This window comes from Monodon monoceros, unplaced genomic scaffold (genome assembly GCF_005190385.1).
Source record: "Monodon monoceros isolate NGI ecotype Baffin Bay Population unplaced genomic scaffold, NGI_Narwhal_1 Super_Scaffold_8, whole genome shotgun sequence".
Lineage (NCBI taxonomy): Eukaryota > Metazoa > Chordata > Mammalia > Artiodactyla > Monodontidae > Monodon > Monodon monoceros.
In genome coordinates, this window is record NW_021703785.1 from 5,340,870 (window position 1) to 5,412,457 (window position 71,588).

Here is a 71,588-nt window from a genome sequence, read left to right on the forward strand (position 1 = left end):
AGTTAACTGCAGAGGGAGGTGGGAGGCAAGGCTTTAGAAGAATACCTAACAAGTAAGGTGTAGAGTCATATCACACTTACAGATGGATAGGCAGTTTTTCATCACTTGAAAGCCACTGTATTAAAATGAGAGACAGGTTTGGTTTTTCTCAACTAGCCTGTTTTTTTTTTTTTCTTTTTTTTTCTTTTTTTTTGCGGTACGCGGGCCTCTCACTGCTGCGGCCTCCCCCGCCGCGGAGCACAGGCTCAACGGCCACAGCTCACGGGCCCAGCCGCTCCGCGGCACGCGGGATCCTCCCGGACCAGGGCACGAACCCGTGTCCCCTGCATGGCAGGCGGACTCCCAACCACTGCGCCACCAGGGAAGCCCATAGCCTGCTTTTTTTTAATATATAAAATTTACTTTTATTGTCAAGATTTATCAGTTTATCAAGACATTCATTAACTTCCAGTTGAAAAAGCGTTTGTAACTTTCAGTTCAACATAGTTTTCTTATTTTATTATTTATTTATTTATTTATTTATTTTTGGCTGCATTGGGTCTTTGTTGCTGCGCGCGGGCTTTCTCTAGTTGCGGCGAGCGGGGGCTACTCTTTGTTGCGGTCCATGGGCTTCTCATTGCTGTGGCTTCTCTTATTGCGGAGCACGGGCCCTAGGCGCGCGGGCTTCGGTAGTTGTGGCGCACGGGCTTAGTTGCTCCGTGGCATGTAGGATCTTCCCGGACCAGGGCTCAAACCCGTGTCGCCTTCATTGGCAGGTGGATTCTTAACCATTGCACCACCAGGGAAGCCCCAGTTTTCTTACTTTAGAGCTAAAATAATTGTTTTCCTTCTCTGGTCACTGTACTTAGGCCCTCAAATATTTTTTGTTTGGTTTAAAAGATAATTTCCAGAATTTTAAAGTATTGCACTTTACAGTGTGTTCTCTCATAATTATCTTATTTCGTCTCATAATTACCCTGTCATAATTTCATGGTTATTGTCATTGTTATTAGAGCCATTCTTTTTATATATAGTAAGGGTCAAAAAAATAAGATTTTCCCAGGATTATTGAAGTACTGAAACTTAAAGACCAACTATGCATGTCATAAAATTCTTCTTTGTTTTACAAAAGCCTTATGAGTGTTAGTTTTACAAATAGGGAGTCCTCCCCTGATGTATTAGAATTGTTGAAAACTTATTACAGGCCACATTTTAGGATACATGTTTTTTTACATAAAGTAAATACACTTGTATCTGTATCATTCTTTTTATTTGAAAATGTCTTTTTTTGTCATTTCTGCAGTTTTATTGAGATATGATTGACATAACAGCACTGTATAGCATAAAGATTTAACATATGATTACCATGATAAGTTTAGTGAAAATCCATCATCTTTTTTTTTTCTTTGCCAAGGTGTAATTGAATATGCTTAGTTTAAAGCTGTAATAGAACAAAATACAAATATTTATACATAAAGACGGGAAGGACCTGCTTGGTTTCATTTTTTAAAACCATTCCATTGTCAGGTACTTGTAATAGGCACTATGTGCTTAGCACTGGGGATAACACTGTTAGCTATCACTCCTGGTTAATTACAGCTCTCCCTCTGTACACACACACACACACACACGCGCGCGCGCGCGCGCGCGCTTTTGTCTCCTGTATTTGTAGACTTCAATGAAACTGAACCTTTTCTTTCTCTTCACTCAAATCTAAAGATAATTTCAGTGCAGTAGAAATAGTATTTTCTGTCTGTGAAGGAAGTTACTTTTTAAATCTTGTTTAATTTTTTGATTAGGTAATATGATCACATGATTCAAGATTTAACAGCCACACAGTATTTTTTAAAATATATTTTCCATAATATATTTAATAGTCCATATTGATGAATATTTGGGTTTTTCCAGTCTTTTACAAACCACGTTGCAATAAACTTGTTCAATTTTGCATGTATGCAAGTATGTTTATAGTATAAGATCTAGAAAATTAAATTGCTGGATATAAAAGTACTGCGAAATGTAGTTTGGGGTGGATAGTGCCAAAGTAGTTTTCATAAATTTCTCAAATGGGTTGAAGTTGTGATGTTCAAACCCGTTAGTCCCCAAGCTTCTTTCTAATCTGCTTTCCTAGGGGCTGAGTTAGAACCTTACGGAAAAGCGAGTCTGTGGTGTTTATCCTGGAAAGAGTTTCCAAAGCACAAGCGTGCCCCCTAAGAGTCTTTATTAAGTCTTGATTCAGTTGCATGTGCCATGCTCTTACCCCAAATGTAGGATGATTTATTAAAACTGGATAAATTTGCATATGAATTTACTCATGGTGATCAGAAGCAGGTGATTATTTCTCTTGTAATTATATTGAAAGTCTAAACAAGAGAATGGTGATTTGCAATGGACTTTGACACACAGGTAGGATTGTCGTAGGAAAGAATGGCATGAGCTGAGCTGGTGGAGGGCAGATAGAAAGGATATGGAAAGTCACAAATAGTATGCTAATCTAGGAAGTTAGGCCATGTCTGTGCACAGTGAAAATCATTGGAAGTCTGAGGGCAGGAGAGCACAGTGCTCAGGAAAGGTGAAGCCAGCAGCATTGTGTAGGGTGGATTGAAGGGCAGAGACTGGAAACAAGACCATTTTAGGTCTGCGAGAGATCTGGGGCCCTGAAGTGGCACGGTGGCAGAGGGAAGGGACAGAGCTCTAGAGGAGAGAATATAAAGGAAGAGAGGATATAAGGGGGGAATTGACAAACCTGAGGGCTGTTTGGTTGTGTCGAGGGAAGAGGGAGGAGGGGAAGGAAATAAGCCATACTAGATGCGTGGCAGGAGGGAGGCCAGAAAGGGCTGGTTCATTTTAGGGTTAGGCTTGAAGAATTTAGATCTTGAACATGTGGAGTTTTGAAGGTATTGAAGAGGTTTCCCAGTTGGATGTTCCTCAGCCAGCTGGAAATGTAGCTTAGGAGAAAGGTATGGGAGAGGTACTTCAGCCCTCTGTTGGGTTTCCACCTTATGAGAATATAAAGATACAGAAGTTTGTGAAAATCCACTTGCCCATCTTGCCTGCCCACCTAATTCCCACTCCTTCTGTCTTGGGTCTTCCTCACCTCTGACCGTACTTGGTAACAGTAGATTTGGCCCACTGTCTTCCACCTTTTAGGGTCATGATCCTTCCCCTTACTTGCTCCCCACCCCACCGGCCTCCATCTTAAAGTAAAACAAACCTCTTTCTGGTGTGACTTACGTATTTAAAAGTTGGTTTGTTTTTTTTTACCTGCAAGATAAAATTTAAACGTTTTATTAAGTTGAATACTAGAACTTGTTACCTTTTCCATCTTCTGCTGTAAAGCCTGTAATTCAGTCACATTGACTTTTAGTATTCCTGAAAAGAAAAACCTATCCATGGAGGACCTTAGCCTTTTGAACCTTAGTGTTTCATTTATGGGAGGAGAGAAAATTTTTAAAAGACAAGTTCAAGTGAACAGAAGAATGAGTAAAGGGAAAGGCCACTAAACTTATTGTTAGTTTTTGACCATCTAAAAAACAATTTCAGTAGAATAATGGAGATGTAAGCAGTGAATTTTTAAAATTTGACTTTGAATGGAAATAAGGCATTCAAAGGATGCAGTGTGTATTTTAAGATCAGGGTCAGATGGGGGGGAAAAAGGACAACTCAGTGATGATAGCTGAGATTTAAAAGTCAAGAGTTAGAGCAGGTTTCCTAAACCTTGGCGCTGTTCATCTTTGGAGTTAGATAATTCTTTGTTGTCGGGGAGGGGGGCTGTCCTGTGCCTTGTAGGACGTCTGGTGGCCTGTTCTCTGCCCACTGGGTGCAAGGAGGGCCACCCCCACACACGGCGCACACACACCACACACACGAGACACATGATGCACACGCCACACACGCACACGCCACACACACGAGACGCACACGCATGCACACACGCCACACTACACACACCCGGCATGCACTCACACGACACACATGCACACACAACACGGCACACACAGCACACACGACACGAGACACGTGGCACACATAACACGCACGCACACGGCACACGACACATGACACACGTGCGTGCACACGGCACACATGCACGCATGCACACACACTATACACACAACACACACGCCCATTATGACAACCAACCACACACTTCCTAATGTCCCCTGGGAGAGGAATAAAACTACAGCTGGTTGAGAATTACGGGAGTGGACATGGAATCTTTGGGGAGAGGGAGCAACTTAATGAGGACGGAGCGCGTGAGAATGACCTGATTTTCTTGGTGCAGAGGGGAGTCTTCTGTAGAGAGCACAGGAAGGAAGTCGGTTGCTTGAGACTGAAGGAGTTGTGAAGGAGTCAGAGGCATTGCAGGAATTTGATTGGTATCTGTTTGAAATTAGATGGCATTTTATAGTTAGCCAGGTCAAAAGGTCTCATTTTTCTCTCCAGAAAAGAACTTACTGTTTCATGGTTGTATATTGACAATATAATGTAGTTCTGTTGGGGATTTTTGTGTATAATTTTTGTATGCCTTTCTAATTATAAATTTAGTTATAGTAATTGGTAATAACATACTCTGAAAAATTCATGCCTTGATTCGTATTTGACAGTTTGTTAATCTGGTGCACCGAGGGTGTAGATAAAATAAAAATAGGTAATAGGACAAAAATGTATACTGATCTCGACATGATTTGTAGAAACTTCTTTTCATTTTCAAAATGTTCAAGTGCTTTCCTACAATTTGTTCATATATTTTTCATTAAAAAAATCAGAAAATGTTGGAATAATTAATAAGGAGTTCTTTTCTAATTCCTAGGTATTTTTTCCTGATACTTTCTATGCAATCTTAGGCAAGATTTTTTAAACATACACGTTTGTGTGCTGCTGTTGATGAATTTGTCACCCAATTTCTGGAATATTACTAATAGAAGACATGAAATTCTAGTTTTTTACTTTTACCTTTCAGGCTGAAGAACAGTTGAGAATTGTTGAAGAACAAAGAAAGATTCATGAGGAAAGGATGAAACTAGAACAAGAGCGACAACGTCAACAAAAAGAAGAACAAAAAATTATCTTGGGCAAGGGGAAGTCCAGGCCAAAACTGTCCTTCTCATTAAAAACCCAGGATTAAATTGCAAACTCTGAACTTTTTACAAAGAAAAATGGAAAAACTTTGTATGGTAGCTTCATGTTGAAGTGGTTTTTTTTTTTGTTTGTTTTGTTTTTTTTTTTAATTTGGAAAATCTGGAAAGTTAGCTTGTTCTAATAGGGGCTATGCTCTGCAATTCCTTTTTTTCCCCTCCACCCCTTTAATGTCCATTAAGTCAAATCCTTATCAGATCATTGTTATCTTCCACAAAGCGATATTTTTTCACCTGTTGGATTCTGTATTAGTGATCTGAAGAAGAGCAGATCACTTTGTAAACTATGGATGGTCTGATAAGGTTTTTACTGACCCACTGACTTCACCGTTATACTCTGTTTACTACATCATAATGCTGGTTTTGCTGACTTTTTGTTTTTTTATATATTTATAAAAAAAGAAAAAGTTGGTAATTGCATCGGAAGCGCCCAGGGTGTTGCCGGACCTTTGTGGTGTATTGTTAACCAGTGTCCTCGTGGTACTGTTACTCTTGATGTTCCTGACACAGGTAAGGAAACAGTTGGTCAGCTCTGATACAACATATACATACAGTTCAGTATTGTCTCTGTTCAACTTGTTTTTATTTCATTGATGAAATCAAACCAGCATTCCCCATTGTGTAAATAAATGATTTTGCTGAATAAAGTAAAGTCTTAAATTCATATGTTGAAGCAATTTTTTTTAAAGTTCTGTTAAGTCTTAAAAGAGGGTGGTTTGCTTTTTGATGGTCAACAATCTAGAAATCCTAGGACTATGCTGTATATTTCTTTTCACTTTTAACATAGGATTTATATGTACATTAAATATACTTGAGAATTAGTATTTAATGGCTATTTTACAGATACCTAATTTATGCTGATACAAATTATGACAACAGTATTACCGTTAAGAAAGACTAAGCACCCAGAAAAAGATTTAAATTCTCAATCCTGTGCCTCTATTTTAGGATGTAAGTATTATTACCACAAATTATACTTAATAAAGACTAGAAGAATGATTCTAAAAAGTTATGCTGTTTTAGATTATTTTCAAAGTGGGCCATCAGAAAGAACTTAGCTTTGTACTTTTATAGAAGGCTAAGGTAGTCAAATCATCTTCAGTGTAGGGTACCTGCACGTTTTTTGGGGGGACAAACACATTTAAACTTACAAGCTTTTGTTTTGTTTTTGCATGTTATATCTTATGGATGACTTTGCTACACTAAAATCTGCCTCATTTATCTTTACATATGTTTAAGTGAACTGGTATTAAAACATTTATTCAAGAAAAGGATATGGATATAAAAATGCTACCTGAGATGCATAGATATGTCATCAAAGTAGAGAAACTTTCCAGTATTTTTGAGACAGTTTTGATCAGTCTTTTAAACGTGAAAACATAACTTCATGAGATGACTAAATGGTAGATTATTTTGTTTGTGCATGCTAAGAAAAATGCTGTTGCTTTAGTTTGAGCTCTTCCATAAGTCTCATTGTGGTAAGGAACAATAAAATAGGTTTACATATCTTTAAAGATAGGATTTTAAATAGGCATGAACTCGTGAGAACTGACTTTTAGTAAACATGATACCTATTACTCGAAAACATTCACTTTATTTAACTGAAGAATTTAGGTTAGCTTTAATTATTTCATGATTCTTACACTTTTTTTTTTTTTAATGTAACCTTTTTTTTTTGGTGCCAGATCCATTGTACCTAAGTTGTATATGCAAGTTTTTGGAAATGTTCATTTAAAAGTTGTTTTGGTATACAAGTGTTCTAAACATTGTATCTAAGAGAGTAGCCTGGACTTAAAAATATTAGAAATCAGCTTATGCCTGCCTTTTCGTTTTTAAAAAATTTCTTCCTGCCACATATAGTGTGAAATCACAGTAAGTTGCTTAGTAACGTGCTGCAGTATCTGCTTGCTGTTGGAGGCTCACATCAGATAATGGAACTGTTCCTGTGTCAGGCTGCAGGAAAGAGGATGTCATTGTTAATAAAACGCACCCAATCCTTTCTGTGCTACAGCAATGTGTAGTAATTTGTTTTCTTCATTTGTTTCCACTGGTTTTGTAAAAAGTTCAAATTCTTTCCCAAACTATTAGCAGTTCAGATGTTCCCTAATTTATTAAGTATGCCTTTATTCACAATTTGTTTTTTAAAGTTGCTCTTAATGCATTATAGAATTAACTAATGACTGTTTATTTTTATTACAGTATTTAATATATGTAGTTATTGCCATTTATATTGTGGAGTATGCAGAATTAAATCAATTGTATAAACTAAACCTTTAAATTAGCTATGTGTGAGGACTCTTTAATGCTTGCAAAGAGGGGAAGGGGTTTGTAGTTAAAGGTTTACTGCTCCAGTTTCTCTTACGAAGATGTAGCAAATTAGGCTCTCTGTGTCCTCAGTTAATTTCTGAGTTAGTTGTGCTAGTAACATATGTTCATAGCTTTTCTGTATGGCCACCAGTACTTCAAGAATTTCCCCCCAAAATAACAATAGTTTAAAAAAAAAAATTGCGAAAGGAAGTTTGTACTTTTTAATTTTCTGAGGTAAAATAAGTACAGAATCCTGGCCAATTGAACTCTGTATGTTGTTTCTAATGCCTCATTTTATATTCGGGTCCTTCTTAACTAAAATTTCTCCAAAGCTGTTAATAAAACCAGAGCTTCTGTTATCATTTGTCCCAATTTTCTGCTCCTTTACCCCAGAACCATCCATCTGTTTTGTATTGGCCATAAGAAATTCTGAAAACAGTATATCTTAATTTTTGAGACTTGCCAGTCCATCCAGGAGTCTTATAAACAAATACCAGAGTGTTATTAATTAGCAGAAGGACCACCGAAGGTAAAAAATCTAGAACGGGTGTTGAAACCCAAGCAGGAGGCCCTATTCGTTCATTTGTTGAATTGCCAGTTTTGATTCTTCACCATCACCTTTGTTATTTGTAATGTTTCTTGTTTACTCTTAACGTTTTGAGGGTGGGTTTGGTTTTTTTTTAACTTTCTGTTGTCCATAGGGAGTTGCCAGTGGTGCGGTAATTTGCTAATAACACTGCACTGTATGTTTTGTAGCAGATTTGCCATAGTTGGTTTTTAGATGATTAGATGGCATTGTCTGATCTATTATATATGGTGTATCTATAATTACTAGAGTAACTGACTTGCAGCTAGGAAGCAATGGAAGGGGGATACAGAGGGCCCAATAGAAATTAAAGTTGGTGTGTGTATGATTGAAATTCATTTTAAAAGAAGATTTTTCCTTACTTGAGCCTCCAGTGGTTGACCAGAGGATGTTGGAACAGTCTTGTTTTTTATACATATTTGTTTATATTTCCACGTCTAAAGCCAGTAGGTTTCAGAGTAAAAGAGTAATAAAATCAACGTTCAGTATTACTGTCACTCAGGCAAAGGTGTGTGTGTGTTCAGTAGTGTCAGTATCTTCTAAGATTAATACAACTGCTGATCACTAAACCTGGTTTATTAGGGTTCGAATAAAATGGGCTTTTTGTTCTTTGTATACATTTGCATGATGATTGTTGCCTTCCTCATTTTCCAGGCTTTCACCATCAATTAAATTTATAACATGAATTAACAAAGGAATATATAATTGCAATTGGCTCTGTTGAATAGCTTATTGTAAGGTGGGATAAAGGAGCAAAAGTGGTTTGATGGACCCATAATAGGAGATGGGTTGTCTCATGACTGCTGTCAGTAATACCCCTTATATGCTGAGAGCAGAATTTAACTTTATTATAACATACAGTATGTGTATATCATATCAGTCCAAAAAGTGGGAGTCACAGAAATGCTAAAGTTAATGAGTGATAAAAGTGCACAGCTAGCTGTTACCTGCGTGTTTATCTCCACCGAACTACCTAGGCCAATTTGGAATGGTGACTAGAAATGGCTGGCCCTCTCAACTGGTTGGATTACATATAAGGAAATGAGGTCTTGAGCCAGGTACCCTACCTAGTTGGAGCCAAACCTGTATTCTTTCCACATAGGCTGCTTTTGCATTAATAACGTTATAAAAGCAATGATACTTTGAGCTAGAGATTTAAATTACTGTAGTGGAAAATAATGGTTATTTTGATTCCATAAAGAATAGGTATGGTCTGTAAGGTATGAGTTAAGAAACTTCCCAAAGGGAAAAATGATTCTTTTGACCAAGAGCCCCATGTAATGACTAATACTTTTCCTACCAAACTAATAAGTAGATACTAACGTGCTACAATGTGTAATAGGAATTTTAGAAGCAGATAGATGGACAGAAATGTATGGCGAAGTTGATCTAAAGAGTTTTACTCTTGTTTTGAAAGGTCTTCCCGTGGAATAAACCAAGCAAAGTGTCATTTGTGGGAGAGTTCTAAAACTTTCAGTGACTTGTATGAGGTAAACTGCATGCAGTTTAGTAGAGTCTTCCAGCTATGTAGAAAATTCATGGCTTGGACAAGATTTAATCAACATACATAAAGCAGAATAATCTTTCTGTAACGTTACATTTAGATAAGGCTTTTGTTCTTTGTTTTTATAGGAGTTAAAGATGTCTTTCGAAGTACATCTTAGAATCAGTGGATTACTGTACAAGGAATATGTAAGAAACAACTATTAAGTTCTAAAGACCAAAGCTTGCGTATGGATTCAAAAGGGGCAGAAACCTGACTAGTAAGGCACACTTACTTGGGCAAAATTCATTGCCCTCTTATTTTTTTAATTTTTTTTTTTTTTGCGGTACACGGGCCTCTCACTGTTGTGGCCTCTCCCGTTGCAGAGCATAGGCTCCGGACGCGCAGGCTCAGCGGCCATGGCTCATAGGCCCAGCTGTTCCGCGGCATGTGGGATCTTCCCGGACCGGGGCACGAACCCGTGTCCCCTGCATCGGCAGGCGGACTCTCAACCACTGCATCACCAGGGAAGCCCTGCCCTCTTAATTTTAAAACTGGAACTATCCAACTTTTATATTTGCCACTTCATTCTACGTTTATTCAAATTTATATCCATCAACATTTATACTTGGCTATGTCTTTGAAATCCCCCCACTTTTTATTAATTAGGCTTTTAGAAATTTCTTCCTTAACTCTGGAAACAGTTGAAATAACTTTCTTTGCTGAAATAAAATCTCATTTTTTGATGTCGGGTTAAATATGTGATGGTAGAATTACAGATTTGCAAAAGTAACCACGTTTCTCCAACAATTGTAAAACAAAAATACAAAGAGGTATTCAACTGATGTGACTGAGGATTTAAAGTTTCAGCTTTGTCTTGTACACGCAGATAGATGTTGCTGATTTTTTTTCCTCGCATGATATATGTACAATAGATACAAGTGGCTTGAGGTGATGCTTTTAATTACTGAAATTAAAGAGCAGTGGAGTTGCTACTGCTGATACTTTTCACATAGTTTCTACAGCTAATTATATTTACTGAAAGTAAGTTAATACATATTCACACACTTAAGTTATACAATAGGAATCTTTGTGTAGGGATTTATTTTTTGGTCAAATACACACTTTGTTTTAAAAAAAGGAAGCAGTTTAAACATGTACATTTTCATTTTTCCCAAGGTAAAGGGCTTTGGATTTGAGAGTATCAGATTTACTAAAAATGGGAGCCAGGGTTATTTTCAGACAATGCAAATTTCCTTTATTTCCTCTAGTTTACTTGGCGAGAGAGCATGTAGGTGCTAAGAGTTCACAACTTAAATTTCACAATATAGGTTTGCTAAATGTGAAACAGCTACTGAGATACACCCAGTTTTAGTTCTTTTAAAAGAGTATATTAAACTAGATTTATATTAAATTTCAAATGAATCCCTTAAATGTTGTAAGCTTATTAGAAAACGACTCATTTGCCTTTGTGAAATAATACCGCCTGCTCCTTCCTGGTTTTTCAGTCCTCTGGGAATCTGACGATGACTTCGAATCGGTTTACTGTCTTTGAGCCTTTAAAGAAAAATGTTTCTTCAAAGTGGAGGCTTTCATTTAAAACTAGAAACTGCAGAAAATAAAGTTGTTTTCTTCGTTCACATACTTGGAATAATATGAATGTATTCGGTGCCTCGCGTGCCTCAGTGTTTTCGGTCTTAACAAACTAGTCTTCACAAGTTATGTAACATTCCCAGTTAAAATGTACATTAACGTTTAATGTTCAAAAAACGAATACTTAACTCACCCATAAAGCCCTACAAAAGTTATTACAAAGAAGAGTGAAAAGAAAACATAAGTATCTAAACGAGATGTTTTTACCATATATATTTTCTCTCTTAAATTCGTGGATAATTTGCCTTAAAAACAAAAAGAATTTGTAGGAATACTGGCCGGTTCTTTGCTTTTAAAACATTAAAGATGAGAACTGTTACATTTGTACTGTGCCTGATTTGTGCCGAGCTCTCCCTGCTGTTGGTCAGGTCATTTCTGCCGACCCTCCTTCGGACCCTCTACGCGGTTAGCTGCGCGGGGTCTGGGTCCGGGTAGCCCGAAGAGTCGTGCTCTCGCCGGCAGAGCGCGCAGGCCGGCCGCTAGTGGGCGCTGTGGGTCCGCGGAAGCGGCGGCGCGGTGGCGCTCGTCCCAGAGGCTCTTAGGCAGGCGCTTCGCCGGGAATCCAATGGAAGAATTCCTGCCGCCTCCCTGTTTCGGCGCTATTCGTCACGGTCACCCCTAAATTCCCGGTCACTCTGGGGAGGTATGAGCGCGGCCCGGAGGCTAATTAAGGAGAAGATCCCGCGGCGGGCGCGGGTGTGCCGCCGCGCACTCGGGGGAGAGGTGCTGCCTTCGCGGGAAGCGAGGTGCGGAGGGAGCGGGGCCCGGGCGGCCGCGCCCCGGGAGTCGGCTGCCTCGCTGGCGCCGCGTCCCCGGGAGTCGTTTTGCGTCTCCCGGCCCCACTGACTTAGCTCGGGCCCCAGCCGACGTTCGGTACCGAAACCAGGTGTGAAACACATCACTGAGAGGTCTGGTGGGCGCGGCGAAGGGCTGCGCAAGCGGGGTGTGAGCCAGTCTACGCAGAGGGGGCTCTGCAGTGAAGGAGGGAGACCCACGGGAAGCCCACTGCCTTCCGTTCCGCAGGGAAAGTTTCGCCCTCGACGTTGTACCTCTGCTGAAGTTTGGACACTTGCCGGGCAATGAGAGCGCGTGCTGGGCGCGGGGGCAGGTGCCCCGGGCTGTCCCGCTCCCCACTCGCCCGGCCCTACCATCTCGGGGGGCGCCGGGTGCACGCGCAGGCCCGTCTCCTTCGCGGGCTCCCCCGCGCGCCGCTCGCGCCGCCGCCCGGGACAGGGGGCGGGGCTCACCTGTCAGCCCGCGCCCCGCCTCGCGGCGCCCAATGTCGGGCGGGGGCTGCTGACGGACCGGCCGGCCGCCCAACCGGCTAGCGGCTGCCGAGCGGCGGGCCAATGGGCTGCGCGATCTGGGGCGGGGCCCCGCGTTTATAGTGCTCTGACAGCGCGCTGGCCGAGCTGACTCTCCTCGGCGGGGACGGCGGCGCCAGCTGAGGCGAGGAGACGCGCGCGGAGCTGGTCCCGGCGCCCTCCCCGCACACAAAGGCCCGCGCGCATCCGGCGCCCGCGGCGAGCACCGAGCCCCTCCTGCCTGCTCCGCGGGCTGGGAGCCGCGAGGACTGTGGAGGCTCCTGTGCGCCCGGAGACGCCCCTCGCCGCCCGCGCACCGCGCTCCGCGCTCCGGGACATGGAACCGCGCCGAAGCGGCGCCCGCGCGCTCGGGCCGCTGCCCGCCCCCCTGGATCTATAGTGCGAGGCGGCCCGCCGCCTCCGCCGAGCCGTCTCTTGGCCTTTGTGTCCCGGCCGAGCGCCCTCCCTGACGCCCCGCGCCCGGCACCCTGGAGCCGCACGGGAGCCGGCTGTCCGAGCTGCGTCCGGCGCGGCGACCCGGAGCCCCGAGCCCGCCGCGCCGCCGCGCCCCTCGCGTGCGCTCCCGCCCCGCGCTCTGAGGGCCCCGAGGGGAGCGCCACCGGCCTCGGCGCTCGCTGGAGCTGCTCGGCGCGCCCCGGAGCTGCCTGCAGTCTCTCCCTTGTCTGCCCAGAGGATTGGGGCTCCCGGCCCGCACCTTGTTCCTCCGACGCCAGGAGTGCGCGGAGCTGGGAGCGGCTTGGCCATGGCCGTGAGGAGGGACTCGGTGTGGAAGTACTGCTGGGGAGTTTTGATGGTTTTATGCAGAACTGCGATTTCCAGATCGATAGTTTTAGAGCCCATCTATTGGAATTCCTCGAACTCCAAGTAAGTCGCGTCCACGACCCCCCTCGATCGCCGCCCCGAGGTCCGCCGCGTCGCGCTGTCCCGGCGGGAGGAAGGGTCGGGCTGCGGAGCCTCGGAGCCTGTTTCTGGACCCTCGATTCTTCGCGTCCCCGGGTCCCCCACCACCACATTTTACTTCGTGGAGACTCCGCTCGGCCTTCCAGCCGGAGCGCCGGCCCTAAGGGGCGCTCTCCTCGTCCTCCTTCCCCCTGGGAGCTCCCCGGCGCTAAAAAAAAAAAAAAAAAGCCCTGTTGACTCGGGTGTCGCGTCCGGGAAGGTGTCCGATGGCGAGGCCTGACCCTCACTTCCTCCAGAGGACGGGAAGCCGGGCCACCAACAGGCTGAGCGGCACGCAGGGGCTGGCGGGCTCCGGAGAGGCAGGGATGCTGCGCTCCTGAGGAGCGGCGGAGCCCGGGCCGGGGGCAGTGAAGCGCACCGCGGAGAAGGGAGCCTGTGCTCCCTGGCACGCCCGGAGCTCGCGCGCCTGGGCGCCGCGCCGCCTGCCCGGGGGGTGCGCGGGGAGCTCGCCTGCTCGGGACAACTCGGGCAGCGGGCCCTTTTCTCCTCGCCCGGGAGACGGGCCTTAGGCTGCTCCCGGGGAACCCTCTGCACGTCGGCCTCTCCCTTTGCTTCTGAACCGATGGCCCCGAATTCTGTGGTCCCGACAGCTAACTTGATTTTTTTTAGGGACGCTGTCTGCAAAAGCTTAATTAAGGCCCTGCCCAGTCGACGCAGCTCCTGAAGCCTTCGCGCTTGGGGAGCCTGGGGGGGAATGGGATCCTTGGATCCGACTTGCTTTTATCAAACAGTGCAGCCGGGAGAAAGCCAGGCCTTGCGGAGGTTTTCAGTCCGAGCAACCAGAGTACATTTAGAATTTAGAAGAGGCGATCCATCCATAAATATATATGGCCGTGACTCGTAGTCGTCTGTGCATTCAGGGTTGTATATTACTTCATTCTGGGGATACATTTCGAATCCTAGCCAAAAATATTTTACAGAATCATGGAATTTTAACCTTGGGAAGCTTGGGGAAAGTATGAAGACACTGGCTGTTCATACTTTGTCAGAAGCAAAGTCAATGACCTATTTGAAGTTGAGTAAATCGGCCATGGATTTAGAAATAAAGGGATGGGGGATCGATTTAAAGATCACATCGTAATTAAACAATTAAATCCACTCTTAAGAGTGGTCAGTTTCAGATTCACCAACATGTTAACCAAGAATTCCCTATTAAAGGGCGAAAGACGTCACCGCTGTAAATGGGATGAAACAGAGATTCTTGCAGGATGCTGGTTGGCACTTCCCAACACTGCTCCTGTGTAGAAGTTACTTAATGCAGCCTCCTTCCCTGGAGCCTGATCTTGGATGGACTTCTTTTTTTTCCCTGGGTGTAAGATCATCGTAATTGCTGAGAAAGCCGCGGCAGTGACGGCTCTCGTCCACCACCGCAGCGTGAGGCGCCGGGTGGTGCGGGAAAGCGCGGGGCTGGGACCTGCGGCCCGGGAGCCGGGCCGGGAGTCGGGCCGGGAGCCGGAGGAGCCGCCGGCTTCGCTTTCTGCCTCCAGGGGTCACTCTTTCCTGCGCGATGCTCGCCGCGCCGGCCGCGCCTCTGCCCCCCAGGCCTCCTGCTCTGCCCCGCTTGGCGCTTTCGCTCGCCGACCGTCTTCGGGAGCCGGTTTTTGGTTTGGCGTTTCCCTCCCCGCCCCCCAACAGGATTTAATTTTTACATTTCTATCTTGTTTAAAGAAATTCCCATTAATCCCTTCAGCGTTCGGCTCAGTAGACGTTATCTGGTTTGTAGGATCACAAATACCTACTTAGGGAAAAAAAAAAAAAAAAGGTAGAGCAGTCATTATTTCAGCCTAAGGTTTCGACACGAATGTCTTCTTTCCCTCGTGCGCTGGGGGAAGGGAGTGACTTATATTTCCTCACTGATATTTACTCACTAGCCTCCTGTGAGGGTCGGGCTGTTTTTCTGAGCTGTGGCCACTGATTTAGATCCTCCTGGAGGCCTGCTCTTGGAGAAGTCTCCCTCCCCGTACAGACGATGTTGCTGTTGGCGTGACTGCTCCTGCCCTCAAGAGTAGAATTTCTTTTAAAATTCGCACGTAATGGCTGGCCTAGAGGAAGGGGTCATTTGTCCCCTGGAAAAGGTCTGCTTAACAAAGTTATGCAGCTGAATGCTAGCTTGAAAGATCAGAAAGATTTCTTCCTGGAGGAATGATATGAAAGAGCCTTTTCTCAGTTTGAGAATGAATTAAAAAAACCCGGTGCCAAGGAGTTGCCTATTCGTTGGGGAAGTTTCATGTTTATTTCCAGGGAAAAGTTTCCGTCAGTAAATGGGATGTGGCAGGAAGGTAATCAAAGGCATTGAAGTTGCACATCAGTTCCTCGGGACTGTGGAACAATTCATTTGTAATGAAGCAGCCATCAGTAATTAGATTTGTTTCATTCCGAGGTCAGCTTTTTTAGCAGGTGGTGGACAGAGGGAGCGTGCAGCAGCTGTTTGGATACAGGGTCCAGAAAATCCTTTGTAAATTCACCGTCTCCACAACTACTTTAATCACACTGTCTGCCTCTCCCACCCCCGAGAGTTTTTGCAGTAGTGGGAAGAAGTTCCAAATACTGAAACGGTAATCACTGCACCCATAGGTTCCGGAAGAGTTGTGTCAGTTGTAGCCATTCAGGTTGTGTAGTTTGTTGGTTTTTTTCTGTTTTTTGGTTCTTTTATTTTTAACTCTGGAGAGAAAAGCAAAGCCTGGCTTAGCATTTCAGTAGAACAATTTTCTTCCAGCACGATGTTTTTGCCAAAGTAAAAGGGTTGGCTCTTTTTTAAAAAAAAGTATTGGTATGGTATTCTAGAGTGAGTTACACTGACTTTGTTGAAAATTTCAGCAGAGCATTCATTTCTTACGTCTAGGGGTGCGATTCCCTAGGCACCATATACTAGTTAACCAAGCGTTTTGCTTTTCCCAGGTCATTTTCCCCTACATAATGGTGAATTCCTGGTATTGATTGCCTTGATACAAAAGAATGGCTGGATAATATCCAGATAACCTATAATACATGGGCTCCACCACAGTCAGGCTCTGAATAAATACGGATCTGTCAGAGATTGATAAAATAAACTACAATGGATAGTGCTGTTTAAACAGTCCATTCAGTACCATATATAAGCCAGCCTGCCTTCCATTGTGTCTGAAATTCTTATTTTTGTAGGTAAACAAATGCACATTCAGCACGGATTGAATAGCTCCTTGAACTGTGCTCCCCAGTTTGCGTTTGGGTTAATCTTGTCGGTTTTAATATAGAGAGGAAAAAAAGCCCAAAGCACCAAGGGGGTGGAATTGTTAGTGCTTTCACATCTACATTCCTCACATTTTGTCAGGATGATAAACTGTAGGCAATGGACTGTCGCTGTTCCACGGGACGCCTGAGAAGGGAGAGCACAAAGACGGGGCTGCCGGGAGGTCGCACAACATGTTTGGGAGCCGTCTTTTCAGATGAGGACAGAATTTATTTGGGAATCGTGTGTCCAGGGACTGTACTTTGTAACCTCAGCAATTACAGCTTCGAGCCTCAGAAACGGGAGCTGGAGGTTAAGATGATTCCGTTAAGCACTTGCTTCTAAATCTTTCACAAAGCTCAGCTCTTGACGCTTGTCCCAGGATGCAAAGAAATGCAAATGACTCCAGCATTCCGAAGTGTCCCTGACTCCCAGGCTGAAGCAGGGAGACAGGTAAATTAGCTATCAAGCCCCAGACCAGCTGAGAACTGCCGGATGGGCATGGTTTCTCCATACAGAGTCAGCTGGAGAGTAAATGGTATGTTTAGAATAATTATCGGTAAACCCTCTTATCTGGAAATTTACAGAGAGGAATCCTCTGGTCGGTGGGTCAGCGTGATAATTACCCGCAGAGGGGCATCGCTACCTGGCCTTGCACTGAAATGCTTCAGGTAGCGCCGGGGAGGTTGAGGGTGACACCCACCATCTGGCAACGGTTCCCAGCGAGGTCACCTAATGGGAAATGATTTGAGATCCCAGCATGACTGCAGTGACGCGTCACAGGAATAGGAGTGGCGGGGGAAGGAAATACAGACTGGAGACCCTCTTCAGAAAAGAAAAAAAAAAATCTAAGAAGGACATTACTTGAGCATTTCATGAAAACTTTATTCTTAAATTCTCCCACTGCAAATTAGACAAAAAGAAGGAGGGCTCTTGTAAGGAAAATAATCATTGAAATGATACTCGGGCCCACCCAATCTCCGCCTTCGCTGGCTGCTGACCTAAAGAGCCTGTTTTTCAGGTCATTTATCATATATCTACATAGATTTGCTTATGAGCTCGCCCTTTGTGTGGTGGAGTAGAGCCTTAAATAGGAGTGTTCAACTGTTTAAAATATTTTGGTTAAAATATGCAGAACCCATAGAACTAGAAGCTTCTAGTCGGGAATTAGTTCTTTCAGGGAAGAGCTGCCCCCCATGCCAGTTTTTATTTATTTATTTATTTTTTATTTTTTTTGGTGGGGGGAGGAATTAGAATGAGGCTGGGAGAAGGGTAGAAGAAAAGCAAAGAGGGAAGGGTAGGGTATGGGACAGGGTTCCGAACAGCTTGGAAAAACTCCTGTGGCTTCATTGTCTCTCTAAAGCCAAAGAACACAAAGACATAAGCAATTCAGCCCTTCTCCCATGATGGAAAATGTAAACCGTGGACATGGCTCTCCTGTTTGACTTGTTTAATTCTCATTTTAAATTCAGTACTATACGAGCCGTGTGAACTCTGAAGATTTCTTTAGTAATCCATTTTGTAGTTCCGAATCAAAAACAAAGTGAAAGGGTCTGACACAATTTGCTTTTATTTTTAGGCAAATCAACCCTGGTCATAGTTAATAAGGGGATTACAACCCAGACTGGGTCTTTACAGATGTAATGTAAATCAAGGGCAGAGTATAAAGAAACTGATCCCTTTTGATTGAAGTATGGTAAAAAGGCATAGAGAAACTAGCAGCGGTAATCTGATTGTATGGCAATAAAACCACCATTTTCTGTCTTTCAGATAAAAATAATGTGGTAAATCCATGCAGTTCATAAGATGTAAAGGCAGATAAAGGGTGAAGCCATGGCAACATATAGATTAGCTGGATGTCGGCAATGACATGTCTCTGAAAAGGGTGTAGAAAGGAAGGCCCTTGCTCCAGGCTGTTGACTATTATGTGTGAGCCACACAGACTTGGAAACTCGGATTAGAAAGTATGAAAGCCCCACTTGTGGCCTGGGATGGTTGAAGCCGGGAAGAAAAGATGCTCAGTTCTTGCTCATTGGTGGCAGATAATATGGCAAAGGTAGATTCCATTGACTGCCTTTTCCAGAGATTGAGATTGGGGGCTGATTAAAACTTCAGATCACTGCAGTTAGTTCAGGCCTGCAAGGTTTTCCTTTTTAGCTCCTGGCCTAACAGTGGCGGCCGTTCTGTAGGATTAGCTGCAGTTGGCGGTGCTCGCCTTCATCTCTTTAGGCTCCAGGCAGGGACCTGCTGGGAAGGAACAGAGCCCAGAGGGGCTAGGTAGGCCCAGAGGGATCCGAAAAGAAAATACAGACCTTTTGATTTCAGCCATCTTTCAGCCCCGGCGAAGCCGAGGTAAACATTATGCATTGTCCCCCTCCCTCTTCCAGAGAGCTCTCCTCTGAGTTTTGTCTCTCCCACCCTGGAAAAAAACATATAATAAAACAAATAACAGGGGGAATTGAGTTTTCATTCAAATTGGTAGTAATCCAATATGCCCAAACTAACGGGCCCACTGGAGATGGTGTTTCACTCCTGTGAGTTGAGCTGAATGGGACAGGCCCCCTTCGTGTAAACGATAGGATTATAAAAGTGTGAGTGCTGCCAGCTTGAAAGTTAAAAACAGCAGAAGCTCGCCAGGCTGTTGAATCTTATTGCCCCCTGTCCTGAACAACCTTGTAAATAAGCTGGGCTTTTGTTTTGGCCGTCCACACTTTCCATTTTAGTCGTTACCCAAAATCAGCCATTGAAGCTGTGATTGGGGGGCAGAGTGGCATCGCAGTTGCGTCAAGCCGGAAAGGAGATTTGTGCTTTATTGCCCCCTATTCGGGGCCTTAGAAAAGTCCCAGCATTTCTTTAGGAAAGTCTGAACTCTTAAGACGCTGACAATACTGAAAGCTTACAAACACCCCAAGTGTCTGTCTTGCTGGCGTGGATGGAGGGGATTCAGGGCTGGTTTCTGAACATGGGAACTTTCTAGAGGAACACGTTCTGTGTCTGAAGATCTTCACTACATCCTAAATATTCTATTTCAGACCCATTTCGTGGATTTTTGTTGCTAATTCTCAGAGAGCTGACTCAGCTGTTTGGAGCTATGGATTTATTGCATTTGTTGCCTATTTTTCTGGTCATCACTGTGTCGCTTTCACCACTTAAAAACATTTAAAACATTGCACAGAGACCTGCCCTACCCAGTGCCAGCTACTTTACCTTCCTTTCTAATTTAATTCAGAAAACATATCAAAAGATCCAGTACATTTGTCCAGATTTATCAAAGAGAACGGACACTCCCTAATTTACAAGCTGGTCACATCCCAGCACCTTGCATTCTACATCTGACAATGATTGCTAATGGTCCATTCAGCCAAAGTATTTGCTTGTTAGCAGGGAACAGAGCATGATAAATGTCCAGCAAGCTTGCGGCCTCCTTCCGCCTTTCAGATGCAGACTGGTGCATATTTATGGTAGGCAAAGGACAAAAGGAGGGGCTGAATTGCCCTGGCCTCCAGCTTTCTATGAGGAACAGGGTTAAAATGATTAAAGAAATGATATAGGAAAGTCCTGCCACTTGTTTACAAACCAGCCCAACACGTAGCTTTGCGTTCTACCTGCAAGAGCCTGTTGCAGGAGCATTAGGGATAAGGATGGTTGGATCCGGCGACCCAGTGAAAAGAGTAGGTGATAAATTATGAAATGTTTTCCATGCACACTGAACGCCAGGTGCACCAATTTCTGTGGCTCCTGCAGAGAATCAGCAGAGGCTCTTTATTTCCCTTTTGATGTATAGATATCAAATATGTAATTCTAGTCCAAAGCATTTTGTGGCTTTGGACACAGACATGCTGTTTTCAAATGAAAAACCATAGTAGGAGAAAGCTCCATTGAAGGGAAACAAGTTGTTTCTGCTCTTAGTAATCCTCCAAACAAAATATGAAGAAAAAATTGGCAGTAGTGAAGTGTTAATAGTTTGCTGTTTCCATTCTCGAGAGCACGAGTAGGTAAACGTTCTAACTACTCAGTGGTGGGCAAGCATTCAGAAGGCTACGCATGAACTGTGCTTTGAAAACTTCATTTTCTTCATGTTTTCTATATGAAACTCTTAAACAATCCAGTTCATTTTCTCAATTCACGTTTGGTTGCATCCAGTTTTAATTACAGTCCTTGGATCCTTCTATCAGTACTTGCTAGTTAAGCCTCTCTTGCCTCTGAGGCGTTACTCTGTGCTTTTCACATACTGATGACTCCCGTATCCCGCCAGAGTAGTGATGAGTGCTACCCACATATCCCTGTACACATCAGAAGCTCTGACCTGCGGAGCCAGTGTCTGAAATGCCACCTTCCAGCGTCTCTGCAGCCTCTCGTGTTCCAGCTGAGGAGCCCGAGGTCCAGCGTGACACCACCACCTGCTGAAATGCTTCTGAACTCGGTCCTTGCTTTTCCCCCTGTTAAGGTGGCTCACTGTGGTCTGAAACATTTGTCCTGAATGAGAACTGTCTGATGAGTGAGTGGGGCTGAGCCAGTTACGTTCAAGTCCCGCTCAGAATGCATCTACCTGCAGAAGAAGTTAGAAAATGCCAGTTTTCACTTAGCTTACCAGAACTATATTTGGGGTACATTTTAGATAAAAACAGACTCTCCTAAGCCCTGCATCCCCCTTTGTCTATGGGAAAATGGATCTTCATGAGAATGGACTGTCCTTAAAGTTCACGATTTCCCTGAAATGACTGCTCTCTCTTTATGGTGTAGATCAAACATAACTTCTTTAAATCTTTTCTCTGTAATCCCACAGCACTTTAGTTAAATACCGAGGGCACTGGAGAAACATAGTACATGGCACTGTCATGATTCATATGCAAGTCTTAATCCCCTTCACCACCCTGCCTATCCCTAAGAGGCAGGCACCAGAATGCTTTCATGTCCTCAGTCTCTGCCGGCGAGCATTGACATCCAATGAGTATTAGTCGGAAGAGCAGACACAGCCCAGATGTCTGTTTCTGGCCGCTCCCATTAACAAATCACCTGCTACTGGAGATCTACCTCCAGCCCCGCGGCTCTAGAACTTTAGGGCATCAGAATCACTTGTTAAAACAGGCTTGCCGCCCGCCCCCAGAGATCCAGATTCCTGAGGTCTGGGTGGGACTTGAAATTCACATTTCTAACAGGCTCTCGCTGATGCTGCTCTGAGACCACACCTTGAGAACTGTTGCCCTGGATGGAATTCTTTGGGGTAACAACTTTTTTTGGGTAACAACACAAGATTAGATGATCATCCTCTTAAAGGCTGTTGTGGATCCCTGAAGAAATCCGTGGCCCTTGCCTCCCTACTCTCGGCCTCAGTTCTTGCTTGGTTGATTGTTGACGGTAGATAATTCGTTGATTTGTTGGACAAGCATTTACGAACTGTGAGGTCTGTTACACTAAGCTCTGAGAATACAGTGAAGAGCAGTCTCTACCCTCAAGAGACTTCAATCCTAAGGGAGTAGGGGGACTCCCTGGTGCAAGAAACACGTTCTGTGCCGTGGTGCATGGCAAGTGTGGCCATGAGAACAGAGGAAGGAAGGGGATGGAGTTCCTTCCGGGGGAGGGGAAACTGAGGCAGGAGAGACAGCGGTCCAGGGAGAGCTCCGAAACAAAAACCACAGTAAGCAAGTCAAAGAAACACATTTCAGGTAAGAGAGGCGAGTATCTACACTGTACTTCTGTAATCTACATTATTTCCTACGTCTGAGCAGAGCTCAAAGACAGATTCCCACAAATGAACAAATGAACAGCTCTCCTGTGGGAGAGCTACCCCAGCGATTTCAGCCGCCTTATCCTCATGAGAATTAGCAGTACCTTTTGGTTTTCGGAAGGCCTGTGCTGATAATGGGAAAGGTCAGGCAGTTCAGTTGAGCAAAGCGAGCCGGGCCAGTGCTATTTTAGTTTAGTGAGGAGGACTGCCGTGGAATCTGGCTGTATGAGTCTACTCCCAGGTTTGTCATTTTTTAGCTGTGTAACTTTGGGAGCAGAATCCTCCGTGTCTCTCACTTGTCCCGTCTCTAAAATGGGGACAGTAATCTAACAGGACTGAAGAAAAGCAATAAAACTATGGTCAGGATTTAAAGACCTTAGCTCTGGACTTAGCACAACGAACCAATAAACGTCAACTCTTGCTGTTGAAAGTTAATTGAGCATCTACTGTGTGCCTGTCTCTGCCTCAGTTTGCCTTCTACATACAAATGCAAAATAAATAAAATGCTAGTAAAGATTATGCCATGGCGCCTGCACCTTTTCAAGCCCCTGATGTTATATGGTACCTTGCTTAGCTGCCAGACTTCCACTCATTCTTGCAGGCCTCTCTGCTACAAGAGGCACCTTTTTATTTCCCTTCAGCTGCCAAGTTAGATGCTCTCTCCTCTGCTTGCTACCCTGATGCTTTGTTGTAACATTTGTAACCCTGAATTCATTCAGCTTCTCCACCGTGGATGGGGGAGGGCCTGGGCCGAATCCCCTTTATGTGCAGGGTACAGTAAGGGATTGGGTTGTTCAGTGAATACACAAAGGCAACCCATAGGCATGAGCAGTGTAGCCTTTTTGCATTAATGTTACATGCTGTTTCTTATTAAGAAACCTCCTCACCCGGCGGACACAGTTTGTTTCATTTAACAATGGTGGTATAGAGCACGTACTAGGGACCAGTGGCTGTTGCAGCTGCTCCACAAATACTGACTCATTAAACCTTCATAATAACCATCTGAGGGAGATACTTTCATGATCCCCAATGGGGAAACCAAGGCAGAGACTGGTTCATTATCTTGCCCAAAGTCATATAGCTAATAAGTGGGTACCATCTGCATTTGAACCTGAGTATGCTGTTTCCGGGATCTTTCCTCGTAATTCTCCAGTTCTCTTTCTTAGGCTGTTCCATAGAGTGATTAGAAATCACATAATTAAATGAAGCATGTGTCTGCTCAAAGCAGTCCATATGAGGTGGATTAAAAGAAGGTTTGGCGTATAATTCTTCCCTTGTCCACCTTGATTTATAATCTTTCTTATGATGGACATGCGATTCTAAATGGATCCTTTGAATCTTTGATAACGAGGTTCTACCCGGTGGAAACTAAATAGTTATGAAAGTCTATCATATTAATGCATTTATTGCATGCTATTCCTTTGACTCTTAACATTTTCCTTTATAAAATGGAAACATCCGATTGTTTCTTTGCTGGGAGAAGACAAGGTCAGGTTTCAGAGGAGAGTTCCATGAGGTTCGATGCCACGCGTGTGTCAAGCTAAGGAGATAGCATGACATCTTTTTTAGAGTCCAGTCACAATTAAATGCCATTTTATTTTGGATTTGGGGATCTGTGCCAGCTTCCAGCTTGTCAGAGCTGAGAAGACTCAAATCAAGTCCAGGCCTATTTCTACAGCAAACTGGGCTTCTGGCTCCCTGCCTGTGGATTCACTCAGTGTAGCCCATCTGGCTTTTGATGTTCTGCGAGTTTGGAGCAGCTTGTTTCAGGAAGCAGGGCCAGAGGATCGGTGGGCCTGGGGTGCTCTTGATTCCTGAGCAGCCTGTGGTTGCATCTCCCCAGGGCTTAGGGTCTGCTCACCTGCAGCCCTCAGGGGTCTCACACCACCAGGTCCTCCTTCCTTTCAGAGCTCAGGGCCTCAGGCATCCTCTCACCTCTTCATGGTCCAGTTCCCATCCCTGAGTTCAGTAGCAGCCTGAATAACTCAGGGTGTTTAACGTTGTGTATGTTTTTTGGTCAAGCTCATTCCAGGCTGCTTGTGGCTACTGAGCAGGAAATGTATTGTCCCCAAAGTTACAGTGGTGCGCCATTCACATCCCCCCGCCCAGTACGCGGGCCTCTCACTGTTGTGGCCTCTCCCGTTGCGGAGCACAGTCTCCGGACGCTAAGGCCCAGCGGCCATGGCTCACGGACCCAGCCGCTCCGCGGCATGTGGGATCTTCCCGGACCGGGGCACGAACCCGTGTCCCCTGCATCGGCAGGTGGACTCTCAACCACTGCACCACCAGGGAAGCCCCCATTCACAATTTTCTTTTTTTTTTTTCTGCTTTATGCAGTTTGGGGACGATCTGTGTAGGAGTCAGTCTCCCAGTCCGGGGTTTCCTCCTTTTTGACGTTCACAGCGCAGACCTGACTTGAGAGGCCCAGGGAAACGGCTGCTGTCACCCGCCCACAGCAGACCCGTCCCTGACCCTCTCTGGAGCCATGAAGAAGGAAGTGTCCAGGAGGCAGCCGTGTAGGTCGCTGTGAAGGGCTAGTGCACAGCCGTATAAATTGTGTTGGTAGATTATGCTTGCCTGGCAAGGGGGATCTCTGCTTATACCAAGAGAGAACTAGAGTCTTGTCTCTTTTTTAAACCTTACTTATGAACGTGCTCCTTCTATGATTACACAAACACCCGTTCCCGGGGGTGTGGGGTTCCCGGGGTCCAGCGGGGAACACGACAGGCTCAGTCCTGGGGTCACACTTCAGCCTGGAGAGCGGGCATCACATCCCCTTGGTGTGTACTTTCTTCAGGGCTGTTTTCCCCACCAAAAGGAGAGGTGTCATTCACCCATAAAACATGGGTGAATGGTCTCTCTAAATAGGCAAGATTCTTTGAAGTTAAGAGGAAAAAAAAAAGTGTTGATGGAAATGAAAGGGATGAGCAGGGTTGATGGAAAAGATGCTCCTGAGCGCTCGATTGTAATACCACGCTAAGATCTGAAGTCCATCCCTTCAGGTTCTTAAAATGCCAGTCCGCTTCTTTCTGTATGATGTCCACGTGCTTTGCTTCCCTGCAGCGCTCCCACTCAGGTAGATAAGCACAGGCATGTACACACTTAGGTCTAAAAGAGCAGAGAACCAGCTCTTTCTATAGGAAAGCCAGTTTTCTTTCTGGGGCCTCACCTATGAATAATGAGAGTTCCAGCTTCCTTTGTAGACTCTTGCTAAGAGCATGGTTTGGAACAAGACAGTACAGGTGCAAACAAATTACACTTGGGAAAGAAGCTTGCACCGTCTCTTGCCTCCGAGGGTTATGAAATCCCCGTTTGGATGATGGGGGTGCGTGGTCAGGCCAGCATGACAAAGGTTGGCCTCTGGGATTCACTCCCCAGCCGCTTTCCCACTGCGTATCTCGGCATCCCAGACCTCCTTTTCCAGCACCGCCTCCCCCCCCCCCCCACCGCCCACCGCCGACTTTTGCCTCAGCTAGCTACGACATTCATGGCATGATTTTTTTTTTTTTTGCCAAGTTTTGAGGGAGGAGATGTTTGGATCACTTTCATAAATAAAGACCTTGATTTTTTTGTGTTTTTTTTGTTTTGAGTTAGGCGCTTGATTTTTGTTTTTAATTCCATGCCAGAGATTAACTAGTCTCTGTGAACCTGGGAAAAGAAAACCATGATCTCTGCCCATCACATGCTTAAAGTCTGACTTAGCAATGAAGATATCTTTTCCAGCGTCAGCTCGTTACAGGCAAACCTTCTGTGAATTGGAGGGTTTTGTTACAGTGGAAATTATGGTACGGATAAAAAATTAAATACATACTTGTGTTATTTTTCTGAACGAAAATTTAAACGGTGAGCATCTTATTTATCTTTGAGCATTGGAAAATGAAATTTACTTTAGCCCCCAGTGTTTTGAGCATTATATCGCAAATAACAAACAAGATTAACATCACAAGGAGTCAGCTTCCATTCCATTGTGCAGCATCGTAGGCTGTGAAATTTGATATTATTTTGACTTGTATGGTAATTGTAGAATGAAAGAGGGAAGTGGATTAAGTTGAAATAGAAGGATACAGCACAGCGCACACAGACTGCCCAGTGCAGGTGGAGGTCGTTGGGCCAAGAGTGGGGCCCCTGAGCACTGTCCCTGCAGATCAGAATTTTATAAATAAAACTTTGCTTCATTCTGCACTTTACGGTTCTTTCAAGTGTCTACATAGATGAAGAGGCCACCTCCCCGGGAAGAGTTGCAAAACCGGCTCAGGGACCTAGAGGCTCACCACACCTGTGAATTTCAGTGCTTCTCATCTTTCCTTGCCTTGAAAAGATGCTGCTTGTCCTTGGTGTGAAGTCTGAAATGCACCCTGCCCCCCACTCCCAGCTCTCAGATTTGGAACCGGTAATGGTGTAAATTGTAGAGCCTGCTTTTAGGCACCTCTTCTTTTCCTTGAATACGTCAGTTTCATGCTGCAGATTATACTTGTTTTTAGAAAAGTGTGAAAGAAGGGGCACCTGTGAAAACAGACAATTGTCCCAACACCCATCCAGCAGAAAATGCCAATTAAAGCCTCCAATTACTACCTTATTTCTTGGAGCTTTAAAGCCACTGAGAAGATAGTGGTGCATTTAGTTGAAGTTTTAAGGTAATTACTTGTTCCTCCAAGCGTGGTGTCTGGTAACCTAATTCTGTATCAGCCTGACACCCTATAGCGACACCCCACTATCTCTCTGGTTTCAAAATAAGTTCGGGCAGAAACTTGTTCTGTTATGAAAGTGCAAAAGGGGGCAGTAAAGTGCTATCCACAAAAACAGAAAAATTGTTTCCCCCGGTATTTCTTATGGTCGATATTACCTGAGTCTTTCTTGGGCCCCAGTTTTATTCATTTATGACAAACTCCTCTGTTTGGGGCATTTGGAGTTGATCTTATTAAGCCATAGCAGCAATCTAACATAAAACGGAAGTAAGGCAAGCCCAGATATCCTGCCTGTTGATGAAATATGCCATCAAATTCACATACTCGTGAATTTAAGTCATTTTTTTTTTCTGGGGGATTTATGTTCCCAAGTGTACAGAGCATTTCTGAAAGGAATGTCGGGCTTCTGTGTTAATGCTGTGTTAGCTCCACATAGAGCTGGAAGGCCTCAAGTGCATGGGGAGGTTATGGGGTCAAGGCTTTGGGCTCATCCCTAGCAGCGAGCATCTTTTGTCAGGAAGGACCTGGGAAGATGAGCCTCAGTGACAGCAAAGCAGCAGTGGCTTGTCCTCATTCACAATTTCAGACGAACCGGTTTACAAACTGACTGCTCTTCCTCCGCAGCCTTTGACATTTAATTAAAACTAAAAGCATTTTCTGGGAAAAGTGCATGTTTTCCAAAATGTGGTAAACTCGAAGTGTACTCAATACAGAACTCTGGTTTGAGAATAAACCTATTCTGTGGTATGATTTGGGGTGTGCCAACTGCTAGGGTAATAAACTTGTTCCTAAAGCTGGGATTCAGGGTCCCTGAAATGTTAGCCAACTCCCAGATCTGTGCAGTTGAATGATTAAGCATAAACTGTACCCCATATTTTTCATCTATTTGAATAAACTGGTTGTGTGTTACTACAGCTTTTGTAGACTCAAGAATTGATTTGTTAAATAGACCACAATTCAGAGAAGAATAATTTTATTTAGTTGCATTCTCAGAAAATACATCACAAAACAGTTTAAAAAGTCTACAGGCCTTGAATATTCTGTTTTAAATCAGAGTGAGGAAAGCTTGCTCAAGAACATGAGTTTGTTCCTTGAAACTGTACATTGAAATGTAATGTTCCAATCTGATCGCAAAAGCATCTGACATTTATTGCAGAAAATTATGAAAAATACAGAAAGCTAAAAATTACCCCAAGTCCACCATCCAGTAGCCCAAAGCAGCCGCAGATGAAGGCCCCGTGTTTGACCAAATCTGTGTCTGTATCGCCAGCGAAATGAGCAGAAGAACACACCACCTACTGTGTATGTGTGTATATTTTCAACTGAACTTAGCCACTTACTTAAAATAATCATGTACTCTAATGATGTAGTTTTGAAACGAAAGGAAAAATCAGTTCTCCATGGAAAAGTAAAGTCTGTTCACTCAGACACTGAGTCTTCTTTTGCTTAGCAGTTTGCTTCAGAGGGAGAAGAGTATCACCTGTAGGTCTCTTTCCCCCCAGTTTGCACATTGGCAGGATTTGCATTGGTCCTGTTACGTGAGTAAGATGGTCCTGTTTCTCAGGCGGATGATAGCGGCCATAGTGTGCAGAAAGATTAGGTATTTAAATAGATATTACAGTTGTACGTGTACGACAGTACACAGAAATGGCTCTGGGTCTGAGCTGACACTCTTTAAATGAGAAGCACTGTGATCATGGCTGTCTGCGGGGGATTTATGTGACCCGGTCATTTGTTTGGACAGAGAAAGTGGCCATTCCTGTCTACATCCTTTCATTCTGATCTCCTTCCTTCTGTGCCAGTTTGATAGTTTTGCATTTGGCTACAATATATTGATTTGCCCTTGTTTATATGGTAGTTTGGCATATCCTTCAATTATATGCCTCCACGTAGTATTTCCCTCAGGAGAACGAGGACTTCTTACTTCAAATCTCCTTTCACAGACTCTTTCAGCATCAAGGGACCATAGTGCTTTGGCTGTTCTTCTAGGGTCACCTACTTATTTTTGGCAACCTTGAAGACAAGTGTAAGAAGTCGTTGCACGTTTGTCCTGAGGTGCACGTGTTGTGGTCAGGTGCAGATGCAGCAGCGGGAAGGGGAAAAAAGAGAAGCAAGGAGAACGGGGCATCCATGGGGGGCTGGGGAGAGCAGCTGTGGGTCCACTACCCAGCGGGCCCCGAGCATCTCAGCTCCTTGCTCCCGTGGATCTTGCTGTTCCATCGGGCCAGGTTCAGGAGTCAATCAAGCAACCGCTGCCCCCATCTGATTTACCCTGTGACACCTGGGGATGCGATGCTGGTCGACAGAAGGGTCCAGACTTGAGATCAAAACATGTGATGTTATGATCAGTCAGAGACAGTTGTGTGTCGTGACCCCTGAACTCTTAAGTGGCAGGTTTTGGCTTTAAATGCATATTATGCTAGTTTTTTCAACGAGCATGTGTTCCTAGAGTGGGTTAAAACATGAAAGAATATTGTGTCGCCAGGGAACTCTAGTCAATATCCTGTGATAAACCAACATGGAAAAGAATCTGAAAAAGAATGTATATGTATGTATAACTGGATCACTTTGCTGTACAGCAGAAATGAACACATGGTAAATCAACTCCAACAAAGTAGATTTTTAAAAAAAGAATGTTGTGTCACATATGGCTGTATTATTTTAGAAGTTCCTACAATGATGACTATGAAGTATAAATGTCTAATTGAGATTATTAGAGATCCAATTTAGATTATTAAAGATTAAAGTCTAATGTGTGTTATTAGATTGATTCCCTGTGGAAGTATTAGAATCTAGTTTGGTGAATAACCTTTAAGAACTTGGATTCATGTTGATAGGTAATCGGAAGGTAAAAACAGATTCTAATATCAAATCATTTCATTTCAGGGACTTCCCTGGCGGTCCAGTGGTTAGGACTCCGAGCTTCCACTGCAGGGGGCGCAGGTTCGATCCCTGGTCAGGGAACTAAGATCCTGCCTGCCACATGGTGTGGCCAAAAAAACAATCACTTCATTTTGGGCAGGGAAACTTTGGAAACCCTACTCAGAGTTTCCATTTTATTCCATGTTATACCGTCTCTGGATTTAGTTCAGAGTCATCACGTCTTATTGTCTTGCTTGGGAATGATTCACTGGGAAAAACCATAGGAGTTGCCTATTTCTGCTCAGCACACCCCACTGCTGTGGCATCCCAGGGAAGCCCTCCAGTGAGAGACACAAAACCACAGCACCAATGCCCAGGAAGCAGTCCTGACCCCAGACTCTCTTGATGGGGAGGAGATGCAGCTTCCCCGTCCCAGGAGCACAGCAGGGTGGCTTGCTCAGACTTTGAGTACGTGGCCCAGAAAGGGATCTGGCCTCCTGTGTTCGCTTTCCTGTATAAGACAAGAGGCACTGTGAGTCTCCTTTGTTTTTTGTTTTGAATTAAAAATCAGCAGATACTATTAAAGAAGACTTCTGACCACTTTTTTTTTTTTTTTGGATGTGGTTTAACAGAAACAACTTCACCTCTGTGGTATGGATTACAAACTTGGGGATTTTCCTCTAGGTGTCTTTGGCCACAAAAATGGACATAATCTCATCATACAAAAAGAAATCTGCATTTCATATTCACTAGGCAGAGTCAGTGTAGTAATTTAAAATTAGCTAGTTGTCACCACCCTAATTATTCTTTAAAAAAAAAAAAAAAGGAAAACATTTCCAAAGTCAATATAAGACAAGTCTTATTGACTATTACCAAATATTCAGGGCATAGATGTGCTATGTGGTCTGACTTGTTAAAGTCTCTGAGCAATCCTGAGGTAACAAAATCCAAATATAAGTGACCTGGCTTCAAAAATAGAACTCTGTGGTTACTGGCTTGATTATAACCTATAGGACGCATTGCTTTCCATTCGAAAATGATATTATTAAAAAATTCACCCCGTTTCCTTTCCATGTACATTCTGCAATTCTCATGAATTGTCTGGATCCATCTGTAATACTACATTTAAAACACAAGTTCCATGTGTGGTAAGTTTCTTCCTCACCCTTTGGTCCTTGGCTTCCCAGGACATGGCAGGGGTAGCAGATGGCCGCCCTTGTGATGGACAAGAAGATGGATCCATCTGGTTGCTGAGTATCCTGATCTCTGAAGCCTGGGCAGATGCCTGCATGTGGATGGACTTTCTCTTAATTTCCCTTAACTTCATGGCTTGTCTATGAAAAGCTCAATTTAGAAAAAGCTGCATTTCCCCGAACCAGATTTATGCTTTAATGTGAGGCAGCGAGACCTGAGAAGTGTGCAGGCAAAGGGGCTTTTCCCGTCGCATCTCACCTTTGGCCTGGCGTGTCTTCATCTGGTTTGCGTGTCAAGCACGTGTACAGGGACTGAATGAAGACAGTGGTGGAAGGTGCTTTGATCAGTGCTTAGCGAAGAATAAGTGCTCAAAAGCAGCAGTGCTTCTGTTATGAGTGCTTCTGGAGGTGGTGAATTGCCTTGCATTTCAACTAGGAAGGGATTCCAGAAAACTGCCAATATTCATAAATCCTGAGAGAACGGGTCCAAAACTCCATCCACAGTGCTCCTTGCCGTCCAGAAGCACCATCATACCGGAGGTGATCCTGCTGTGCTCTCAGCAACCCCCATCCCAACTCGAGCTCATCCTAGCTCATCCTATCTTCAGAATTCCTTCCGTGCCTGTGATCTGCAAATATCGATAGTTCGTGGCACTAAATTTGACTTAAATTTATTGTGTGTATCTTAGCTGCCATTTGTTCTTTCATATTTTAAGCATCTACCAGATGTCAGACCTTGGGCATTCAGTATTGAGTCAGCCACACGTGGGACCTGCCTGCCTTCAGGAAGCTAGATTGTAAAGTCCTGGCGACCCAGATCCTAGTTTTCTGTCACTCAGAGCATCTGGTGTGGAGGTGCCTTAGTTGTTACACTCACGTTACTCTGTTTGCTCCCATGTTGTGAAGCACATGGATGGACCTGGAGGGTATCATGCTTAGTGAAATAAGTCAGACAGAGGCAAATGCTGTGTGTGATCACTTATATGTGGAATCTAAAAAACAAAGCAAACTCGTGAATGTAACGAAAAAGAAATGGGCTCACGGATATAGAGAACAAACTAGTGGTTACAGTGGGGGGAGGGAGGGGGGAGGGGCAAATCAGGGCAGGGGATTAAGAGGAACAAACTATTATGTATAAAATAAGCTGCAAGGATAATTGTGCAGCACAGGGCATATAGCCAATATTTTATAATAACTTATATATAATGTAATCAATTATATGTATAATTAATTATATAACAATTGATATTAATATATTATATATAATATCATTGATTATTATATATAATAATTATTATTAATATTATTTAAATGGAGAACCTTAAAATTTTTGAATCATTATGTTGTACACCTAAAACTAATATAGTGTTCTAAATCAGCTCTATCTCAATTAAAAAAAAAAAAACTGTGAAGGCCCCAGGGGAGCAAAGAGACTCCTGGGCTTGATGTACTTAGTGATAACGTAAGAAACTTACCATTTGGGCTCTCAGCTCAACCACAGCCTTTGTCTACTGAGAAACCATGATGTCAGCAATTAAAGAGACTGGTGTGCTAACCAGCTTGTATATCTGTATACCTATATACGCTTGAAAAGTAAACCTCTAAAGCACTCCAATATTGGGTTCTTTTATATGAATTTAAATAAGGAAGCAAAAAAAAAAATTTTTGTTTTTCGTTATCTGTTTTACAGCTATCAGTGTATATATGTCAACCCCAATCTCCCAATTCATCCCACCCCCGCTGCCCCTGCTTTCCCCCCTTGGTGTCCATACGTTTGTTCTCTTGAAACCATTTTTCACGGTGAAGGAGCAAATCCTTACCTAACTTTTTGCCACAGTGTCTTCTGAAAACTGAGCTAATGCTGTTCAAAGCATTAGGAATAGTGGGTTTTATCAGGATTCACTTTTTATGAGTGTATCAGATACGCTTATTGAAATTGAGATTCCTCCCTTTCTCTTTTATTTTGAAAAGCCATCCCATGGGTTGACCCCTCCGCATACATTGCTCCCCTGTCACTGACCGTTAAAGCTTTTTGAGTGATTAGTACCTTCTGAAAATACAGACTGAAGTGCAGAGATCATTGTAGCCAAACCAGCCCATGTGTCCTCTGTTCTTGACTTGACCCCATCAGCCCCAGCAAAAACTAGAACTTGGATTTGGTGAGTGAAGAGAGAGTCATGAGGTTCTCACATGGGCAGGGAGGAAATCAACAGTGAGTCTTTGGTTAAGCAGGAAAAGATAATCTTCGTGAAGGAGACGGGATCTTGGGAGCATTTTGAATGAAGAAAGAGCTTGGTGAGCCCAGCTTCAGACGTAGGCGTGATGTGGGAGAATTCTAAGATGTGCAAAGATGATACACAGCTTGGGGGTGAGGGCAGGTCTGATGCATTCTCTTAAAGGAATTGAACTGATGGACAAGAGGATGGATCCATCTGGCTGCTCAGGATCCTGATGTCTGAAGCCTGGGTGGGCCCCCGGAGGAGGTGGTCCAGGGTGAAACTCGCTCAGTGTGGAGATCAGAGCTGAGAAGAGGCAGGTACCGGTGTCCAGGCTGCAGACTTCTGTTGTGATTCAGGAATACTTTTCACTACAGCTAACGTGGGGCTTGCTCTGTGTCGGCTGGTAAAGAAGCCAGTTTAGGAGAGATGTTTGGAACGGGGGTGGGAAACCCCAGACAGGAGCTGGCCTCTGGTTCTCGGGTGCAGTGAAGATTTCCTAAGAAGGTCGAAGAATAAAACATGAGGAGAAGGATGTGTCACAAAGGTGAGCCTTGTAACCATATCTAACTTATGTCGACTGCCAGGCACTTTGCCCCTGCTTCCCAAGCCCAGCAGAATCACTGAGGCACGGGGGCGTGGGGCAAAGACTTAAGCCTCAGACATTCAGATTCAGTCCTTCAGTCTGTTCATCAGAAACCAGAGCTGTGTTTCAACCACAAAGATGATGGAGACCACTGGCCTTCGGAGGGGGGCAGGGAGAAGACCCTGGAGGCCTTCAGTCCCCTGGAGTTGAATTTCCCATGCGCCTCCCCAGAAAACTGCAGAAATGGCCAAGAAGTTCACAGAGAGGCTCTTACTAAATGGTGATCTACATTTGTCAACAGTTCTAGAGAATTCTATAAGGGTGCACACATGATGGTCTGAAATTTGTCATTGTTATAAAAAATAGTCATTTTGAGTTCTACTTCACAGAAAGATTTTGTTAGGTGATTCTCATTCACTTTTCTTTTTCAACTTTTTTTTTTTTTTTAATAAATGTCATATATCCTTGCTTTAGCAAGCTCAGTTTAAAAAAAAATAAGAAAGAAAGGGGGCCGCCCTCCCTTTGGGATTGTAAAAGAACACATTCCCAAGGAAGAGTGACAAGCCACTGTGTTCAACATGTATCTTTTTTCCCTGCCGTAAAGAGTATTGGTTTTTAATATAAATCTGTAATGTAATTTCTGTTATGTTCTATGATGCTTCATAATCAACCTCATGCACTTTTCAGAAAAATTAATACCGTTCATTAGCATTCATCGTCTGTTCCCTCAGTATCAATTTGAAGTTGGTGATGCCCATCATCCTGGTTTTCTCTCTCTCTCCCTCCCTCTCTCTCTCCCTCCCTCTCTCTCTCTCTCCTCTCTCTCTCACGCCCCCCCCCCCGCGTCTGTCTGTCTGTCTCTCCCTCTCTCTTTCTCTCTCTCTCACCGTGTCTGTCTGTCTCTCTCTCTCTCTCCCTCCCTCCCTCCCTCCCTCTCTCTCTCTCCTCTCTCTCTGAGTTATGACCCATTCATTGTCATGGCTGGTGGGCCTCCCTGGTTCAATAAGAGGTTGGATTGGAAGGACCCAGACGTGATGCTTTGTTCTCCGGCTTCAATATTTTAATGAGCCTGCAGGCTTGGCTCCTTCGGAAGGAACAAGAGGGGATTTCTAAGTGTGTTTTTAGTGTTAGCACTTGTAGAAGGATGTTCATTACGAAGCTCTTGTTTCAGTTTCTCCGAGAAACTCCCCATTAGGAAAGATCTTTCCGCAGCATGGCTGGGAGAAAAGAGAAAGGGGAGGAGGGCGCTGTGGTCTGTGAGCACCAAGGGGATATAGTGTGTCAGTGGTTTGGGTTCTAAAGATTTGCTTCTAAGGATTAACTGGAGCAAATACATCTCAAGGGAGGGGGGAAAAAAGGTTTGTGGGGCAAGGACAGGGACAGTAGTTGCTGTCTTCCCCAGTCGAGGACTTTTCATCTTGCAGCTGAATCAATACTCCAGCTAATTATTTCTGGTTATTTTTTATGGGTTTGTAAGATGTTTCTTTTGTTTGGGGTAATAAAAAAACCCATTATTTGATCAGTGACTGACTAATTATGATAAGTAATTTGAAACATTCTTGATGAAACTTGTCTGTTAATTAGCATCAGCAGCAAATGGAAACTAACAGAACAACAAAGTCTTAGCGCATCCACTGCTCCCTGGAATTGCTGCCCTCTTTCTGTGGCGTGCCCAATAAACTGAGGCTGCCAGTGGTTAAAAAATAATGAGCAGATGGGAAGGTCTGACTCACCACCAAGGAAAAGCCATTGTGAAGTTACACAAAGGAGCACTGAAATATTACAAGCGAGGGGGCGGTAAAGAAATGTCAGTAGGTTGCCTTGATCCTACTGGGTAAAGTCAGGAGTGTGGTTTCTTTTTTTTTCTTATTTTTTTTTCTTTAAAGCTTAATTCCTAAATACATTCATCCCATGCTGATCTGAACTCAGATATGTTTGGTCAATAAAAGTATGGCTCTATAAAATTGTGGTTCGGAATTCTTGATGTTGTCTGGCCATATTGTCATTATCATTAATACTGTTAATTTTTTATCAACTCAGTGGTGCTTTTTTTTTATGCTTTTAGATTTCTGCCTGGACAAGGACTGGTTCTATACCCACAGATAGGAGACAAATTGGATATTATTTGCCCCAAAGTGGACTCTAAAACTGTTGGCCAGTATGAATATTATAAAGTTTATATGGTGGATAAAGACCAAGCAGACAGATGCACTATTAAGAAGGAAAATACGCCTCTTCTCAACTGTGCCAGACCAGACCAAGATGTAAAATTCACTATCAAGTTCCAAGAATTCAGCCCTAACCTCTGGGGTCTAGAATTTCAGAAGAACAGAGATTATTACATTATATGTAAGTATAATTCTATTCATTTATTTTATAGAAATTAGGATAAGCTAAATAGGTTTGTATCAATTTTTGTTTCCTTAAAATTATTACAGTGGCAAACAATTGGGTGGGAATCTTTGCTGAAAAGTTTTTTAAAGAAGCCCTAATTGAATGAGGGACCCCTGTACTAGTACTACTCATTAACATAGATACCCAAAGAGAAAAAGCCTCCTAGAGTTTTTGTAGTATTGAAATAAGTGGATATATATGAATATATTCAGCATCTCTACTGACAAAACCATTTTTAAGAACCATTGGTGAGATTTTGATAGGTGAATCTTGTGCAATGACTTTTCTCTTCATCCATCCATTCATCCATTCATCCATCCATCCATCCATCCATCCACGCGTCCATCCATTCACTCATTCATTTAGTATTTACTCTGTGCCAGAAACTGCATAAATGCTAGGTGTTCAACAGTGAACAAGATGGTAAAGCGGTACCCATTCCTCATGGAGCTTGTAGGTTCCAAGAATGGGAGTTACAGGCAACCCACACTAGTACATGGGTGCCATTAAAACCAGGTTTGGAAGAATAAGAAAAAACTTGGGTTTGTTCAATGAATTACTTTTTTATCTACCTATACAATAATTTGACACATGGTTTTAGGAACAGATACTGTGTATCCTTTGGGTCCTATCTGAGCTACTGTTCACTCCTGAGGCTGTGAAATCTGATGAAACACGTGCCTACCAGGTGCAGGTCACCAGCCGGTACAGAGTTAGGATTGTTCCAGGCCCAGGGTCTGTCACAGTGCAGTCTGGGTGACTAGGGTAGCTGTTCACATCAGGCAAGCAATGAAATGGTTTTTCTTGGTTTCTCTGGTGGGAGTCCGCACTCACTCGTCATGATGAGCTCCAGGTCGTCAGAGGTACTGAGCTGCTGTCTGCTGGGTGTGCTCTCCCATCTCTGGGTGATCAGGTTGAAACTCTGGCTTTCTCTACCTCCTAGCTGCTCTTGAGAATGCAAAATCAATAATTCATTGACTACTTATTAAATACTCAACAATATACTATCTTCTGTTTTTTATTACACTCATTAGTAATTAAAACAAAGGTGGTCATAGCCATCTAATCCTTGTTCTTTGCTGTGAACCTGAAATGCCACAGAGGCTGAAAACGTAGTTTTAAACCAACGTGATACACATAGAGTGGCTTAGTGAGAATAAGTAACAAAAAGAGAAAGTGGTGAATTATAGATTTTAAAGCACAATGATCATAAAATGAAAATAAAAGCATTTTGAGGGCTGGGACAAGCAGGTGGGGTGGTAAAGTGTATGAAGTAAGAGGGAAATCTTTGAAAATATAAAATAGTCATTAGACAAAATAAATGGAAACCTTAAGCTTTTGGAAGTCCAACAGTGTCTTAAAAAAAAAAAAGTCTTTTTAAGTAGGACTGTTTACCAGGATGTTTTTAGCATAGCATTTATAGGGACCCACCCTACTGAATTCATTAAGCAGGTTAAGACCCCTGAATAGGGTGGGAAAAAGGACGAGGGGGTGCCTGAAGATAGATGTTCCTCAGAGTGAAATACGTCTCTAAAACTGCACCTGCAGCCCTAGCTGCTGACTGGCTCTTCAGGGAGGTAAGCCACCAGACCCGGAAAAGCACGTGGTAGCCCGGGATACAAGAATTGTTCTGAAAATAGAGATGAGGGTTTCAAGTTTGAATGCTGCCGGTTGGGTGGTTGTTACAGGCTGGGTGGGGAAGGGCCCAGGGCTCAGAGGGTGGCCGGGAGCCCAGGGAGACTCAGAGCACAGAGTTGAAAGACTTGCGCCACGTCACAGACATAGGAAGACACTTCAGATACTTCGGGAAACGCATGCCCCGTTTCCCACCCATCCTCCAGCAAAGCCAATGGATGGACAGCTTTCCCTGAAAGGGAAATGAAGGATGAGAAGTACAACTCTCAAAAGAGTTGAAAAAGTTAATGTTGACTTTCCATTGCTTCTCCGAGAATCACAAGGCACCCAGACAATTAAGAGATTTTTCAGAGTCAGTGCTTTCCACAGCCAGTGATCACTCACACATACACACAGAGTCACACTCCACTTAAAACAGTACTACACTAGGCGGCATGATGGAACACTGCCCTTAACACTGCAAGTCACCACTTCAACTTTGAGAGAGTTAACAATGTTGGTATTTTTGAGTTGCTACAAAGTATATGACATGTGTTTAACTCCAAATCTTCCTGTCTAGCTAGTAAGCACCTTCATAACCAAGAGTATTAGTATGAACAGCATTGTTATTGTGTCCTGGTTTCTTTCCATAGGAGGGAAGAAGAGAAGTGATAGTTTGGGGCAGTGCTTCATAACCCCAGAGGGGAACAGTCCAAGTTGCCAATGGACTGACTTGGAATTGATGTTGTTCGGTCATTCCCTAGATGAACTGATTCCAGGAGCGCTGGGCCAGGAGCCCAGAGACCTGGGTTCTAGTCGTGCTGTGTGAGCTTAACGAGAAAGTCACTTCATTTCTTTGAATTTTGACTTCTTCTCTAGAAACTGCTTTTACTGTTGTTGTTGTTGTTATTCTGGCTAATGATGGAAGTCTCTAGTTCCAAACCGTTTTATGGTTAGACATACACATCCAGTATGGGATCTCTCGTCAGGGTGGCTCTTCTCCAGTTGAATGGACAGGATCTGCTGTAAACTCTTTAAAGACATTGAATTTGATTTGTAGTGTTACCAGGTTTAAAATACAGGCATCACACTTTTAAGTTCTAGAAGTCAACATTACTTTTAAATTGGGAGTGTACTTTTAAACCTACCGAGTATCCACTAAATTCCGCTAGGAAATGACACGACAAAATGATATGCATCCTCATTAGTTTTTCTCCTAGATGATTATTTGCTTTGACATGTGGCAAAATGATATATATGGGTTTTCTTAATGTTGAGAATTGACTTTTTCAGGTGACCCGTTTCAGTCGTTAGACTTGGGTTTAATTTGCATAATAAAATCTCCTAATATTAAATGATCCAGAGGTGGGGATGTTACAACCATTTGGTCTGTTTGTCATTACATTCAGATTCTTAATTGCCTTAAAAAGAAAGTAAACATTTTATATAACCTACAGGTGTTTTGATCATGTTTTTAAAAATTTTTTTAAGTTTATAAAAGAACTATCTGTTCTGAGGTGGCCCGTCGTCAAGGGAAGCTCTGTCTTAGAAAAACACACCAGTTAATGCGAGGCAAGCATTCCTAACTGTGTTCTCAGCCTTCATACATAATTGTGTCCAAAACTTTTCTTGTAGACACTTTCTGTGCTTGGTTTCCAGTTTCTTTTTAGAAGTGATAACCCGGAGCTGAATGAGTCAGAAATTCTGGTGTGGAGGCCCTTTGCAGTATCTACCCTTACGAAGGTTCCATGGCTTGGTCATCCAGCCTCAGCATTAAACCTTGCAAAATACCTACAAAGAGGTTTTCATCACACTACCAAAATCATGTGAGTCAGAGATGGATGAAAATGAATGCCACTGTGTGGATGCTTTTTAAGTGAACGATGGGCACAGCCCAGCTGTTAGAAAGAACACCTTATGCCCGAGGCACCTCCCAATTTAGCTTTGTGTGGTTTTTTACATTATTTTACCTCAGATCTGTAGCCAAGACATGGATTTGTGGAATAGTCTAAAAGTCATCATTTCTAATGACTGTTCGATTAAACGTTGCTCTGAAACTACACCCTGCTGTGTTCACAGTGGTCCTTCCAAAAGCCACTCCTTGCTTTCCTTGCCTGGGAAAGTCTTCCTTGAGAAACACTGAATGAATTTGAATGAGTCACCATTTCTTAGGCCCTTCACTGGTTTCATTCTCCAACGCAATTTTTAAAAAAAATTTTATCAGAGCATATAAAATTAGGAAACTCCTCAGTCAGCTTTGCTGTTTTTCAGACATAAACTCCACTTCTGAGCAGAAATGCAAAATAAATTAAAATGCTTGCACACAAATATAAGGAAACACTATTCTTAAAGAATGAAAACAGAAGAACAGCAGATTCCATTCCTGTTTTTTTGTTGAGTGTTTGTTTTCCTTTTTTTTGTTTGTGTTTTTCTTTTCTGTTTTTGATTTACTTATTTCTGGGAGTAAGTGTAACAAGTGGCACTAAAATATACTGAATGTACTGTAAGCCCTTTCCCTAGCAAAATGGTTATGGGAGGTTTCAAATATACTTTTACATATAGATATCTTTTTTTAAAATTATTTTTTAAAAATTTATTTATTTTTGGCTGCGTTGGGTCTTCATTGCTGCGCGCGGGCTTTCTCTAGTTGTGGTGAGTGGAGGCTACTCTTTGTTGCAGTGCATGGGCTTCTCATTGCGGTGGCTTCTCTTGTTGTGGAGCACGGGCTCTAGGCGCATGGGCTTCAGTAGTTGTGGTGCACGGGCTCTAGAGTGCAGGCTCAGTAGTTGTGGCACACGGGCTTAGTTGTTCTGCGGCATGTGGGATCTTCCCAGACCAGGGCTCGAACCCGTGTCCCCTGCGGTGGCAGGTGGATTCTTAACCACTGCGCCACCAGGGAAGCCCTAGATTTATTTTAGAATATATGTGTGGCCTCTGTAACGTGATTATGTGCTTTGATTGATGAATTATTTATATGATAAAGGTAGCAAAATCTACATTTCCATCACTAAACATCATCGAGTTCAAGGATGTGACAACATCAGCCTGTCACTTATCTGACTTTGAGGTGGGGATTTACGTTCGATACCTTGCATACCATTGGTGAATTCAAGCATTTAAACACATTTTTATTTTTAACCTACGACGGTTGGCTTTGTCGTAGAATGGTCATCAGAATCTTGGGTGTTTGGAGGATACACACACACAGCACTTAGAGCGACAGATGAACATGGTAGTTAGCTGAGAGTCCCAAGTCAGGCAGACCTGGGTTTTTGAATGTCCTTCGGCAAGTAACTTACCCAGTCTGCCTCAGTCTCTTCATCTGTCAGCTGGGGATGATGTGCATTTAGATGGGGTGATGTATGTAAAGTGCTTGCCTCCATGGCTGGCACCAAATAAGGACAACTGAGTCTCTTTGTGGGGAGGCGAGGTGGGGGGCTGGTGTGAGACAGCCTGTGCTCTCCTGAGAGCTGGCGGGCGGGGAAGATGGGCTCAAAAAGTGTCACTTATTTGAAATGCCGTCCACAAAATGAAATTCCAGAGATCGTCCAAGTTTCAATAATGCTGCGTAACTTAATTATAAGATCTTCCCTCTTTTTTGTCTTTTTGGAGTGTTATAAAAGTTCTTTTGTCCTTGGGCTTTCCTTACCAAGAAACACGCATTTATGGATTTTTTTTGTTGGTGGAATTGCCCAAGCTTGTTAGCAGATCCTCCCTAAGTCTCAAAAGAGACAGACTGGGAGGAGGGTTCTACACATATAATCATCCCCCACTTTACCATCTCACCAGCCTTGCCAGGGCCTTTTCTCTGTTCCTTGTTACACAAAGGAAAGGCTTATTATTATTGATCATTTCAGCAACATTCCAATGTAGTATAAATATTCTTTTAGAGAAAAACGTACATGTCAGGGTTGCCTTGTCACTGAGACAAGCTGGGACACTACATCATTTCACTAGTCTGGTAATGAAAAGCATCATTTCTTTTTCTTTTTCTTTTTCTTTTTCTTTTTTTTTTTTTTTTTCAGCTGTGCCACGCAGCTTGTGGGATTTTAGTTCCCTGCCAGGGACTGAACCCGTACCCCCTGCAGTGGGAGCACGGAGTCTTAACCACTGGACCACCAGGGAAGTCCCCCGAATTTCTATTATTTTTTAACTTAACATAAAATCCTTTTCTGACCATATTGAAGGCTCTCTCCTAGAGTATATCAGTAAAGCTCCTTGTTCAATTTAATATGAATACAGCTTAAATTCTTTATACTTTAAGGAATAAAATCTCAACTTCTGCTCAGTTGCAGCTTGTGCTGAGAAGCTTCTGGCTCGCGGGTCTTATGGAGCCGTGGTCATTGGGGTATTTATCCCGTATCTGCCAGGGTTTAGGAGGATTAGGCTATTGTAGATTGAGACTCTGTTCATATTCAACGGCATCACCTAGGCAGTAGTGACAGCTTATCTCATTTAAAGCTAGACAGAGATTGCCCTGTGAGCACTGTTCCTTATTCCCAAAATAACTCATGAACGGACAAGATGACTGGTTCTTAAAGCAATGGGGAGAGACTGAAAACCTCCTATGTAAAATAAGAGCAGATGAGAAATGAAGGCGATTCCTTGGAAAAAAAGGATTATTTAGGAATTGCTCAGAGTAAAACTGCCTTTACTATTTCATAAAATACATCTTAATATCTCTAGCACCTGTATTTATAGCTTTTGCAAAGTTTACTTAGACTTGTAAATAACTGAACAGTCCTGGAGACTTCTTTGTACAAGCATGAGAATGAGTTCTTTCTTAATAGCCTTTAAATATTTATCATCAAAATTTAAAGCAAAATAAAGTACTTTAAGAAATAGCCAAGAGGCATTAGACAGACATGAAAAGATTACTTGGCGAAAACTTATTTATATAGTTTTTAAGAGTCCCACGTTTGTTCCTAACAGTCTGAAATCTCAGGCTGGGTGTTTGATCACTTAGAGGGAAGTGTTATGGCCTCACACACTCTTTGAGACTGTCACTTTACAGTCTCAAAGGACAGGTGACAGAGGAATTTTTATCACTGTGAGAAAACAGAACTTGGAAAGTGTGAGTAGTTTAGTACAGTTCACACAGCCATTGAAATGTCAGGGGCAAAACTCAAACCGGGTTGTCAGACCCTTCGACCAACGTCATTAGTTTATGACAGTGTCTCCTGGGTCACCAAGCATATACATGTACACAAAGCAAGAGGAAAGATGGTCTAGTCCAAAGCACACTACTTACAGAGTATGGTAAAGAGAGTACGAGTACATACACATCACATACATAGTGACAGTAAAGAGACCATATGTACATACATAGTGCATACATAGCAATGCAAGGATGCTACTCGAACTGGATATCAGACAACTCTGTGTTTGTATCAGACGTGTTGGGCCAGAGGCCCTGTCCTTTGTTGTAACGTATAACTAACTTCAGTCATGTGCCCCAAAGTTGACCTAAGAAATTCTACAGAGCAGTAGGAAAGGAGAAAGGGCCATTGGTTAATGGTGGTTGTAATAGAAATTTGTCGGGTCTCCTGAATTTTCTTTTTTCTTTTTAGAGCTACTATCAATCAATTCCATTTCGTCAATAAGACTGTGCTTTGTGTTTTATCGAGTACAGTTGACCCTTGAACAACACAGGTTTGAGCTGCTTGGGTCCACTTACATGCAGATTTTTTTCAGTAGTAAATCCTCCAGCACTGCACTGTCTGCTGTTGGTTGAATCCGTGGATATGGAGTAACTGCGGGTACAGAGGGCTGACTATAAATTGTACTCGGATTTTCGACTAGGTAGGGGTTGGTGCCCCTAACCCCCATGTTGTTCAGGGGTCAAATGTACTTTGAGCCCCTCAATGGGAAGTGGCTAAATAGTAAAATTAAAAATAATAAAAATCTCTCAAATGTACAAAAGAGGTAGTAAGAAACTTCAAATTTCCTTAGCCAAGTATACAAGAGCTACAGTTTGTGTGGATGGATGGGTGGATGAGTGGACAGGTGTATGGATGGATGGAGGGAGGGAGGGATGGATGGATGGGTAGATGGGTGGATGGATGGATGCGTGGATAAATGTATAGATGGATGGGCAGATGGATGGACAGGCAGAACCTCTGTCAGGAGCGTAACTGATCACTTCACAGAGGAGCTAGGCTGTGTGTTGCTAAAAGACAGTCCTGCTTTGCAAATGGCTTTTTGCATTAGTGGAGTAACCCAGTTTCCTTGTTCCTGATGTTAAGCCAGGAGATGAAGGTATTCTTTTATTGAAGCAAACATGTGGAAAATTGCTCTGGCTTCTTGGAGCATAGAACACATCCCCTGAATGGAATCAGGTTCATGTGTAGGGCAAATTCAGACAGGGCACTTTACCGGGGTTACCACTGGTCTCTAGATGGTCAAAGCAAATAACATCATGTCCATCTAAGCTATTATGCCATCAGAGTGGTGCATTTTCTCATCTACAGTGTTATGTTCTAAACTGTCAGCAAACATTAATTCAGTCACTGGTGAAGCCCTACCACCCAGAGGTGAACCCTGCCTCAGATGGAGGTTTTCCACTTCAGTGCCGCGGTCTCCCAATTACTGGGTCATTAATATCATTGCAGGCGATTAGTGACAGCAGACTGAGCACGAGGCTTCTGGGATGTGTGCCCTCCCCACTGTGAACTTTTCACTCTGACCCTTCGCTCTCTAGACATTTCCACATCTCCACAAAGATATGTCAATGATGAAGACCGTCAAAAACTCGGGATGGGCTAGAAATTGTGTGCTAGAAATAATTCATGCAAACACATGTTTTTTCATGGCTCAGAATATTTTTATTAGATGTTATCACTATCTCTTGACCAGGAAGTCTCATATTTTAAAAAAAATCAGAATGCTTAAGTAAAGCTAATATAGACAATAGGGAATTATGTTTTATCTTTAGAACTCTGACATCATCCTTTTTTTTTTTTTTTAACGTGAGTTTGATCATTATATTGAAGTGGTCATCTGGCCCCCTATTTTTAAAACATGATTCTTCTTCCTTAGTAGGTTTCAGCCCCATAGTAAGGTTGACTCTCATGTATAAAGGTAAATTATGCTTTAACCATTGACTATCACATTCTCACAATTCATTCTGAATCATTGTGACACTAAGATTAACTCCCTGAAAGCACGCTAGATGTAAAGTTTTTTAATGAAATCTTGTTGAAAATTTTTCTTGCCTAATGAGAGATACTACCTGCATAAATCATCATAACTTGTAGCAATAAAATTTTAGACTCAGAAAGGGATGTTTTCCCGCAACAGAATTTATGAAAAATCAAGACATCAAGGTGTTGCAAGCAGTATTTTGAGGGGAAAGAAAGTAAGCCACTCATAAATGATCTCGTGTGTTTAAGCATGCCTCTTGTAAAAAGAGGGGACAGGTGATTTATTACCAGGCCTATTTGATCTTTCTCAGGAATGTGTCAGAACACCCACTGAGCCTGGAAGGTATTTCTGTCACTGACATATCTCCGCTATGTGTGCACATACTTGCACACTCACATTTACCACCTGTTCTTTTCCACTCCGGTTGTGTATAGTCAGTGGCTTTTCAGGACTATCTCGTCAAAGATGACTATGGCTCTTAGCATCTTCAGTGATTGTCACTACCTTAATTTTTGTATACACTTCTTAATGGTGAAGAGGTTTAATGAGTAAGCTGTGATGGAATTTCTTACGTTCTAGGGATGGTGTTTACTACCGTTCTCTCTATAGGCTGACCTCCCTCAACGTCCAAGTCTTGCATAACACGGGAGATAGGAAATATACTGGCACCTTTAGACTCAGTTCTTTGTATCTTCCCTCTTCCCAAAAGAGTGAAGGTGGCAAAGTAATATGTCATCCAATCTTTCAGTGAATACAGAAACAAAAGCAGTTTACAAAAGTGTGTCAAGGTTACATGTCTCAAAACTCTCATTTCTAAGCTGTCAGTAAAATATCCTATCATTGCTCATGGTGAACATTTAACATTGAGGAAATAAAATTATATCATTTTATTCAAGAACATCCATTTACACGGGATACTTGGTATCTTTACTCATATTTTAATATGGGAGGATGGGCTAAATTGTGACTCTGGTTTTTTAACTCATTTTTCCAAATCGTTCTGTCTAGTGGAGAAGCTAATTAATTGTGCTGTAAAGAAGTCACTGGGGCTAAGCTAGTTACCTCTTAATGGCTGACTTACTGCTTTCAAATTTCAAAACACAACCAGAATGATGTGGGTTTACTTCAGGTGATTCATCCCATTGTTCTGGAACACTGTTTCCTTGGGTGAAAAACACACACATCCTGTAACTTCCTTTGTATTTTTCTTTTGTCAAATCGAGGCCATTTTAAGAAGAACCTATAAAACTTTTACTCTAAGATCAGGCATTCTGGGATAAACTGCTGTATGTGTTGAAATACTGCTGAACATTTTTTGATATTACACCAAGCAAAATAGTGAGGCCTTTGGAAAATCATGGTGGTATATTCTCATTTCTTTGACTATAAATCCACAGAGAAAAGCATATAAAAAGGAAGAAGTTAGAAGAAGTGATTTTTTTCATCGTCCTTTCGGCACATTATACAGATGTTTTTGCTTCAGAAGTTTTTATTAATTAAAGAAAAGGGCATTTATTTTTGGCAGTCAGGGGTTGTTGTCATTTCCATGGTTAGAATTTTTCTTCTAAGTTGGTATCTTAAAGGAAAACCGTGATACCCAAGGCATTGAACTACACTGAGTTCTAGAAATTGAATTCCTGTCTCTTTAGTACATTTTTTGAATGTGCATCATATATTTTGAATTTGAATTCGTGTCAGCGTGTGAAATAGGGTAGATCTTAGCTTCCTGAGTTGTATATTCACATTAGGTAGTTATATTTTTATCAGCCTTCTGGTTTTCAACTTACATATCTCAGTTAATTTTTTGTTTCTAGACATTCAAAAATTTGTCAGCCCTGCTAGAAGAAAACAGTAACCTAGTTTATGTGTCATATTTATTTTAATGTCATGGCTTTACTTTTCACGTTTCTCACTTGGTTCTGTTTCTTTTATTTCCTAAGTTTGCCAGGTAATAGGCATCTAGTTCTTCTAGTTCTTGAGTTGAGTTTCAGGAGACTGATATGTTGAAAGGCTGCCCTAAGAAATCAGAATTAGCAGGGCCAGCGTATGATGACATGATGGACAAGAATAGTGCCAAGAAGATGATAGAGGATTTTCATAAAATGCTCTTTGTTTTGTAATCAAATAAGAGCAAATTTTGTCATGTGCAGTTTATATGAACACAAAGTTTTCATTCTTACTAAAAAATTGAACTCTCTCATTTTCCTGACCCTGTATGCTTATTATCTGTGTCTCTTTGGTGGACCTCTTTGATGAAGTTCATAAAAACTATTTGCTTTGGAGTGTCCATCAACCCCCCACCCCATCCCAGCCCCATCCCAGTAAGCCACATTTAGTATAGGGACTTCCCTGGCGGTCCAGTGGTTAAGACTCCACACTTCCAACGCGGGGGGTGCGGGTTTGATCCCTGGTCGGGGAGCTAAGATCCCACATGCCGTGTCACACAGCCAAATAAATAAATAAATAAACAAATAAATAAAATAGTATAAAATGTCCTCAATAGTATATTTTGATGTTTCATTCTTTCCATGATAACCTAAGAATATTCCTTCATAGGGATGCATTTACTCTGTAGAAATTTTTTCTGCTGCCCTCATTCCTAACCTCTTTGTGCATGGGACCCATATTTCGGCACACATCCAGCAGTTAATTCTCCATCTGACTACCGAAGTGATAGACTGAAATAAAAACAGCCAAGATCCAGGGCAGCAGCTTACCCTTCCTGGTGTGCAGAGCAGTAACAACCAAATGAAGATGCATTAAAATGCGATAGGACTTCCTCTCCGTGGGCACAGTCTAAAAAACACAGCCAGAAATATTCCTGCCCTTTCAGTCTGCTTTGCCCACTGGTTCTTCTTTTTTCTACTCAGATAACCAGCACACTGTAGATAAGTTCGTGTACAAATAAATGGGAAGGCCCGGATGTTGGCGGAGTAGTTTTCGGATGTGAAGAGAACTTTTAGGCATTGTGAACTCAGGGTACTTTTTGCTGAGCAATGATCTCCACCCACTTAAAATCAGGCCCTGGGGCAATAGTCTAGTGATTTCAGTGCACTCTCACTACATGCAGTTAGATCCCTGAAGCAAAAGCTTTTAAAAGCACGCGATAAAATGCCCATGCATCTTTATTAAACCTCTTTTCTAACTAGATATACTTTTCTAGTAATTTTTAATTTTATAGTCTATTTTTTTCCCTGGGCCAAGGAAAAAAAAAGGCCCGGCACTAAAAGCTTAGATATAACAGTGTTAGTTTTTCTCTCTCTAAATGATTAAATGCAGCTTCATACAGCTGGTACAGTAATACTGTGATTGTGGTGGCATTAGATGCTGCTGCTAGAGAGACGCAAAGGAGAACTAAGTAGAATGAGGTTGACCGTTTGTTTTTACTTTCTCCAAGTTAAAAATTCCCAATACATTCAAATCAACAGTAAGAATAATTGCAAAACCGTCTCCTGAAATGGAAGTAGATTTTGTTCCCAAGCGTTAGCAATTTCTTGTTGTATTTCAAAGTCAGCCACTAAGGCTTTTAAAGCTTCTTGGTGACTGGCTGTTGCAGCAGGAATCAGAATATTAACCTTGAGGCTTTATTGCAGAATTCGCTGCCAGTAAAGAGGCGCCATGAGGACAGAAGACTTTGAGCTGCGCCATTTCTCAAGGTGGTGAGGTGGGCAGGCAGCTCTAGAATTAGGCCCACGCTCTCTACTCTCCATGTTAAGCAGATCGTGGGGAAGAGACATTAATTTTTACTAGGAGATCAAATATAAAGTAAGTTGAAGTTACTCTGAGTTATTTTATAATTGAACTTGCTATGAAGTTGACCTTCTGAAGTTTCCGTTGGTGCTCACATCTTAAAACAGGGTTTTCCGAAATCAAGTGATTTGTAGTGAGGTGGATGGACCTAGAGCCTGTCATACAGAGTGAAGTAAGTCAGAAAGAGAAAAACAAATACTGTACGCCAACACATATATATGGAATCTAAAAAAATAAAGGTTCTGATGAACCTAGGGGCAGGACAGGAATAAAGACGCAGACGTAGAGAATGGACTTGAGGACGTGGGGAGCGGGAGGGGTAAGCTGGGACGAAGTGAGAGAGTGGCATGGACACATATACACTACCAAACGTAAAATAGATAGCTAGTGGGAAGCAGCCTCATAGCACAGGGAGATCAGCTGGGTGCTCTGTGACCACCTAGAGGGGTGGGATGGGTAGGGTGGGAGAGAGACACAAGAGGGAGGAGATATGGGGATGTATGTATATGTATAGCTGATAAACTTTGTTATACAGCAGAAACTAACACACCATTGTAAAGCAATTATACTCCAAGAAAGATGTTAAAAAAAAGCAAAAACAAAAACCAGGGTTTTCCCTGACTGCTTATTACATCATACCTAACTTGGGGCAAAAATCTTTCCTGGCAGAGCATCTAACCGTATTTTTTTTGGGGGGGGGGGCTGCACCACTCGGCTTTCGGGGACCTTAGTTCCCCAACCAGGGATCGAACCCCAGGCCCCAGCAGTGAGAGCACCGAGTCCTAACCACTGGACCGCCAGGGGATTTCCTCTGAATTTTAAAGTTTAGCCCCCCTTTAAGCAGCCAAGTATTGGGAATGCTGTTTTGATGTTAGGAATGAATTTTTCAGTATCTTCCAGTAGCCTTTGCACCTTCCAGGCTGACTTAAAGGGGAAAGATGCAGAGCCCAGAATGTAGCAGAAGAGCCCTCCTCACTCCCAAAGTTCTGCCTCTTGGCCTGCCTTCCCCCTTCTCCCCTCATCCTCCCCCATCCCAGCAGTGGCCTCGGCCTCCAAGAACTCAGCAAAGGCAGCATTTTCAGGTGCCTTCTGTGCACCTCCAGGGCTTGAGGTGTTTTTTCCTCCCCAAGGCATAAAAAAAGTTTCCACTGTGAAAGATGCAAAGCCGTTTCATCTCACACTACCCAATTTTCTTCCTACCATGTATAGTTTGTGGATGTTAAATTATAGATTGCAGTTTAATTTGAATACTTTTGGAGTTCTTTACATTTGGGAGTTCTTCAGATATCACTTTGAGTAAACCAAAGGGAGCTCTCCACGAAGGCATTGGTATTCAGAAAAGGCACTGACCTACGAATTAAAATCAAAAGAAAAAGTCACTCAGATTATGTGCACCTCTTGCACTTCCAGACTGACAAAGTAGAAGTCATCTGTAGTTTCTGCCTCTGCAGATGCAGTTCTGAATTCTGTTTACCAGGGACAGTTCTCTGCCATGCCTTGGCTATCCTTTCTCATGTTCCTTTATTTTTTTCTTTTAGACCTGAACCTTTTACCTTTTTACCTCAAGGTTAAAATAAATATTCAGTAAATCTGTATTCCTCCCCCCACACACCTTTTTTCTTTCTGGGTACCACCCTTCAGATCTTATTTTTATCATTTGTTAACTTAGTGTTCAACTTTTAGCAAGAAAAACTTAGGCATTGAACTTTGCATTGGGGTGCATTTATGTGTATATTAATTAGAAAACATGGAGATTCCACTTGAATTAAGTAAACTAAACCTTTGAAACTGTCAGCCAAATAAAGACATCAGCTTTCCACTGTTTTTTTTCTATATAAAAGCATATCCTACATCTTGAGAAAGATCAGATGAGAAAACTGTGAATAAGTGAAGATTATAGCACTGCTCTGAAACTGGCCAGAAAGAGTGCCTGCTTGTAGATATCCATACTGTTCTAAGCCTTTAGGAGGAAAGGATACTTTGAAATTTAGGTACATGTTTGGAAGAAACAAAAGGGAAAGAAGATGGAGAAAATGGGAAAAAAAAAAAAGATGATTTTTTTTTAAGAGTCGCAGAAGCATGCAGAGTTAGTTCTTAGGTATTTGTTCTAATTTATCTGCCAAACATTTTCTCAACAATCTACAAGAGGATACTATCTACTTTTCACCCTAAAAAAAAAAAAAAAAACTGATGGCAATTTTTGCCCAGTTTCCCAGGAGAAACTCAGTGTCAGCAATAGAAGAAGAGTGAGATATGATTGTGAGGCTGGACTTTAAGGAAACACTCAGATAAGCAAAGAGATATTTTTGCACACAAGAGGCAGTGATTATTATTAAGGAAAACAGAGAAAGTAAAAGTCGCTAACTTGAGAACACAAAGACAAGTCAATCCTGGCCTTGTTTTCCAGCCAAGATAATTACCCACAGCATGCATATTTCCATGCATGCTTGTCCAACTTGTCTGCTGCCCCACCATTTGGAAAACAAACAGCCCATTAAAGGAATGTCTTTGGATGTATTTTTTTCAGAAAATCTGTCCCTTTTTCAGTGCTTTTAAAAGTATAGAGTTAGTTGACAAAACTTTGATAATTAAAGTAGAGAAGGATTTACCTGGCAGAATTGTTTATGAAACATTTACGTTCCCTGCCCCTTGAACTGTGGAGGAATGAAAACGTCTCACTCCCCACCTCCTTTTCTCTTCTGGAACTTGACCTGTAATTTAAATCCTGTCCCTCAGCAAGGTACCTGGCAGCCTATCTTTTTACAGCTTTAGTTACAGCGCTCTTCAGAGAACTCACCATCCTAAAGAGATAGAACAATGGGTTGAAACAGAGTAGGGCATAGGCTGTTGGTAAAAAACAGACACTGAAAATGGTCAAATGTTCTGTCTTTCCTCCTCCTTCTCGCGGTGGGAAGGGCATCAAGCTGGTGGACCTGAACCAAGTCCTCACCTTAGGTCCTGAGCCGTCCCAGGCCCCTCAGAGAGCAGCGGGCACCTGTGAGTCCCTCTGTGCATTCAGAGTTCTTCTGCACCAGGGAGCTCGGTTGAAGAGTTTGACCAAGGTCGATGGTGGTGGTAATAACACATCCGTTCTTTCGGGTCGAGTACAAAATGATGGAGGAAAACTCCAGAATTGGAAGACTTGCATTCTAGTACAACCTTTTAAGCTCAAGCAAAGCTGAGGAAAAAAAAGGGGCGTGGGAGTCTCCTCTCCAAGTGTTTATAGAACTTGGATGCTTGACAAACAGGGAGCATCAAGGTAATTGTTCTTGAGGCAGGAAATCTATAGTAGAGGAAGCAGGTGCTGTGTGATGATTACCACGTTTTGAAATTACCGTATTTACTATTCTGCTTTTAGGAGGTTAACTCCAAAATAGTCAGGTTTTTGGAAGATGCTGTCCCTTTTATCTGTAGAATCAGACAAAATCCGTTAATTATAAAGGGAGGAGAAGGCACTTAAGTACATTGGAAACCAGAGGTCATACGTGCGGCAGTGTGGACGATATCCATCTTTCTTTATTTCTTTATTTTTTTCGTTTTGCCTTTCAGCATCCCATACTTTAAGAAAACTTGTGACTAAGGGTGAATTCTTATTTTCCAAATTGTTTTCAGACATTTCATGTTCATGTAAACTTGGCTTATTGATTTCCTGATTTTTTCTTTATTTTTTTGTTTTGTCCATTTTATTTTTAATCAGCTACATCAAATGGGTCTTTGGAGGGCCTGGATAACCAGGAGGGAGGGGTGTGCCAGACAAGAGCCATGAAGATCCTCATGAAAGTTGGACAAGGTAAAGACCGTCTGCTGCTTCACGGAGCCACTGATCTGGTCAAGCCCCCAGCTAGTATGGCGCCAGCGTTGCCCACACGTGCCTTCACTCACTCTGCAGTTTAGTTTCCAAAGTAAACTTTTCTCTGCACCTTGAGCCACTGACAGATTTCCTCAAGTTGTTGCAACCCACTTCTTTTACTGGAGATACCTCTAAAAGTTGAGGTCAGCCAGGTACAATGTCTATTGCCATGTCTGTATCTACAGATACATTTTTCCTTCTTAAAAGCAAAACACCTCTTTGGTTCACCATTAAAATATCCAGAATACAAACTAAGCTTCTGCCATTTTGCCCATTTCTGCATCTTGACTACAGAAGACTTGTGTTCACTGAGCCTTTTCACACAGAGATGACCTCTTGTGCAGAAAGAAATATTCTTCTAATTAGAAATTGGGATAGTAGTCAGTCAACTCACTCAGTTAAATTAAAATGTCATCTGCAGTGCTCTGCCTGCCAAATGCAAGAATCCCTACGGTTTCCACAGATGGCCTCACCATCTAAACCTCTGAAATAACTAGTAGAACCGTTTTGTTTTCAAAGGAAAATTATATTCTTGCATCTCACAGTACTTTGCATAAAGAATCTTATGTTCATTTCTATTTGTGCCTCTTGAGATACAGATCCAGCTCCTAAAGCTAGAGCCCATCAGATGTCTGTGCTGTAAGTAATCGCTTGTTTTTCATATAGATGCGAGTTCCGCTGGGTCAACCAGGCATAATGATCCAACAAGACGGCCAGAACTTGAAGCTGGTACAAATGGAAGAAGTTCAACAACAAGTCCTTTTGTCAAACCAAATCCAGGTATAGCAGCGTGACCCATGTGTGCCTAGGTCTGTGTGTTCCACACTGCTCGTATCACAGCGGGTAGAACAGAGTCCAAGTACTTCTGCACCAGGAGGATGAACTTGTAGCTCCCGCAGTCAGTAATCTTTGCTCTCGGTCAGTTGTTGTCAGTTACTCAACCAGAATAAAATAATTAATTCCCACAAAAGTCTTACATTCAAAAGAGTAGAATTCATCAGTTGTAAGTGCCAATTATTAGCACTGCTCTTTCAGATCAAAGCTATTTTCATTGGCTGACACTTTATCGTGCTGTTTGCAAACCTAGCTTCAAGCCAGTGTTAATGTATATATAACTGTACCAGTGCTTCATCTAGTTATATCTAATCCACAGAGAGCCTGATTGATCCTCTTCTACATTCAAGATGGTAACATCTTAAAATGTTGCGTAACGCCACATTTTTCAGGTGGTTTCGTCAAAATTTTTTTTTCACATTTTCAGTGTAGAATAATATATTAAACGGATTCCTGGCAGAAGTTTAGAATACTGGATAAAATTGACTGCCGTTTAACTTCGGTTTTTTAGCGGTCTTTGAACAAATAGCTATGTGTTTGTTACCACGGGAATGAATTTTTTATATGGTGGTCGCTGAGCAGACGTCAGCAGTTCCATATTAGGGATCCGCATGCCTAGTTGGTAGTTGTGCGAATTTAGCATCTGTAGCAATATTCCATCTCTTTCCAGGCTTCAAGGAGGAAAGTTGTTATTTCTAACTTTCAATGACAAGATGTGTCAAATTCTTATGACAAACTGATAAATGGATAATATAATGATGCCAGGCAATTTTTTAGTGCTTAACATTTGGGTTGGCAGTCTGTTCTGTGTGAGAGTTTTCTGCTGCCTTCCAAATATATTTTAAGTGTAAATCAAATAATACAAACGAGTTACGGGTTGAACGTTTTCCCAGGCCCCATCCCTCTTTGCAAGCTCTCCAGCCAGCCGTCGGCAGGGCTTGTCTTTAAAGGCAGGCGGTTTGGATATTCCCATGAAGCCACGGTAGCCAGAGAGGGCACGAGAACAGCATGGCCTGGGCGGCAGATGCTGACCTGGAGAATCGGCCGCTTCCCTTCTTCCTCCTGGTGGTGGCCGCAGGCTGGCTGACCTGGGTTAAGACGTGGGGCAAGATCAAGGGCTGGCTGTCACAACCTGTCCACACAGCTGATGGATGATGATGTATAGAAGGGAAGCAATGAGGTCTGGGAGCAGCATCAAAGTCCCACCTGGAGTCCCATCTCCCCGATGGCTGGCTTCTGCCGTTTGCATTTAGCTATTTTTTTAAATTGAAGTATAACTGATTTACAATGCCGTGTTAGTTTCAGGTGTACGGCACACTGATTCAGTTATATATATATATATATATATATATATTCAGTTATGTATAGATATATTAGATATTCAGTTATATATACACACATATATTCTTTTTCCGATTCTTTTCCCTTATAAGTTATTACAAAATATTGAGTAGAATTCCCGGTGCTCTACAGTAGGTCCTTGTTGGTTATCTCTTTTATATATAGTAGTGTGTATCTGTTAATTCCCAACCTCCTAAATCTATCCCTGCATTTAGCTATTAAACGAGGCGCTTGGTTTGCCAGTCTAGCTGACAGGGAAGTCTCTGGCCAGCCAGCAGCCGGCCAGCCCCGGCGAGAGCAGTGACTCTTCCGGCTGCTCTTTCCCACCCCCTGCAGGTTCCAGCACAGACGGCAACAGCGCCGGACATTCTGGGAACAATATCCTGGGTTCCGAAGTGGCCTTATTCGCAGGGATTGCTTCAGGGTGCATCATCTTCATCGTCATCATCATCACGCTGGTGGTCCTGTTGCTCAAGTATCGGAGACGGCACCGCAAGCACTCGCCGCAGCACACGGCCACGCTGTCGCTCAGCACGCTGGCCACGCCCAAGCGCGGCGGCAACAACAACGGCTCGGAGCCCAGCGACATCATCATCCCGCTGCGGACTGCGGACAGTGTCTTCTGCCCTCACTACGAGAAGGTCAGCGGGGACTACGGGCATCCCGTGTACATAGTCCAGGAGATGCCACCGCAGAGCCCGGCGAACATTTACTACAAGGTCTGAGCCTCGGCGGTGCCTTCGCTTTCCCGGAGGAAACTTACTGTCCCGCTGCCGCCCGCGGAGGGTCCGAGGCCCCCTGTGTCTGCGACGGACTGGCGCACAGCGGGGAGAGGGGACACTCCTTCTCGGGAGAGCCCTGTGGAGTCGGACAGCTTACTAGTCTGTAGCGTTTCGGCCACGGTGACGAAGGATGCGCCCTGGCAGCTGGAAGACTCGCGTGGAAGATGCGTGTGGGGACCGCGCGCGCCCCGCCCCTCTCCTCTTCTGGGTACCAGGGGCGTTCGGGCCTCCGCAGGAGCCGAGGGGAGACAGAGCGGTCGGTGGGCGGGAGCATCCCGGGCAGGTGTCCCGGGTCCCCCAGGCTGCTGGGCCTGGAAAGGCCGTCCTCCGCCTCGGGCGTGGCCCTTCCCCCCGAGCTGCACCCCGGACTTGTCTTGTCGCACAGACTCTGGCCGCGTGAGGCTCTCGGAGAGCGCTAGCTTTTAGTCCTCACTGTTGCACACACTCCTGTCATCCAGGGCGCTGCAGGCCTTCACATGAGATTTCTTCTCACGCCACACTCCGTATCACTAATGAGACATTAATAACGTTTGGCGTCCCCTGCTTCATCTGTTTGCAGCAGCTACCGCCGAATGGGCGATACAAGGATAGAAATTTTGTTTGCTAATAAGGAGCCTTCCAGTCAGATACTAGGCTGTCAGCCCGGGAAGGTGAGGAGTTCACGGGAGGGAGGGCCGGGGGAAAGGCCGCCTGCAAAGGCAGTTCAGCGCTGCCACCTCTGACACAGAGTTGGGAGGGAAAACTCCAATTAGATAGCACAGCACTTTGGTTTTGCTAAGATTTTAAGAGGCAAGTAGGAGACACAACGACACACACGGTAGATTAGGGTGCATTTGAAGGAATTCACTCTTATCAAAGAGCAATGCACAGGAAAAAAAGAAAAAGAAATAGTCCCTCTACGCTGGGTGGAACAAAGGGGCATTGTTGGTAGAGGGCCAGGCTTGGAGGGATGGATGGACACCGGCAGGACTCTCGTGGTACTGGCAATAGGATGTACAGCGGTGAAGCTGTAGGAAAGTCGTCGGTCTGCTTTGGGTGATGTTTAAGGCAGACTCAGCTGCTATACTTATCACATTTTATTCAACACAGGGAGAGCATTTAGGAGATTAGCAGAGAGCCAAATCTGACCTAGAAGTTTAAAAGCCAAAGGTCACACAGGCTGTAATTCCATCATCATCGACGTTATTAAGGCATTCTCATATATAAAAGGTAGGTCAGACTCCCCGGCCCCCCCAATGCCCCTTCCCCGCCGCTCCCTTCCCCACTGCGCCTTAGGACACTTTGGTTTATGGCGGTGCTGTCCTGGCCGCGAGGGCCAAGGGGTAGGTACTGAGCGAGGCCACAGCTCGGGGCCCTGTATCAAGGTGAGGCACACATGGCAAACCTCTTAGAGTCCCGAGGACCGAAATAAATTATGATGTCGAGGGGGAGAAGGAAGGTAGGATGTATTTATAATAGATATATAGAACACAAGGGATATAAAGTGAAAGATTTTTACTAATATATATTTTAAGATTGCACACAATCCACACCAGAAGATGGGAAATTCATTTGTGGCGATTAAGTGGTCCCAATGCTCCGTGCTTTAAAAAAAAAAAAATTGGACAGCTACTTCTGGGAAAAACAACATCACTCCAAAAATAACAATAATGGGAGCAAACACAAAAATAACCCAGTCCTCTGAAGGCATCTTGCGTCACCGTAGATTAGGAAATGCAAGCCCCAAATACCAGGAAATCGGTGTTACTGCATCGTTTTCGACAATGACAAGATGTACCGGCATTTATTTTCTGTGCTGTGTTTTCCCTTGCCCTGTGGGCTGAAGTGTTCGCTAGAATCCACCGGGTCACATCGAGGGGGTTTCAGCTGAAAGTTCACCCTGACCCCCTTCCTTCCTCTCTCCCCCTCCCCTCACCCCCTCCCTTCTGGGAAAAGAAGTGAGTAAACAGGAAACCTACTTTTTATGTGCTATGCAAAATAGACATCTTTTAACATAGTCCTGTTACTATGGTAACACTTTGCTTTCTGAATTGGGAGAAAAGAATAAACGTAGCAACAGCATTTTAAGGTTCTCAAACCTCCAGTGAATACCTGCAAAAATGAGTCGTCACAGAAATTCTTCTCTATTTCCTGAACCTGAAAATGATGTTGGTCCAAAGTGCGTGTGTGTATGCGTGAGTGGGTGTGTGGTATACGTGTATATATATGTATAATATATATCTACAATATATATTATATATATCTATATCATATTTCTGTGGAAGGTTGCCATGGTGATCGGCCACAGTACATATGTAATTCTTTCCATCACCCTAACCTCTCCTGTACGTGCATTCATACAAGATTTTCTTGTGAGCCATCAAAAATTACCTTTAGGGTGGGGGAGAGGGGCAAGAAGGGGAAAAATGGGAAATAGTCTGATTTTAATGAAATCAAAGGTGTGTATCATCGGTTGGCTACATTTTGGGTATATGCTAAACTGTGAAAAATCAGATGAATTGTTGAAGAGTTGCCTGCAAGCAATTGACCAGTGTTCTGTACGTCTGTTTTGTGTGTGGTGCAGAATATGACAATCTACCAACTGTCCCTTTATTTGAAGTTGGTTCAGCTTTGGAAAGTTACTGTAAATGCCTTCCTTGTATTCTCATCCCTAGTCATCCGACTTTGGAATTTGCACCATAATGTTTAAGTGAAGATGCTGTAAATAGGTTCAGATTTTACTGTATATGGATTTGGGGTGTTACAGTAGCCTTATTCACCTTTTTAATAAAAATACACATGAAAACAAGACAGAAATGGCTTTTCTTACCCAGATTGTGTACATAGAGCAATGTTGGTTTTTTATAAAGTCTAAGCAAGATGTTTTGTATAAAATCTGAATTTTGCAATGTATTTAGCTACAGCTTGTTAAACGGCAGTGTCATTCCCCTTTGCACTGTAATGAGGAAAAAAAATGGTATAAAAGGTTGCCAAATTGCTGCATATTTGTGCCGTAATTATGTACCATGAATATTTATTTAAAATTTCGTTGTCCAATTTGTAAGTAACGCAGTATTATGCTTGAGTTATAAATATTTTTTCTTTTCTTTGTTTTATTTTGATAGCCTGTCATAAGTTTTTGATCTGCTTTAGTTCCACATTGCAGTTAGCCCCCCGAAAATGAAATCCGTGAAGTCACATTCCAAATCTGTTTCAAACTGAATTTGTTCTTAAAAAAATAAAATACTTTTTTCCTATGGAAAAAGCGCCTTCAAAGTATTTTCCTTTCCTTCTTGTTTTCTTTTCCTTTTTCTTTCTTTTTCGTTTGTTATTTTAATTTGCCTTCTCTGTTTCTCTGTGATTACAGTTATCAAGACCCTTCTGCCCACGGGCATGTGTATGCCCATTTTTCAAATCAGGCCGTGCACACAGGTGAAGGGTAATCTTGCGGTGTTGCAGCATGAGCCCAGTGGTTTCCCCATAAATCTTTTGAACTCACGTTTTAGCATAAAGTTTTATAAAATCCTCTTCGTCCTGAGCAGTTTGACCTGCACTGAGTGAAAGTAGCCAGGAGAAGAAGAGGGACTTTTATCCCAACGCTTAGTTCAAGATGATCTAGTTTCCATTCAAGCAGAGCAGTTTGCTATCGACTGCTTTACTTTTCTTCACAAAATAATCCCAGGAGGAAGGAAAAAGTCTTAACGTACCGTAACATGGGTGAAAGCGTGTGTTGTGATACTGGATTGAGGCAAGTCAGGGGCCAGTGGTGAATTTAACCACCCTTTTCATTGTTGCCTTCCTGGGGAAAGTGACCAGGTGCCCTGAGTGTTTTCCCCACTCTTGTTGTCTTTGAGGTCTTAAGATTGATCATCGGACACCCACCCTCATCTTCCTATGAGATCTGAGGGCAGAGCTGTGGTCACGGCAGAAGCAACTACTAGTCACCATGAAGTGCCCAGATCTCTAGCTGCATTAACTCTGGTTAATCCTTACCTTAAGGAGTGAAGTATTTTAGGTTGGGAGGATGAGAAAGGGCCCCTGAAGTAAGGAGCCAGAGATTGTTCCAGCCCTGACTGATTTGCCCAAGATCACAGCCCCAGTAAATGAAGAATCTGTGTGTTTCAAAAGCCCCTCAGGAGATTCTCATGAAAGACTGCATCTCTGCAGCACTGGCCCAGCAGACTTGTACTAAAAGAATGTTTGTCGAACAAATGCTCTCCTTCCAAAAACCGAAAACAAAATTCTCCAGAGGCCCGCAGTTTCAGCTGATGCTTGAATAGTAGTTTCATTTTCTCCATCACATTATTTCACTGTCCCTAACCGCCCGTTCGCTGCAAATCCAAGTTTCGGGGCACGGTATACAGCCACGTCACTAAGCTGAATGCTGGACCCCACCTACCAGGGTCACAAATGATTAGTCTGAGTAAACGAAAACAATGACGAAATATTGCATTTACAACTTTGACTTCGTGACCCCTGTTACGATTTAAGTGTCATCTTTTCCACCTTGTTTTTGAAACCACACTTTCCCAACTGAATAAGCCAACCTCAACTGAGAAGAATAAAATGTGCCCGTTGTTTATTCTTTTCAACCAGCGAAAAGGAATCTCACGTACAGAAACTTCTCGCAGAGGTTGTAAAAGCAGCCGCTCCTCGTTTTGTTTGAAAAGTGGCCCTGCTGTTGAAACATCCCTGCCCTGCGTTGCTAAGTGTTGACCGGCCAGCTGGTAACTCTTCGGAACATCTCTCACTGTTGTCCATTTCCTTTTCGGTGAAAACAGTTTGCCCGTTCAAACACTGTGATAAAGGTTCACAATGGAAATGAGAAAAAAAATCAATAAAATATCAGTGTCAGGACTCTGCAGCTTGCTGTCAGTCTCTGGACCCAACCCAGAGAAGAATCAGCGAAAGAAGAAAACAAATAAAACCCAGGGGCTTCCCTGGTGGCGCAGTGGTTGAGAGTCCGCCTGCCGATGCAGGGGACGCGGATTCGTGCCCCGGTCCGGGAAGATCCCACATGCCGCGGAGCAGCTGGGCCCATGAGCCATGGCCGCTGAGCCTGCGCGTCCGGAGCCTGTGCTCCACAACGGGAGAGGCCACAACGGTGAGAGGCCCACGTACCGCAAAAAATAATAACGTAAAATAAAACCCAGAGGAGTAAAACTGACTTCCTATTATATGCAGAAAAGGATGATTACCCCACTTTTTGGTTGGGTAGCAAATAGGTCTTCAGGTGGTCCAAAAGGAGACATAATTGCTTCTGTAGTACAGAGGACTTGGATGTTCTTTTGTTTCTGTTTTCAATGAATTTGGGATTATGTTTGTGATATTTACACAATAGACGTCCTCGAAGGCAAATGTTCTGTGTTGTAATAGAAGAGTATTTCCTACCCCTCATTTTTCCAGGTAGAGAATGATTTATCAAAGATTGGGGGGATATTAAAATATTGTATTTTTGTAGTAAAGTATAGCATACCAGGGAGACGAATCAATTTTTTAGTGATTAAACTGTGCCCCCAAAGCTGAAGATATATTCATCTCAAGATTTTTATACTGTGGTAAACGGACTGACTAATGGAACCTCTTAGAAACAATTCTTCATATGGAGTTAATTATATTTTATTTTATTAAATATCTTTATTAGAATATAATTGCCCTACGATGTTGTGTTAGTTCCTGCTGTACAGCAAAGTGAATCAGCCATATGTACACATATATCCCCATATCCCCTCCCTCTTGAGCCTCCCTCCCACCCTCCCTATCCCACCCCTCTAGGTGGTCACAAAACAGCGAGCTGAGTTGATAGTGTATATATGTCAATGCTACTCTCTCACTTTGTCCCAGCTTCCCCTTAATTATATTTTAAGAAACAGCCAACCTCCTCACAAAAAATCTCCAGAGACATAAGTACACAGCTTGAGAAATAATGATACCCACACAGTTTATGGACAATCATAAATTGTTGATAAATGTGTCCAATGAATGAAAGTGAGACCTGGCTTCCTGCTCTCTTCCTGCTACTGTTGTCTCCATGGCCTTTTAGCAAATTGCTTTGTGTTCTGCACCCCAGATCCTCACCTATAAAGCGAGAGGGTGGGCCTCCAACACACTGAAGGTTACTTTCAACTTTTTATAGGATTTGAAGCAAAGCCATCAGTCTTTTCAGCTGTTCAAAAGCATCTCGATGCAAGCTTCTATTTGTCCTGGCATCCTACGGGCAAAACTCTGAAGACTGTTCACAGCCAAACCCCACCCCGCTTTGGGCTGCACTTGACCGTTCACCCCCTCCGCATCAAGAGCCCGCATCCGGACTCTGAGCTCTGCTGTTCTCCACCCCTTCCTTGCATTAAATCTCAGAAAGATCCAATAACTAAGCATCTACACATACTGATTGAACTGGGAGCCCTGTTCTTGTGTTTTCAGGCTTTTATCCATAATTTTTAAGTACAGGCGCACCTCAGAGATATTTCAGGTTTGGGTCCAAACCAAAACAAAGCAAATACCGCAATAAAGCGAGTCACATGAATTGTTTGAGTTTCCAGTGCATACAAACGTTATATTTACACTATACTGTAGTCTAGTAAGTGTGCAATAGCATTATGTCTTAAAAAATGTATAGACCTTAATTTAAAAATTGCTTTATGGCTAAAAAAAAAAAGGCCAACACAATTATAATAGTAACATCAAAGATCACTGACCACAAATCACCATAACAAATACAACAATAATGAAAAAGTTTGAAATATTGTAAGAATTACCAAAATGTAACATAGAGACATGAAGTGAGCAAATGCTGTTAGAAAAATGGCTCCGATAGACTTGCTTGACTGAGGGTTGCCCCAAACCTTCAGTTTGTAAAACAGGCAAGCCAAGCGCAGTGAAACGAGGCATGCCTGTAACTCTTTTGTCTTTATTTAAAAACATTGTCAGGACACTGCAAGCAGGCCCCCAGTTTCTATTTAAACATTTCTCGAGGGTCCACCAGGGGCCAGGCAATGTGTTAGCTGTTGGCAATGTTCTCTTCCACCAGTTAAATGAGCCCAAGTTTGCTTTGTCTTCCCTGCACTTGAGATTCATTTGTTTACTAGTCATCCTTTCCACACTGGTATCTGGAACACATCCTTATTATTTATACCTCCTTTATTATTTACACCTCTGAATCTGTAGTCTGTGGCAAAGAACTGCCTGACTAAAAAAACATCCTTTGGTTGATAATGGAACTATTATTTCCTAAGTGCCATTCATGCTTAATAAAGAGATTAGAGTTTTTGTGAGTGTTTTGTTGTTAAAGCCATCGTGGCTCTATCTTAAAAAGTTCAAGAACAGTAGAGGAGATACACGTCATCAAAGAAAACTGCTTAAAATCGACTGAAACCTTAAGCCAAACACAAGACGCCTCTGAGGTATATCACTGTTGTATAGTAGCTTCATTAATGCAACGTGAAAGGAAAACCAAAACAGTAGTGGAGATGAATGTCTAGCTCCAGGATCTCTCAAGTGGGAAAAACAACAACGCTACAGGAAAAGCTCCCAACTTGCTACATCCTTCACTGGAGCCTGTAAGTTATTTGGTCCGTTAGTTTTTATCACCTGGGAAATCTGCATATCACTCAGGATGCTGAGAAAGGTGTAAGAGGTTTCTGTAAACATAACCCCAAATGTCTTTGTTTTACATGTGTAATTTACTGTATTTGGACTCCTTTGCATCCTTTTGATGAAGTGTCATCTGCCTGGGAGAAAGCACACACCCCACGGAACTGGGGACCCCTGTCTGGAACTTCCGGCTCCTTGTATGACCCCCAGGCAAACTGCATAGCTGCCCCTCCCCCGAGGCCATTATCTGCACTTGGATTCTTTGCGACACTCACGGAGACTTCCTAAGGTTGAACTCAGTTACATGCATCTAATTTTGAAGTGTAGCTTATAAAACACAGCAACAAATCAAAAGCTGTTATGTCTGTAGCTCATCCGCAGTGAACACTTAAGACACGAAGGCAGGAGTACCACTGGCTTCAGCCATTCTCAGTGAGAGCCTTTTCATCAGACTCTGGTCCAAGACACTAACAAGAGGCCCACCCAGGGCTTCCCTGGTGGCGCAGTGGTTGGGAGTCCGCCTGCCGATGCAGGGGACGCGGGTTTGTGCCCCGGTCCGGGAAGATCCCACGTGCCGCGGGGCGGCTGGGCCCGTGAGCCATGGCCGCTGAGCCTGCGTGTCCGGAGCTCCGCAACGGGAGAGGCCACAACAGTGAGAGGCCCGCGTACCGCAAAAAAAAAAAAAAAAAAAAAAAAAGAGGCCCACCCAAGCAGGCCCTACACAAGTCTAGAAGCTTCTGTCCAGTGAACACCCACACACACTTAATTCGTTCACTTACCCATCATGCGTCTATTTAGCACTTAATATATGCCAGCCAGCGTCCTAAGCCTTGGAGAGGGCAACATGAAAAACAAGATGCCTCCTATCGGGGACCTCACGGTCCATTCGGCAATTCAAAACTTTCATGAATAAAAATGAAGCATCTCAAACATGTGTAAAGAAAAGAAGTAATAACGATAATAACCAGTCTGTGTGTTATTCCTGGAGCACCTTTTTTAAAACGTATTTGTCCAGTAGTAACCTATGTCTTTGTTACTGTGGTTTGCATTTCTTTCTTTTTAAATCTTTCATTACATATATGCCAAATGGCTGGTTCAGATGCTAAATTTAGCATAACGGTTCTTCAAAACATCTTTGGAGTTTGCTTAAGTGCCTGCCTCTGGCCTTAAAGGGCAAATCAAAACGTTTCCAATTGGTTTCCAGCCCACATTACAAAGTGTATGTGTATTTGAAAGACTGTTTCTTGGCTATAATTGGTAGTTCTCTTGTAGCTAGGTCTGAGGAAAGAATTGCAGCGAGCTTTACGTCTGCTAACAGTAGTGAGCACTGAGCTCAAAAACAGCAGGAAAAAAAATGAAGTGTGAGCATCTGGGATGTTTGCCAGACTGACCTCCAAGTTGCGTGCCGTAGAAGAATTCCAGCCAAGCAGACACAGGGCCCTTCCTGCTGAGACCTGGGTCTCTGCCGTTTAACTTTTCTCCTTATAAAGGAGAGAGGAAAAGATAAGGGGTGCCTACCAACTCCCTTAACTACCTTAGATAAAAATAATGACGGTGTTAATCTCACTGTAATTGACACACACGGCTTCCACCATACTGTTGTCTGAGTGTCAGAAAAAGACAAGGACACGCCACACGTGTTCTTTCCAGGAGCACGTGTGTCAGGTTCATTAAAAGGGTCTCCAGCACGTGGTAGAAGCACCACTCACCACCCAAAGAGGAAGCTACAATTCACTTTGTCAGATGATGGAAAATACCCCTTGATGGTTCCTTCTCTCTGGCCACCTCGGCTCTGCACCATGGGGACAGGGTTTGGCTGCAGCGAAATGAATGTGGGAAATATCAGGGTTTGCATGGAACTCAACGGGCAGGACTCATAAACCTCTGTGTGCAGCATCATCAAGGATGCAGTGAGAGTCAGCTGTCAACTCTGATGGTGGCATACCTGCCTCCCAGAGGATGACCTGGAGGGACATACCTTCTCCGTGAGTCACCACCACCCCAAGGACAAGGACGCAGGAGAGGATGGATTACAGTCCTATGGCTTTTCATCCCCCGTGCATTTGTTTTTAAGAGTTTCCTTTACATTAACTTGAAGATCAGTTTCCAGAAAAGTGTTTGAAACAGGGCAACTGAATTTTCCAAACAGCAGCTCCAGCCAAGCAGGTACCATGTTTATGACAGCAATGAAGCAGTTTGAAGGGTCTGGTTTCGCTTAACAAGGTTGCCCAGCTTTTTATAGGCCTGAACAGAAATCCTTTTAGGGAACTCCTTCCACTAGACCGTTATCACCACTGTTTCCTGTGATATGTCTTGATTTCAGATTTTGATGCCTGATTTCTGACGTTTTAATATGGCAACCTCTAAACTCCATCTACCTCAGAAAGGTAGGAGATTCGTGAAGCTCTCTGTTCTTAGGTGCTAAGCTTTTTATCATTTCATTTCATTTTCCTTAACGTTTTACTTTGAAAATGTTCAGATATCCAGAAAAGTTGAAAGAGCAGAGTTATAGGTCATAAGTTATATGCAGCTATTTGCCTGTGTAGAGGGCCAGTGCCCCTAACCCCTATGTTGTTCAAGGGTCAACTGTACTAATTTGGGGAGTTTAAATGCTTAGAAGTATTTAAGTAATGTTTAAATGCTTGAAAACTCGTCTAAGTGGTTAAACCTGAAAGTTTTCATTTATTAGTTGTTAAAACAATTTGTATATATTTAGAAAAGTGTTCATCACTTACTATCTGAAGAACTATTCATTTGATAAATTTAAAAAAAGAATTAGTACCGTGCTTGCATCTGGGAAAAATTATATTTCCTTTCCCATCCCTTCCTCCATTCCTTAAAGCGACCGTCATAACCAGAATATTGTCTACCTGTTTCGAAAGATATTGTATGTACATACTTGCATCTATCTATCTATCTATATATATATTTTTAAATGATGTCTCTAGAGATCACGCTATTCACACTGTTCATGCTTTTTTGGTAAATAATACATCTAGGAGATCTCTCCTCATTGGTACATTCAGATTCACTTTTTTTCAACCACCACACTTCATTTAAATCATCACCCACTAGCAAAATTTGGTTTTTAAGCTCCTACACACAATACATCATGAGTAATCTCATGGTTAATGGCAGAGACAGTGGGGCTCATCAGGTAATTACATACTCCTCTGTTTTCCTCAGGTTCACTTGCAATTAGGTTGAGGGCAATGGGCCACGATGGGGATGTCGTGTGAAGGACAAAAGAGCAGGTGTGGGATCCCAGGCTCCCTGCCCCCTGCTGCTTCGATAAGGATGTCACGAGTTCTGGAGGGTGCAGCTCAGAGGCGGTGAAGGCTCAGCTGCCTGGGTCCCGAGTCATTGTATGGAGCAGAGCCTCCTGCTGGTCTGCCTTACTTACTGTGCTCTGTGTGTGACGACTCCAGTTTACGCGGTAAGCCAGAAGATCCTGGGCGCTGTCTGTTACCGCAGCGTGTGCTGACCTGCCCTAATTTATACATGCTCACCACTGTGAGGTAGTTTTCCAAGGATATCCTTAAGGTAAATTCCTAGCGGTGAAATTGCTGTACAAAAGGAAATGCACATTTGAAATTTTGATAAATACTGCTGGGTTGCCTTCCAATTTCCTTCCTCTTTTCCTTTTTTTTTTTTTTTTTTTTATGGTGTATCACGTTGATTGATTTGCGTATATTGAAGAATCCTTGCGTTCCCGGAATAAACCCCACTTGATCATGGTGTATGATCCGTTTAATGTGCTGTTGGATTCTGTTTGCTAGTATTTTGTTGAGGATTTTTGCATCTATGTTCATCAGTGATATTGGCCTGTAGTTTTCTTTTTTTGTGACATCTTTGTCTGGTTTTGGTATCAGGGTGATGGTGGCCTCGTAGAATGCGTTTGGGAGTGTTCCTCCCTCTGCTATACTTTGGAAGAGTTTGAGAAGGATAGGTGTTAGCTCTTCTCTAAATGTTTGATAGAATTTGCCTGTGAAGCCATCTGGTCCAGGGCTTTTGTTTGTTGGAAGATTTTTAATCACAGTTTCAATTTCAGTGCTTGTGATTGGTCTGTTCATATTTTCTATTTCTTCCTGATTCAGTCTTGGCAGGTTGTGCATTTCTAAGAATTTGTCCATTTCTTCCAGGTTGTCCATTTTATTGGCATAGAGTTGCTTGTAGTAATCTCTCATGATCTTTTGTATTTCTGCAGTGTCAGTTGTTACTTCTCCTTTTTCATTTCTAATTCTATAGATTTGAGTCTGCTCCCTTTTTTTTCTTGATGAGTCTGGCTAATGGTTTATCAATTTTGTTTATCTTCTCAAAGAACCAGCTTTTAGTTTTATTGATCTTTGCTATCGTTTCCTTCATTTCTTTTTCATTTATTTCTGATCTGATCTTTATGATTTCTTTCCTTCTGCTAACTTTGGGATTTTTTTGTTCTTCTTTCTCTAATTGCTTTAGGTGCAAGGTTAGGTTGTTTATTCGAGATGTTTCCTGTTTCGTAAGGTAGGACTGTATTGCTATAAACTTCCCTCTTAGAACTGCTTTTGCTGCATCCCATAGATTTTTGGGTCATTGTGTCTCCATTGTCATTTGTTTCTAGGTGTTTTTTTATTTGCTCTTTGATTTCTTCAGTGGTCACTTCATTATTAAGTAGTATATTGTTTAGCCTCCATGTGTTTGTTATTTTTTACAGATCTTTTCCTGTAATTGATATCTAGTCTCATAGCGTTGTGGTCGGAAAAGGTACTTGATACAATTTCAATTTTCTTAAATTTACCAAGGCTTGATTTGTGACCTAAGATATGATCTACCCTGGAAAATGTTCCATGAGCACTTGAGAAAAATGTGTATTCTGTTGTTTTTGGATGGAATGTCCTATAAATATCAATTAAGTCCATCTTCTTTAATGTATCATTTAAAGGTTGTGTTTCCTTATTTATTTTCATTTTGGATGATCTGTCCATTGGTGAAGGTGGGGTGTTAAAGTCCCCTACTATGAATGTGTTACTGTTGATTTCCCCTTTTGTGGCTGTTAGTATTTGTCTTATGTATTGAGGTGCTCCTATGTTGAGTGTATAAATATTTACAATTGTTATATCTTCTTCTTGGACTGATCCCTTGATCATTTTGTAGTGTCCTTCTTTGTCTCTTATAATAGTCTTTATTTTAAAGTCTACTTTGTCTGATATGAGAATTGCTACTCCAGCTTTCTTTTGATTTCCATTTGCATGAAATATCTTTTTCCATCCCCTCACTTTCAGTCTGTATGTGTCTCTAGGTCTGAAGTGGGTCTCTTGTAGACAGCAAATATATGGGTCTTGTTTTTGTATCCATTCAGCCAATCTGTGTCTTTTGGTGGGAGCATTTAGTCCATTTACATTTAAGGTAATTATTGATATGTATGTTCCTATTCCCATTTTCTTAATTGTTTTGGGTTCGTTACTGTAGGTCTATTCCTTCTCTTTTGTTTCTTGCCTAGAGAAGTTTCTTTAGCAGTTGTTGTAGAGCTGGTTTGGTGGTGCTGAACTCTCTCAGCTTTTGCTTGTCTGTAAAGATTTTAATTTCTCCATCAAATCTGAATGAGATCCTTGCTGGGTAGAGTAATCTTGGTCGCAGGTTTTTCTCCTTCATCACTTTAAATATGTCCTGCCAGTCCCTTCTGGCATGCAGAGTTTCTGTTGAAAGATCAGCTGTTAACCTTAAAGGGATTCCCTTGTGTGTTATTTGCTGTTTTTCCTTTCCTGCTTTTAATATGTTTTCTTTGTATTTAATTTTTGACAGTTTGATTAATATGTGCCTTGGCATATTTCTCCTTGGATTTATCTTGTATGGGACTCTCTGTGCTTCCTGGACTTGATTAACTATTTCCTTTCCCATATTAGGGAAGTTTTCAACTATAATCTCTTCAAATATTTTCTCAGTCCCTTTCTTTTTCTCTCCTTCTTCTGGAACCCCTATAATTCAAATGTTGGTGCGTTTAATGTTGTCCCAGAGGTCTCTGAGACTGTCCTCAGTTCTTTTCATTGTTTTTTCTTTATTCTGCTCTGCAGTAGTTATTTCCACTATTTTATCTTCCAGGTCACTTATCCGTTCTTCTGCCTCAGTTATTCTGCTATTGATCCCATCTAGAGTATTTTTAATTTCATTTATTGTGTTGTTCATCGTTGTTTGTTTCATCTTTAGTTCTTCTAGGTCCCTGTTAAATGTTTCTCGCATTTTGTCTATTCTATTTCCAAGATTTTGGATCATCTTTACTATCATTATCCTGAATTCTTTTTCAGGTAGACTGCCTATTTCCTCTTCATTTGTTAGGTCCGGTGCATTTTTATCTTGCTCCTTCATCTGCTGTGTGATTTTCTATCTTCTCATTTTGCTTATCTTACTGTGTTTGGGGTTTCCTTTTTGCAGGCTGCAGGTTCGTAGTTCCCATTGATTTTGATGTCTGTCCCCAGTGGCTAAGGTTGGTTCAGTGGGTTGTGTAGGCTTCCTGGTGGAGGGGACTGGTGCCTGTGTTTTGGAGGATCAGGCTGGATCTTGTCTTTCTGGTGGGCAGGTCTACGTCTTGTGGTGTGTTTTGGGGTGTCTGTGGACTTATTATGATTTTAGGCAGCCTCTCTGCTAATGGGTGGGGTTGTGTTCCTGTTTTGCTAGTTGTTTGGCATAGGATGTCCAGCACTGTAGCTTGCTGGTTGTTGAGTGAAGCTGGGTGCTGGTGTTGAGATGGAGATCTCTGGGAGATTTTCGCCGTTCGATATTATGTGGAGCTGGGAGGTCTCTTGTGGACCAGTGTCCTGAAGTTGGCTCTCCCTCCTCAGAGGCACAGCACTGACTCCTGGCTGCAGCACCAAGAGCCTTTCATCCACACGGCTCAGAATAAAAGGGAGAAAAAGTAGAGAGAAAGAATTAGTAGAAGTAGAAAGAGAGAAAGAAAGAAAGAAAGGAGGAAGGGAGGGAGGAAGGAATGAAGGAAGGAGGGAAGGAAGGGAAAAAAGAGAGGAGCTAAAGTAAAATAAAATATAATATAATAAAGTTATTAAAATAAAAAATAATTATTAAGAAAAAAATTAAAAAAAAAGAAAAACGGACGGATAGAACCCTAGGACAAATGGTGGAAGCAAAGCTTTACAGACAAAATCTCACACAGAAGCATACACATACACACTCACAAAAAGAGGAAAAGGGGAAAAAATCATAAATCTTGCTCTCAAAGTCCACCTCCTCAATTTGGGAATGATTCATTGTCTATTCAGGTATTCCACAGATGCAGGTACATCAAGTTGATTGTGGAGCTTTAATCCGCTGCTTCTGAGGCTGCTGGGAGAGATTTCCCTTTCTCTTCTTTGTTCGCACAGCTCCCGGGGCTCAGCTTTGGATTTGGCCCCGCCTCTGCGTGTAGGTCGCCTGAGGGCGTCTGTTTTTTGCTTTGACAGGACGGGGTTAAAGGAGCCGCTGATTCGGAGAGGGAGGGGCACGGAGTGCGGGGCGGGCCTGCAGCGGCAGAGGCCGGCGTGACGTCGCGCCGGCGTGACGTTGCACCAGCCTGAGGCGCGCCGTGCGTTCTCCCGGGGGAGTTGTCCCTGGATCCCGGGACCCTGGCTGTGGCGGGCTGCAGAGGCTCCCCGGAAGGGGGGTGTGGATAGTGACCTGTGCTCGCACACAGGCTTCTTGGTGGCGGCAGCAGCAGCCTTAGCGTCTCATGCCCGTCTCTGGGGTCTGCGCTGTTAGCCGCGTCTCGCGCCCGTCTCTGGAGCTCCTTTAAGCAGCGCTCTCAATCCCCTCTCCTCGCGCACAAGGAAACAAAGAGGTAAGAAAAAGTCTTTTGCCACTTCGGCAGGTCCAGACTTTTCCCGGGACTCCCTCCCGGCTAGCCGTGGTGCACTAACCCCCTGCAGGCTGTGTTCGCGCCGCCAACCCCAGTCCTCTCCCTGCCTCCGACCTCCGAAGCCGGAGCCTCAGCTCCCAGCCCCGCCCGCCCAGGCGGGTGAGCAGACAAGCCTCTCGGGCTGGTGAGTGCCGGTCGGCACCGATCCTCTGTGCGGGAATCTCGCCGCTTTGCCCTCCGCACCCCTGTTGCTGCGCTCTCCTCCGCGGCTCCGAAGCTTCCCCACCTCCGCCACCCGCAGTCTCCGCCCGCGAAAGGGCTTCTAGTGTGTGGGAACCTTTCATCCTTCACGGCTCCCTCCCGCTGGTGCAGGTACCGTCCCTATCCTTTTGTCTCTGTTTATTCTTTTTCCTTTTGCCGTAACCAGGTACGTGGGGGGTTTCTTGTCTTTTGGGAGGTCTGAGGTCTTCTGCCAGCGTTCAGTAGGTGTTCTGAAGGAGTTGTTCCACATGTAGATGTATTTCTGGTGTATCTTTGGGGAGGAAGGTGATCTCCGCGTCTTACTCTTCCGCCATCT

General features: G+C 43.1%; 2 protein-coding genes across 3 annotated transcripts in view; both read left to right on the forward strand.

The window, feature by feature from the left end:
- The window catches only part of ARGLU1 (arginine and glutamate rich 1), a 25,215-nt gene extending 19,434 nt beyond the window's left edge, over window positions 1-5,781 (forward strand). The window contains exon 4 of the mRNA XM_029210153.1: window positions 4,943-5,781. Coding sequence (XP_029065986.1) covers window positions 4,943-5,107 — 165 coding nt within the window. The 3' untranslated portion in view covers window positions 5,108-5,781. The remainder of the gene's footprint in view (window positions 1-4,942) is intronic.
- Window positions 5,782-12,944: 7,163 nt separating this feature from the next.
- EFNB2 (ephrin B2) lies at window positions 12,945-57,652 on the forward strand. Of its 2 annotated transcripts, none has more exons than XM_029210115.1 (5): window positions 12,945-13,335; window positions 35,975-36,258; window positions 52,508-52,600; window positions 53,327-53,440; window positions 55,107-57,652. In XM_029210115.1, exons 1-5 carry the CDS (start codon window positions 13,214-13,216, stop codon window positions 55,508-55,510), a joined length of 1,017 nt encoding a protein of 338 aa, XP_029065948.1. In that variant the 5' UTR covers window positions 12,945-13,213; the 3' UTR covers window positions 55,511-57,652. The 2 variants fall into 2 exon arrangements, with proteins under 2 accessions (XP_029065948.1, XP_029065949.1); XM_029210116.1 differs by having other exon boundaries at window positions 55,172-57,652.
- The last annotated feature ends 13,936 nt before the right edge of the window (window positions 57,653-71,588 follow it).

What these genes read in the sequence shown, in the direction of transcription:
- EFNB2 (XM_029210115.1), top strand. Translation starts at nt 13,214, where the DNA reads ATGGCCGTGAGGAGGGACTCGGTGTGGAAGTACTGCTGGGGAGTTTTG. An exon ending in CAGAGATTATTACATTATAT is followed by an intron (nt 36,259 to 52,507) that starts GTAAGTATAATT and finishes ATTTTTAATCAG; the next exon opens with CTACATCAAATGGGTCTTTG. An exon ending in CCTCATGAAAGTTGGACAAG is followed by an intron (nt 52,601 to 53,326) that starts GTAAAGACCGTC and finishes TTTTTCATATAG; the next exon opens with ATGCGAGTTCCGCTGGGTCA.